Genomic DNA, 72,089 nt, shown 5'->3' with positions numbered 1-72,089 from the left:
ATTTTATTTCCTTGGCAGAAGCTGCCTACAACCTTTTTCGGACAACACAGAATGTATATATGTTTTCTGTGCTAAGTGTTATGCTATATGGTGTGTGTGTGTGTATATGTAAGTTCATAAATCTTGCAAAATGCTGAGATGTTCATTTAAGATGTAATAACGTACTAAGAGTGCATTATATTACATACGTGTTTTGTAATATGTGTTTTACGTAACTGTTTATTCTGTGTACTGTGTTACGCACACGTGCGTAATCTAAATGTTTCGGTAATATATTTGAGGATTATGCACTGTGTGTACCGAACTTTGTTACCTGGGGCAGCAGCAGCCTTTGTCAGGCCATGAGCGTTCAGCTTCTGCCCCATTTTTCTCTGTAGACAGAAACGAACTAAAGAAAGAGAAAAAAAGAAAGAAAATAATAAAATCAAGAGCGAAACAACAAGTTGCAAGGTTGTGGATAAAGACTGCACAGGCAGAGAAGGAAAAAGGCGAAATGTAGAGAGAAACAGTGGACTGAGACAGGGATACGACTTTTCCCTCCTTTTTAATTATCAATGAATAAAATGCAGGCTCTTTCTGAAAGTAAAGAGTAAAATGTTAAACCTTAGCAACGGCAACGAGGCCGTGGAAGCTTGGATACGAAACAAGCAGTACAATATTATCCAGCTGTTCGCAAGCATAGAAGGGTTCGGGGGGGGGGGGGGTTACTTATATAAAGCGATAATTGCAAGGTGCATTCAACGACTGCTCGGGTGGCCTGTCCAATAGCTTGGTGAAGTCGTAAGTCATTTCCTTGGTAAAGGAAATGAGGGGCTCGTTTGACAAACATATTAAGGAAGCCAACAGTCACGGAAACCAAGGGGCATAGGGGAATGTTTTTAATCTTTTTTTTATTTGTAGTACCAATCAATCGGTTTAAAGAAGTAATATATTTGCAGCAGTAGTAACCAGAGACGCCTACAAATTTTGCCAGGAGCATCCTCCCACTGCGCCCGGGAGTGACATGGACGGTTATATTTTGAGAAATTCCGCCGTGGCAGAAACAAATAGCGGTGTTCCCAGAGCCGGAACAGCAGGAGGAGGCGAAGCACAGGCGCCGACCTTTGTACTCGCGGAACATTGCCCCCCCCCCCCCCCCCCTCACTTCCCCTCTGGATTCGTGACGCAGCACGAAGTTTTCGCTACACTCCTTCAGCTTAGCGATCCGCCACCCTCTCTTCCCCATGCTACTATTTTTATGAAATTAAGAGGAAAAAGCTCGGGATCCGCGCCCTCGCCGTAAACAGCCTCTCTCTCTCCCTCCTTTCTCGGCGCAGCCTGGCTCCCGACTAGCGGTGGCATCGCGTTTCCAAGGCGGCCGCCAGGACGAGGGACACAGTGCAGGTATATGAGCTCCTCGCCCTCCGGCGTGCGACGATGGACGGGAAACAAAGCCGCATGGCCACCAGGGCACGCGCGCACCATCCGAGGGAGTGGGGCCATGTGCGCCGAGCTGGCCTGCGCCCGCCAGAGGGCCAACATGGCGTAACTCCTGAATTCACTAGCTGTCCAAATGGAACCCGCCATGGTATCTCAGTGGCTGTGGTGTTCGGCTAAACCCTGAATGGACCAAAAAAGGTTTCTCTCTGTCTCTCTCTCGGCTGCCGGGCACGATTGAGTATAAACTAAAAGAAACAACTAAAAGAAACAACTAAAAGAAATATTAACAATCTTCTCTTTTTGCAGAGGAAAACTGTTCGTCTTATCGCAAACACCGAACGAACATCGAGTGTTAATCCCACAATAGCATCATTCAATATGATCCGTGTAGATAATATATATGAATTGCGTTTGTTACAAATAACGTACTTTTCTTCCACAGGTATGAGTAATTTCTTGACACAACTTGCTTCCCTTGGATATCGTACACCAACAGTTAACACTCGTTGTACTGACACTTGGTCCTTACAAATGTTTCGAACTGATTACAAGCTGCAATCCTTGGCTCACAATGTGTCATTTTTTTCTTAATAAATATAAAGATACTGCTGGATTTAGTCCAAAACAACTGCGAATATACTTTGTGAAAATGTAATCTGTATTTATTCATATGTCGTATGAGAAAATTTGTTATTACTGTACTCTTTTTTTGCATTCATTCAATATTGATAAACATTCTGTTATCTCATTTCTGTTGTGTTGCTCTCATGCATGAGCTGTATAATTTCTTTTCTATTTATTTATTGGTGACCACTTCTGTATTGTTCATTAAATGTTATTTCGTTCTGTCTGCTGCTGCCATGTAATGGTTTCCTGGGCCTTCGTCAAGCTGTTCGTACAGTTTTTAGCCCAGGTGACCATCCAGATACTTGCTGGAGAATAAAATATGATTTCATTTGATTTGACATGTTTACTCCTCCTCCTCCACGAGGTCGCGGGATCGAATCTCGTCCACCGTGGCCGCACTGCGATGGATTCGGAAAGCAAAAGGCACCCGTGTGCTATACGATATCAGTACAGGTTCATTTCAAACGTTCTCGGACAAAAAATTGAAAATTGGATAATTGTAAGACACTGTAATGGAAATATTGAAGATAATGGTTCATTCTTCTGATGTGTAGCAAAATCTTTCTTTTAAAATGTTTCCATCGATCGCATGGGGCAGTTAAGACCGCCGTAGGAAACCAATGGAGAAACGCTTTTGATAACAGCAAAAGAGTTAACGGAAGAAAAGAAAATGCAAGACTGCCGTCGAGTGATCCAAGGCCGTATTGTTACACTGAAACCTCACATTTTATGAAAAAGTGCGTTCATAAACAGTTCCCCGTTCAAAAATGCTTTTGTCCAGAATTGTTGGGTATTAAAGACAACCCGGGGGTCGAAAATTATACCGAAGCCCTACACTACCGCACCGCTTTCTACCTTTTTCCTTCTTCCTTCTTTCACTCCCTCCTGCATCCTTTCTCTCGCGACGCAGTTGACGTGTCCACCGATGAGTGAGGTATTTACTGCGTCTTCCCCTTAATTCCAAGCGATTTATACAGCAAGCAGTCCATCCAGGTGGTCGAAGTCGGCGATGTGTTCGGTGCTCTCCAAAATGCACCACCTGTCGTCACTGCGACGTACGCAGAATTAACTCATGTTTACACGCGCTCAACGAGGAGCCAGGGTTGAGTAAAGCCATCACTGCCCCTTGTCCTCCAAGGAAGAAGTAGCTTTTGGGAATGTATGCATAAAAGTCAATTGGCCGTACGCTGTGTCCTCCCGAACATTTATTTTACTCATTGTGGCATACATTTAACACGTGTTAAGGTCTAGTGCTCATTTCGCAACGCGTAATCATACTGAAGTGTTAATCGTTCGCAGACTTCATTCGAAGTGTTATTTTCACCCCGTGAATATAGGTTAACTGGAAATGTCAGCGCTATTTGAGACTCAGAGGAATGTCGTCCGTTTGACAGCACGCGTGAAAACTGGAGTGAAAAATTGATGAAACGATAGTAGACTCGGATGACGAAAATGACCCGACGTAAGCCGTTCCACCGCGGTATAACCCCATCCCCTTTCCTGCGTGCATCAGTGCGCGCCGTCGAATCGCTGCACCGCCCTCGGCGCTCTGCGTACGGAGAACACGGCGAAAGGAGGGAACAAGAGGAGGGGGAGGGAAGAGGCAGTGTGCGTGGATGGCATCCTATTCATAGAGCAAGAGCGTGCGCTGCGGCGTCGTCGTGGTCGGCTTCAGCAGCCATCTCTCGCCCTGGGCGGCTAAATCGGTGGAGCTGCTCCGTGAAGGGCTTCTCCTCTTGCGAGGGGGGTTCCAGCTCGGGTCGCTGCCCACCCCGTCTCCGTTTCAAGAGTTCAGTCGGGGCTGGGGAAGCTTGCATAACGGCAGCTCCTTCCGCGAAGCGACCGGCCCCACGCGGAAGTTATAGGAGGTCTGCGACGAAAGAACACTGTCTGCACGTGTGCTGCGCGCTCGGACTGTCAGTGCGGTTCGAGCAAGCCTGAAAGTCGCCCGATGTCGCTATATTACGAGATTAATCACCTGGACCACAGGGGAGCTTTGCGGCTTCGGCATTAACCGTAACGGCGAATGAACTGGCAGTTCCCTGTTGTGACGTCACCAAGTGGTGCAGCCGGAGTGGCTGCAATGAAAGCCATCATGAATCACGTGCGTGCACGTACCACTGACGTATCACCAATGACGTCAGCAGGCCGGGAGTACGTGATCGCGTCCTCAATCGTGAAGATGGCGTCGCCACTTTAATGTATCTAGTCTCCAAACTGTAACCTTTTCAATTGATAGAGGGTGCTCTTGAGGATGTGCGATTTGTAGGCTATATGAACACACAAGAATAACAGATATGCAGATAACTAATGTTCGCTAGTCTCAGAAAGGAACAGCAGCTTACGATAGGTAGCGAGACGCTGGAATTGGTAAGGGAATAAATCTACTTAGGGCAGGTAGCGACCGCATACCTGGACTACGAAAGAGAATAAACAAGAATAATAAGAATGGCGTGGAGCGGATTGGGGCAGGTAATCTCAGATCATGAATGGCAGTTTACCAGTATTCCTCAAGAGAATGGTATATAACAGCTATACCTTACCAGTACCGACCTTTAGGGCAGGAGCGTGGAGGCTAACGAAAAGTGTTCGACTTAAGTTGACGACAATACAGCGAGCTATGGAAATGAAAATGTTAGGTGCAACGCTAAGACACAGGAAGAGGGCAGGGTGGGTGAGGGAACAAACGCGAGTTAATGATGTCCTAGTCGAAATCAAGAAAAAATTGGCTTGCGTACGTAATGCGAACAGACAATAACCGATGGTCCAATTGAGGTAACGAGGAGGATTCCGAAAGAAAAGGCAAGCGTAGCAGGGCGCGAAAGAGTTTCTGGTGGGCGGATGAGATTAGAAAGCTTGCGGAGGTAACGTAGCAGGAGCTGGCACAGGCAGGGTAAATTGTAAAGATATGGGACAGGCCTTCGTCCTTCCTAGTTAGGCTGATGAGAATGATGATTACGATGAGGATGAGGATTGAACAAAGTAGGATGTCAACACATTTGCAGGATAGAGTGTCAAGGTGGACACCCAGAAGCGCAGTGGCCACGCCGGAGCGGAGTCTTCTGGACCGTCGAGCGCCCACAGTGGCGACGTCCAAAACTCGGCCACCGTATGCGCGCTCTGCCCTGGCGTTAACGCCTTGTGATATTCTGTTGAAAACGCCGGCGTCGCTGTCAGAAAGGGGTGCGCGTAAAACAAGAAAAGAAGACAGGTGACAGGATGCCAAGACGTGTCCGCTAGGGAGATGATGATTCCCTCTTACCGAGCCCGAGAAGCGAAGTTGCTATATTTGCGGCCCAAAGGCGCGTTATGGGGGAAGGGCGTCTTCTTCCTCCAAGCGCGTGTTTTCTTTTTGTATTGTTAGTTTAAGTTCGTTCGTCCATACTCTTTTTTTGCTCTCTATCTCTCTGAAGAGGCAGGACGCCAGCAGTGGCGGCGGAGGAAACGGAGCCAGCTCTGTGGCACTCTCCGGCTGAACCGGAAAGGAGGGAGAAGGTTGCAGCATCTGCATACATGATGCGCATCAGTTCCCTGCCTGACAGTGCAAAGGCCCACTGCGTTGGCTGCATGAGATGTGCGGAAACATATATAGCTCTTTGGCTGGACGACAACCTGCCTTCTCCGTCGCCGGCTGTTGCCGGACAATGCCGCAATAGGTACGGGTGGTGTTGCACCTAGGCGTCCCTCAAGTCCGCAGTTTTTCAGACCGAGCACAAGAACTTGCTAGCCTCCCTAATATGCAATGTCATAACAACGTAATCCAGTACTTCCCACCCGTTATGTAATACCCATTCCTGGGGTCTTTAAGGTAATAAAATGAAATGAAATGAAAGGGCGTTTAGGTCCCTCTGGTAGCCAAAACTGATCCGCTGCTAGCCCTCCACTCCTGCGTTTCTCACGGCCCATGGTCAGTTTTGGGACGTTAGATATCACATACCACACACCGAATAGAATACAATGTCATCCAAGTGGTCTTGGAAGAATCACAGCTCTTTGGTGACACCAGTCGAGAAATTCCCCCACAGGGCCCATGTGACAAAATCTGGCACTCTGCTGATTGGGCCACAACTCTTGGGCTAGGAGGCAGTCACGCCACATTCGGCGCTCATAAGAACTGTTCAGCGCTGTACAATAACGCAGACACATATAGCGGAGAAACAAGTTGCAGGGCGCCATTGATAGGTGACTGCCTAGCCCATGGGAGACGACTCAACGAAATGGCTGCAGGTAATATCTGCGTTTTGAAGCGAACTTCTGCAACTGGTATAATGAAAAGAGCTCTTGAAAGATGAGGATGAGGAAAAGGAATAACAGAAGGAAAAAAGTTATAGGGGAAGAGGAAAATCTCCCCGCTAGATTCTATACCGTACAACTTCAGCAGCTGACGTAAGGAGAACGGCCGCGGAATCGCGCTATCGATGAGACAGGCACTCGCTATCCGAGCTGCATGACAAAAAATGTGCCGGACGGAAGTCACGTGTTTTCGCAAAGAATACTGGGATTCTTTAAATCATCGCGAAGCGCTGTCGTATGCATCACCGGTGCGTCTGTCAGCTGCCGGCGGCCGGGAACGGCGCATGCGCAAGCGCACCGAGACGACGAGCGCGACGAGCCAACTGGCATGGCGGAGCCTTCACTTCCGGCTTCATAAAAATGTGACGTAATAGCCTCTCCTAAATCATTTCCCTCCTCCGTGCGTTATCGTCCCAGCCACTTGGCTACCGGGACGGGTCCTGACGAGTTCGGTAGGGGAAGTTTTGGGCCAGCTGGTCCGACATGTTGGACCGTTCCTGTAGGAAGTTTCTGAGGAGGAGGAGGTTATTAAAGGAACAAAGACGCATGCATACCCGCAGCGGTGGCTCAGTGGTTAGGGCGCTCGGCTACTGATCCGGAGTTCCCGGGTTCGAACCCGACCGCGGCGGCTGCGTTTTTATGGAGGAAAAACGCTAAGGCGCCCGTGTGCTGTGCGATGTCAGTACACGTTAAAGATCCCCAGGTGGTCGAAATTATCCCGGAGCCCTCCACTACGGCACCTCTTTCTTTCTTCCTTTCTTCTTCCACTCCCTCCTTTCCCCTTCCCTTATGGCGAGGTTCAGGTGTCCAATGATATATGAGACAGATACTGCGCCATTTCCTTTCCCCCAAAACCAATTATTATTATTATTATTATTATTAAGACGCATGTATTCCTGCAGCAGTGTATCGTGCAGTATTCGCGGATATGAATACATTTTTTTGTCATCCTCGGAGTCATTGTAATTTCGAGCGGAGAGTTTTGAAAAGCAAAGATAACATTCCTGCTCTCAAAACGCATGCTGCAGCAGTGCCTACGATCCCCGACTTAAGAAGAGAGCTCATTGATGGGTATGGAGGATTCCAAGCTTGTGCCCCAATCTTCGCAAGCTCTATTCGAACCTCACTGTGCTCGTTCCTTAGCCAATACCTTTTGTCATGTTTTGTCTGAGAGCCAGATAGACTGTGCAAACAACTCTTGCCGGCCGCGGCGGAATTTCTATGAAGACGAAATTCTTGAGGCCCGTGTACTGTGCGATGTCAGTGGACGTTAAAGAACCCCAGGTGGTCGAAATTCCCGGAGCCGTTCACTACACGGCGTCCCTCAAAGCTTCTCAAGGAAATGACCACATGAATGCATGATAAATCCAGTAATGATGACAACAGGGTGAACGATGTACTGGCAGTCGCGGTCACGGACTGCCAGGAGGGTGTGGTGACTGGTTAGATTTCTGCTGCGGATGACTTCTGATATTATTCTTCATCCTCAAGTGATTTACTGGAGACCGATTATGCCCTTAACTTTATGAACCACATCAGAGCCATTAACTTTTCGCGTGGTACTGGTCGGCATTACTTCCATTGTCAGCATAGTCCACGGACTGAATCACTGCCAGCAATAGTGTGCAGGTTTGCATCAGTTTACTGCATCACTAGTTGTGGTAACAGTCGTACTTCAAAACTTCTAGATGGCCTAGATGGTGTATAACTTTTTTGTAATGTAATAATAGCGCTGAAAAAAGACACTCGCGAAAAGGCCGAGAAGGACAAGGACACGCTCTAACTGACACACAGACACAAAAAAAAACCTCCAAGAAAATTAATTTTCGCCTTCAAGAGCTCGACAGACGTATCGCTAAGGCAACTGCCTCCCTTCTTCCTAATGTGAAATGCTTCTAACAGCTAACGTGCCGATTTATCGCGACCTCTGCCCAGTACCCTTATCTCAAGAAGTACTTTGGTTTGGGTTAGTTGTTGCATAACTACTAGATGATGCCAGGATGGCGCGAAAAGAACAAGAGAAAAAGAGGGACAAGAACACAACAGCACAGGCGCCTGTCCTGTTGAGTTCTTGTACCTCTTTCGTCCTTGTTCTTTTCGCGCCGTCCTGACATCACCTAGAATCCTTATCTCATTCAGCCGCGGGTCACACGCTCTGCAGTTCCCACAAAGCTCTGCCAAATTTGTGCCTCCACTCCTTCAGGCCCGCAAATGCTCCCCTGCACGGTCATTTATGCAGTGTCCAGTCTGGCCTATGTAGACCTTCCCGCAGGTAAGGCCTACATTTCAGCGCTATTATTTCATTCCTGCCTTTTCCAGCGCTTTTTTTATTATTTCATTCCAAAAAGGTCGTATATGTCTCATGAATTCACTGACTCACCTAGACCACATTACATGGCCATGTCATCACTTACACTGAGTCGCCGCGGTAGCTTAGTGGTTATAGTTCTCGGCTGCTGACCCGAAAGACGCGGGTTCGATCCCGGCTGCGGCGGTCCAATTTCGATGGAGGTCAAATTCTATAGGCCCGTGTACTGTGCGATGCCAGTGCCCGTTAAAGAACCCCACGTGGTCGAAATTTGCAGAGCCCTTCACTACACGGCGTCCCTCATAGCCTGAGTCTCCTTGGGGCGTTAAACTTCCATAAACCAATAAACTTACGCTAGTCATAGCATTGGGATCACAGTCTCAAGTACAGCCGTCCCTTCTGCGGCAAGAAGAGAGAAAAGTGAGCCATTTTTCTTCGCACATAAAGTTGGGCAAAATAGAAAATAAAAAAAACCCTCGCTTTCGTTCGTGCCAAGGTGCCGCGTGGAGAAAACAAAGGAATCAAGAAGCACGAGAAGTGCATCGGAGCAGAAACCCCGCCCCTCCTCTGGCGTGCTCTCCCACGCATGCAGCGTTGCGCACCGTGAATGAAACTGTGGTTAAAATAAGGCCAAACGGAAGTGCCGGCGCGTGGAGAGGAGCCGGTGCAGAGTCCAAGATTCCCTGGCGATGCTCCCGGCCGGCAGAAACGACGACGCCCCCTGGTGCGTGCCACCGCGGAGGCGCGGGGTTGGAAGGGCTGCACCGTTCATTCCATGCCTACGCTGACGTTCGCTCGAACAGAGCTGAACTCATCATCATCACCAACCTGACTACGCGCACTGCAGGGCAAAGGCCTGTCCCATGCCACTTCAATTAACCCTGTCCTTTGCCAGTTGCACCCGCCCTATACCTGCAAAGTTCTTAATCCCATCCACCCACCTAACCTTCTGCCATCCACTGCTACGCTTACTTTCTCTTGGAATCCAATCCGTTACCCTTAGGGACCAGCGGTTATCTTGCCTTCGCAGTACATGCCCTGCCCAAGCCCGTATCTTCTTCTTGATTTCGACTAGGACGTCATTAATCCGCGTTTGTTCCCTTACCCACTCTGCCCGCTTCCGGTCTCTTGAGGTTACACCTATCCTTTTTCGCTCCATATCTCGCTGCGTTGTCCTGAACCTAAATTTCGTACAGGCTCCCTCCTCGAAAAAAGAAAAGAAACAGTGGGTGCGAAGGATAGAGGAACCAAGGGAGCAGCTTTGCTGCTATAATTTGTTCGGCGTTCCCGCTAGTATGAACTGTGGTAGCGCAGTTCATCAGGGACTGCTGGAGCTAAAGTGATCGCTTTCGTGTTTAACTGTGCCAGCGTATATACATATATATTCGGCCGTCCGCGTAAAAAAAGAAACAAAAAAGGGGGAAATACAAAACCTCAAGCAATCGTTACTAGATGACAAAAAGCATAATGTTACATATGCTGCTCGTCTCCAAGGCGCAAGACATGAGGGCCAAAGGACAGAATTACTCCGTTGGTCGAATAAAGTCGGGCTTTAAGGCTGCCACATGCGGTGCTAGATTGGGACATCATCGGCTTCGACAAAAACCGGCAGCAGGTCACCACCAGGCTTTAGCTGGCCAGCACTTCTGCGGGCGAAATGACACAATTATGATTGGTTGGTTGTCTTACCGGGCTTAAAGTTCCAAAGCGACTCAGGCTTTGAGGGACACAATTTTGAGGTGGTCTGGTTTTTTGAGTGGAACCCTTCTTTAAGAAGAAGGGGATTGATTCAAAGCATTCATGGACGCGAGCAGCGTTACTTGTTTCATGCCACGCACAGAGAAGGCCGTCTGTACCGTATATTCGCGCGTATTATCCTCACCACAGATAAAAAAGCGGGCCTCCGCGTCAAATGCAGATTTTGGGGTAAGGGTAGCTGTGTCACGACGAAGAGCTTCCGCAATATCTACTATCATCGACGCACTGTAGTGCCGATGGATCGTTGACGCGTGGAAGGGGTCAATGCCTGTGGACATGCCGCTCGAAAGCTCCAATAAGTGTGCCGTTAACGGCAAGTTTGATGGATCAGAAAACGACGAAATCTTCGACAGCGAAGACAAAACTGAGGAATGTGGTATAGAGACAACAATGCCTGAATGCAATCGTGTGGACAGACCATTTCTGCAAGCATCTAAGGAAAAATTTCGTCTAACAAGGAACTGAGCATTGTTATCGAAGATAGAAAAGTGTATGGTAGGTGATCACATTTCTTCCCCTGAAGGAACAAATACAAAGATAAAGTTTCATTGACTTTTATCTTCTTTTTCGTATCTCGCTGTTTTTTTTTCTCACATCGTGAACAATTAGTTGCCGTTGTACTTTCCTGCATTCACTCATCTTACTTGCAAAACGTGTTACACAAAAAGCGAATACGTAAATGTATATGAGTAAACAAAGAAAAAAAGAAATGAAGAAACAAGCAAGTCATCTAGCCCATCCAGTGGAAATGTTTAGTAAAATTTGAAAGAAAAAAAGATGCTGGCCGCAAGAAAACCTACTGCGGTCGAACCAGATATTTATAAGACGCATTGTCTTTGCTCTGCGTCCGCACTGACGTTATTCAAAATGAGATGGGCCATGGAGGAACGACGAATCAAGGAATCCGGAGTAAATGGGTAAAGAAAATATGGAAATGCCGTTTCCTTCAAGCGCATGCTTCATCACTAATAATAAAAAAAATGCCTCCAGATGGATCAGGCTACCTCTTCGCGCACTCATTTATTTATTTTTTTATTATTAGTGTACGTGGGTTGGCCACTGAAGGAGCGACGATGAGGAAAATAAAAATTCGGCAGAGACACTAAAGTCTGCTTCTGTGTGGGAATGAGAAAGCATTACTGTCGCTGGGTGCAGTCACATTCCCCCCGCCCCGCCCACACACACAGACACACACGTGCGCACGCGTATTACACCACTCGGAACGCTGTACCAGGAACCGTCGCATCACAATTTTGATGTGAAAATTTGGTTTCTGAGGAAAAGAAATGGCGCAGTAACTATCTGACATCTCGGTGATCACCTCAACCGCTCCTTAAAGGGAGGTAACGAGTCTGAGAAGGCGTACAATTGAAGGTGCGCATGTCATTGGTTCGAATCCCTGTCGCAAGCTGGCATTGAACTTGACTAGCACATGCAAGCTGTATGCAGCAAGAAATCGTATGCCACCACCCGGAACGCTGTACGATATATGGTTGCGTCACAATTTTTGGCACGGATGTTGTCGGGAAAACTGGCTCCAAGTTGAGGTCGGTCAATGAGGAGTGTATGCAGACGAACGACATTGTCTGAAATGGCGGTGCTCGACTTGCTGGGTGAGTCGCACGGCCGCTTGATGACATCGCCCTGTTTTTCTTGCCATCGGTGGGAGTTTCTGTATCATCCGCAATTATACACACTAACACATACCGCCCACTTTTCTCATAATGAGGCTGGTAATGCTTTCGCATTCAAACAAAATGACTTGCGGTTTAGCATTTCTAAGCCCGGAATATTGTGCGAAAGCATGGTTCCGAAAGTAGGTCAACTCCGAAATTTCCGGGATTGCACCAGCCAAACTTTAGGGGTAGGCCAAACCCATTCTCTGGCTGTCCCAAGTCGGCTCCGAACGTGGGCCAACTCAGTTTTCAAATTTTGGGAAGTGGAACACCCAAACCTTGGGGATGGGCCAACCTCATTTTTGGTGGTGAGCCAATTCCATTTCGAGACTAGGTCAAGTCTTCCACCCGAGCATACCCAGGTTCATCGGCAGTCAAATTCGGCCAAGGTCATTTCATCAAAAGTCGAGGCTTCAGAAACCCATCTATAGGCTTTTTCAGGAGTGCCAGAGAAGTAGTGCTTCAGCACTAAAATGGCTGGCGGTTCAGCACTGCTAAGCATGAAATGTGCGAAAGCACGGTTTTATTGCATGTGACACCATCGCTACGCACTGTCTATAGACCTCACAGCGTGATTCAGGTTTCCACTGACCCCCAGTGAGCCAATTACATTTGCTACACCAATACACACCGCTGAAACCCGTGGAGTGAAAGAGTTGCTTTCGCTCTCAAAAACGGACGGCCTTGCTCAAAGCAACGCGCGACCCGTCTTGCGCTCAGGCTGGGCAGCGGTAGGGATTAATGGGATTTAGATAACAGGGCTTGCATTCAGGATATAGCGAGCGCCGCTCAGAGCAACGTCGGCGTGAAACGTGAAACCGTTCGCGGCACTCGTAATGCCACTGGCGATACCGTTGCATACCATACGTGTAACCAACCCTTTGTGGAGCACAAATACGCGATTTTGACGAGAGAATGGCTAGCGAAATGCGATACGAGAAAAGGTTGCTGCGTTGGTCCGCGCTATACCCTGAATGCAAACCCTGTTATCTAAACCGCACTAACCGTTCTGCTGTCCAGCGTGTGTTACACAGCCACGTGTTGCTTTGAGCAGGGCCGTCGATTTTTTTTTCTTTCTCGTCGCCATCGCTCCTTCAGTGGCCGGCCCACGCACGCTAATTGTATGGACCGTTTACAGGGTTGTTGTTGTTGTTGCTGTTTCCAGAAAGAAAGAAAAAGAAAGTGCACAGGCCTGCTCACTGGCTCAAGCCGAGCCACAATCGCTACCACGTGCAGATAGCAGGAGAGCTGAAAGATGGGATAGAAAGACGGGATAGTAAAGACGCGCTAAAGACAAGGCCGATCCCGGAGGATTACAGGGTGTGAGGAGGGAGCGCTCCTTTTCTCCTCGGAGGGTCTGGCTTCTGCAGTGGCCAAGCAGCGGGCTCTGCTAAAGCTGCGCTCGCATTGAAAACCAAATCATTCTCTTTCACTTGTAGCTCATTATAACCCAGCATGATTGTTTTGATGGCACACGCAAGCTCCAGAAGAGCCTTCGGCAAGAGTATGTAAACTTATTTAGACTTCGAGAAAACAAAATAAACAAGAACTAACTGTTGCGCATTCACTGCGTCGCTTTTTGTTCTCATATACGGTACGCATAAACGCAGTGTAGCAGTTCCGTTCAGGCAGTTGTTTATAGCCACGTATCGTGGCGACCGAATTTCGATAATAATAATAATAATAATAATAATAATAATAATAATAATAATAATAATAATAATAATAATAATAATAATAATAATAATAATAATAATAATAATAATAATAATAATAATAATAATAATAATAATAATAATAATAATAATAATTTTTTGGGGGGGAAACGAAATGGCGCAGTATCTCTCTCATATATCGACGGACACCTGAACCGCGCCTTAAGGGAATGGATAAAGGAGGGAGTGAAAGAAGAAATTTGGAAGAAAGAGGTGCCGTAGTGGAGGGCTCCGGAATAATTTCGACCACCTGGGGATCTTTAAGAATTTCGATGAAAGCGAAATTCTAGAGTCCAGTGCACTGTTCGGTGTCAGTGCGCGTTAAAGAACCCCTGGTGGTCGAAATTTCCGGAGCCCTTCATGAACTACGGCGTCCCTCAAAGCCTGGGTCTCTTTAGGACGATAAACCCCCATAAACCAAAGCTAAAACACATACATAAAGAGCACCTCGCTGTTTTCAATCTTAAGACGCTGCAAACCGCATAGGCAATTTTCGCGCCATTTCTGTACAGATTTTTTTTTCGACAAGACGACATGTTTGGTTTATGGGGTTTAACGTCCCAAAGTTACTTTAGGCTATGAGGGACGCCGTAGTGGAAGGCTCCGGATAATTTCGACCACCTGGGGTTCTTTAAAGTGCACTGACGTCGCACAATACACGGACCTCTGGCATTACGCCTCCATCGAGATGCGACCACCGCAGCCGGGATCGAACCCGCGTCTTTGGGGTCAGCAGCCGAGCACCATTACCACTGAGCCCCCGCGGCGGCTCTTAAGACGACATGTGATTATGAGTGTCGACATTGTGTATCCAAACTGCACGTGCCACTAGCGGAGAAATGCAAGGAAGTGCGTGCGGACATGAGTTCAATCCTGTAAATGGCCACGATATCCGCCAGCAGATGATTCGTTCGTCGCATAACATATATATCAGTGGAAGCAGCATCCCAGGTACGACCAAAACATGACAACAGCGTAACATTTTTGTTTCAGGCAAATGCTAATCCAATGTTCCTTTTTTCACTAAAGTTTTTGTAATGTTTTAAAGTGAACGCTTGTATAGCCTTTCCGTAACACAATAATTACATATTTAAACGACGTAAGTGCGATATTATGGAAAATGGTAAAGCAACCCTGCATGAGCACGCAAGCCTGCTAAATGTAAAGGTACAAAACTTGATCAAAGCTCTGCAAGGGCCATCAGCGAGGGCAGAGAAGCAACCTAGGCCAGCCACATAGGTCACGTGACCTCATGACGTCATCCCTACCTGTCCATCGGATTGTGAGAAAACTGTCCACCGCGGCAGGTGGCAGTTAAAGTAATGACTGGCCGCGAGAGATTGCTCGGGTAGAGCATCCTGGGTCTCACAAGCACCGCCGGTGGCACCACCTGCCACTGCCATCGCAGGGCAGTGGCGCATCGCTTAAACCGGTGCACCACTGCACCAGGAGTGGTATGGGCGCTACCAGCGATCTGTGAGTGTGAAGTAGGGAATCACCAATTCCGCATATATGGGCCCTAACCCATTAACGCTACCGTGTCATATCCTTAAAGAGGAGCTTAAGTGCATCCTACAGTTTTTCTAACAAAATAAAGAGGGCTCGGAATGCAATCTATGGCAGGCACAATCTAAAAGATTTAGTTGCAAAATACTGCTAGTTGAAATCTATATTTGGTGCAAGAACAATGGGAAATGTCCTGGAACCCGGTGCTTGAAATATATGCGTAATGTTGTTGTATAGTTATGATTAAAACATCGTAATAACGTTCACAAGGCTATATAAACGCAATATTCACTTGGAACGTTAGACTAATGATATTTAAAATGCCGCATTAAAATGATGTTTACATTGACTGTGAAATTAATGTTTTCGGTATAATATCTAATGTTATTAATTAATTTTTAACACGAGTGTGCCGTCCCGACGCAACCTAGCTTAAAATAACTTACATAACATTTAATCGCACAATTCTAATTTTCGGTGCTACCTGGCTTTACGAAGCAAGAACCCAATCCATGCGGACGACCCCCAGCTATCGGACTAAACGATGAATTTAAGATACGTACAAGTATTTTCCAGAACAGAGAAATGATGTTCTGTGTATGTTTACAATTTACGATTTGTGTCGGGTGCGCTACAGAAAAAGCTACCAAGGTAATTCCATTCCGACGAGTCATAACATAATTCCGCTCTGTTGTTTCAACACATGAATATCGTGCTTGACACCCGGTAGTTCACAAATGATTGTTTCTTGGCCGCTGAAAATTTCTCGCGCGCACAGGTACGCCGTGCAGCAACGGAAGTGCCGGATAAAGGTTTCTACTAGCCGCAAGAACCATGTGAAATCAATACACTGAAAATTCAGCAGAGACACTAAAGTCTGATTACGTGTGGGGATGAGAAAGCACTACTGTCACTAGGTGCATTAACACCTCCCCCCCCCCCCCCCCCCCGCACACACACACACACTCATCCGCCGAAGTGGTTCAGTGGTTAGGGCGCTCGACTACTGATCCGGAGTTCCCGGGTTCGAACCCGACCGCGGCGGCTGCGTTTTTATGGAGTAAAAACGCTGAGGCGCCCGTGTGCTGTGCGATGTCAGTGCATGTTAAAGATCCCCAGGTGGTCAAAATTATTCCGGAGTCTTCCACGACGGCACTTCTTTCTTTCTTCTTTCACTCCCTCCTTTATCTCTTCCCGTACGGCGCGGTTCAGGTGTTCGACGATATGCATGTGAGACAGATACTGCGCCATTTCCTTTCTCCAAAAACCAATTTTCAATTTTTTTTACCCATTGCTGTGCGATGCCCATCTTTCTTCCTTTCGTCTTTCACGTCCTACTTTATCCTTTCCCTTACGGCGCGGTTCAGGTGTCCAACGATATGTGAGACAGATACTGTGCCATTTCTTTTCCCCAAAAGCCAATTATTATTACTATTACCTTCACACACATACACACGCGCATGACACCACTCGGAACGCACTACAACGAACGGTTGCATCACAATTTTGATATGAAAACTGGTTCTTGAGGAATGTAAATGGCGCAGTAACTGTCTCACATCTCGGTGGGCACCTCAACCTCGCCTTAAGGGAAGGGGTAAAGAGTCCGGGAAGGCGTACAACCGAATATGCACATGTCGTCGGTTCGAATCCCTGTCGCAAGGTATCCTGCAACTTGACTAGCATGTGTAAGCTATATGCAACGACTCATCATTTGGCACCACCCGAAACGCTGCACGACAAACGGTTGCGTCACAATTTTGGTGCGAATGGTGTCTGGAATACTGGCACCACATGGATGTACTACAGTGGTGAGCATATATAGACGAAGTACATGTTCAGGGCTGCCTGAAGTGGCGGTGCTCGACTTGCTGTGTGTGTGTCATACGGCCGCTTGATGACGTCACCCTATTTTTCTTGCCATCGCTGGGATTTTATGCATGCCTGCGAGTACACACACTAACAAACACATGCCGCTGGCTTTTGTCGTAATGGGACTAGTAATGCTTTTGCATTAAAACAAGCACCCTCTATGCAAAATAAAAAAGAAAGCTCAAAGTAACGCGACGACACATCGCAGCCAACGGCTCAGCCAAACGAAGCTGCGGCCAGCCGCCCAAGACAGCGTGGTGCGACGGCGCACGTGTAGAGAGAGGCGTGACGTCAGAGTTAACCGCTGCCCCCTCCTTCCTTTAGTCAATGATCTAAGTTGTGCAGCTATGTAGTTCATTGGATCAAAGGTGTTGACTTTCTTGCATTGGTATCCTTGGGTGTTGTATATACGTGATCTAGACGCGAATCCACACCTGTGGTGATGCCTTCTTCGGGGTGTTTCAGGCATAACGAAATGAAAGTATTTCACGCCCGCCTGCTTGTCTCCCTTGCCAAGCAGCTCTAGAAGCAGATAACAGAGCGTTAAAGATCCCCAGGTGGTCGAAATTATTTCGGAGCCCTCCACTACGGCACCCTCTTTCTCTCCCACCTTCCTTCCCTCATGGTGCGGTTGAGGTGTCCGTCGAACCCGCCGCGGTGGCTCAGTGGTTATGGCGCTTGAATACTGATCCGGGGTACCCGGGTTCGAACCCGACCGCGGCGGCTGCGTTTTTATGGAGGAAAAACGCTAAGGCGCCCGTGTGCTGTGCAATGTCAGTGCACGTAAAAGATCCCCAGGTGGTCGAAATTAATCCGGAGCCCTCCACTACGGCACCTCTTTCTTCCTTCCTTCTTTCACTCCCTCCTTTATACCTTCTCTTACGGCGCGGTTCAGGTGTCCAACGATATATGAGACAGATACTGCGCCATTTAATTTCCCCAAAAAACAATTATTATTATTACGTCCGTCGAGAAGTGAGACAGTTACAGCGCCTTCCATTACCACTCAAGACGTATCCTATTGTATTTAACAGGCACCTATATTTCTGCCTTCCTTTACAACCCAATTCCCCAGCAAACGGCCTCGAGCCTCCCGTTCTAAATAATATTCATTCATTCATTCATTCATTCATTCATTCATTCATTCATTCATTCATTCATTCATTCATTCATTCATTCATTCAATCATGGAATTTCGATGGATGCGAAATGCTAGGGACCTGTGTGCTATGCGGCGTAAGTGCACAGTAAAGAACCCCAGGCGGTCGAAATTATCCTGAGTCCTCATTACAGCGTCATTACGGCGTCCCAAATAGTCTGAGGCGCTTTGGAATGTTAAACCGCTTCAAATCAAATCAAATAAACTAATTCCTTTTCTGATAACCAATAATTATAGCCGCAACTACAGCGCATAATAACTTTGCATGTAACACGTACTTTCATCTACGAAGAGAATTTTTAGAAAAACATCTGCAGGTTTTCACCCAAATGACTTGCCAAATGACAAGTGTGCCGTCGTGTACAGGTTCGGGCCTCTGACACCAACGGCTGCTCGCAGCTTTCAATCAACGAGCTTTGAGTGAATTGCGCGCGGAGCGGAACTTATTTAAATGTTCCCGCGCAGTTAGACAGGAACTTGCGCCATACTTTGAACCCAGTGGTCGACGGACTCGCCTAGAGTGGCGAAAGTGCAGCAGTTACCGAGGGCGACGCTTCTACGCGAGCTAGGTACTGAACACCGGAGGCGAGCTTAATTAAATTGCGGAGGGCACTTACGACTACTTCTGTGCTTTGACTGCGAAATGATTGTCTTTCTTTATTTTTCTTTTATTTTTAATTTGTTTCTCTCTTCATTTCTAATGATACACCTCCTTATTAGTATACAGTCGTAAGGCAACGCATATACAATGTTCACCTTTGTTCGTCAAGAAGCAACGCGGTTTTGTAGCCTATAGATTGCATGTTCGCTTCGCAGTCGGAGAGTAATAATAAAAATAATTGGTTTTTGGGGAAAGGAAATGGCGCAGTATCTGTCTCATATATCGTTGGACACCTGAACCACGCCGTAAGGGAAGGAATAAAGGAGGGATTGAAAGAAGAAAGGAAGAAGAGGTGCCGTAGTGGAGGGCTCCGGAATAATTTCGACCACCTAGGGATCTTTAACGTGCACTGACATCGCACAGCACACGGGCGCCTTAGCGTTTTTCCTCCATAAAAACGCAGCAGCCGCGGTCGGGTTCGAACCCGGGAACTCCGGATCAGTAGTCGAGCGCCCTAACCACTGAGCCACCGCGGCGGGTAGTCGGAGAGTCCTCGGTTCAATTCCCCGCACCTTCGGAACAAATTCTATTTTTATTTTCTTGCGTGGTGACGTCATCTGGGATTTTTGAGACCTCTGCCGCTGGTCAACGCCGACAGTGGGTTTCGCCACCAATGAACAATATCATGATTTGGCATTGAAAACGAGCTAAATTGAGATAATAATAATTGAATTTTGGGGAAAGGAAATGGCGCAGTATCTGTCTCATATATCGTTGGACACCTGAACCGCGCCGTAAGGGAAGGGATAAAGGAGGGAGTGAAAGAAGAAAGAAAGAGGTGCCGCAGTGGAGGGCTCCGTAATAATTTCGACCACCTGGGGATCTTTAACGTGCACTGACATCGCACAGCACACAGGCGCCTTGGCGTTTTGCCTCCATAAAAACGCAGATGCCGCATTCGGGTTCGAACTCGGGAGCTAAATTGAGAGCCGATTTCACTTCTAATTTGAACATCATTTGGAGAAGGCAGAGTGGAAGGAAACAACTAAATAAAGAATAAGAAACGAATCGCACCGCTGGACTATAAATATAATCTTTGAGATACAGAACCTGATATGTAGCGTTTACACGAACTCGGCAAATGGTTTTGAGGAAAGGGAAGACACCGTAACTTTCTCACTTTTTGGTGGAAACCTGAACCACGCCGTGACGGAAGGGAGGAATGCGGGAGTGAAGAAAGGAAGAGATAAACAGGTGCCGTAGTGGAGGGCTCCGAAGCCTTCCAGCACCGCACCTCTTCTTTCACTCCCGCCTTTCACCCCTCTCTCATAGCAAGGTTTACCCGCCGCGGTGACTCAGTGGTTATGGCGCTCGGCTGCTGGCCTGAAGGACGCGGGTTCGATCCCGGCCGCAGCGGTCGAATTTTGATGCAGGCGAAACGTTTAGAGGCCCGTGTGCTGTGCGATGTTAGTGCACGTTAAAGAACCCCAGGTGGTCGAAATTTCCGGAGTCCTTCGGCGTTCCTCATATCCTGAGTAGCTTTGGGACGTTAAACCCCATAAACTATAAACCAAACCATAACACGGTTGAGGTGTCTACCGTGAAGTGAGACAGTTCCCGGGCCTTTTCTTTCCTCAAAACCAATTTTCGACCACCTGGGGGTCTTTATTGTGCACTAACATCGCACAGCATGAGGGCGCCTTTTGCATTTCGCCTCAATCGAAATGCGGCCACCGCGGCCGGGTTCGAACCAAGGTACTCAGGTTCAGTAGCCGAGCGCTCTAACCATCGCGGCAATAGTCGTGAAGCCGGCCTCTGTTACGATGGTGAGGAAATTTTAACATTACTTTTGAGCAAATATAACACTGCATTCTGATTTCCTTTCAGGCGTACTTGGACAACCTTGAATTCTATTTAGCTTAACATCAGACAAGCGCCAAGGTTCTTGTCATAAATCCATCGCAATTAGTAAGCAAATGAGAATTCCGAGCAAAAAAGAAATGGCCCATGGAGCTCTGTGGAAGTGGATTAGATTCAAGACCAGGCGTGTCGGACTGAAGCGCAGTGTCGAGTCGATTCCGATGCGCTACACCATACCACACTCTTGAACGAAGGTGAAACCCTGCATCAGCTAAGAAGCGGGACATGGCCCACTGGTGGGAACCAATAAGCAGCCGTTCCATCCCACCCCCATGCCCCAGCTACAGCAGAATAAATGAAGATTCAGAACTCAAAACTATTCACTATACACTTGAGAGCATGGTTCGCTCATACGCCAACAAGACAAGCGTTTCAGGACAACGACCTCTCTTTCCAACCTTTTCCCACCGTTAGTTGGCAAATTCGGCAGCTTATTTTGGCAGGAGATTTTAGCTCGTCGCCTTGTTTACCACGCGATGCGCGACGGCAGAAAATCTTATACTAAACGCTTGCCTAATCGTCAAGGCGCGCAGACGAGGGAGAGAGGGAATATTGAGGGTTGGTAGAGGAGGAGGGCACGCCGCAAATGTGCACGTGCACCACAGCTCCCGGCTGCAAGCGCAGGACGTCCGCATGCAGCAGTGATCCCAGCGGTGCGTTACTGGAGAACTGCGCCGAGCGTGAACAAAATAAGCCGCACGGAAGGAGGATGGTGAGGGGGCCGCTGTTGACAACGTTCCCGAATGCCTGCCTACCTTGATGTCGTCCACGGGCTCCGGTTTCACTCTGACCGTCGTCGGTGTTGACGGCGGCGGCTGCGGTGGCGGACGGCGGTGCTTGGGGCGTCGCTTCGATGACGGTTTGTCGCCTCCGGCGGCGCCGGCACTCATTTCACTCCGCGAACGGTTACGGCGTTCCTCGGGCGGCGTCGAAGACCACACGTCGAGAGGAAAACAAACAAACAAACAAACAAACAAAGAAAATGAGGAGCACGCTAGTACGGCACGACAAGGCTGGCACAGAACGGCACGCACAGCACGACGGGACAAGCACAGCTGGCCATCGCGACGGCGGCCGCTCGATTTTTGCGCCGCCCGAAACGCAGACGACGCGCGGCGAACCAACGATGCAGCGACGGATGAACCGGACCGGATGTTGGCGGCGCTGCGCACGCCACGGCGTCGTCTGCTACGGCTTCCGGTGCAGCTAGAAGAACGGGTGGCGACGCGTGGTGGCTGGAAGCGGGGACGAACAAGCGCGCCGGTTTTCAGTTCTCACCGTTTGAGCTGGAATTCAGGGCGTTTTATTGCTGCGCTCGATTGCTCCAGATGTGTCCTCACTGCCTTGGGGCGTGGGAGTTATCAAGCGTGAAATGCGCTTAGCTTCCATTCTCGCCAAAGGCCTGTTGCAAAGCATACGCCCAAACATTCCGAAATTTACCGTCCAGATAGTACAGCGAAAAAAGAAAAAGCCAGTTAAGCGAGAAATCGTCACAGGGATCTAAGGTAGGCATCTGATTTGGCTGCTTTTCGGTTTTTGCATTATATGAGCCCTGTGCAGACAGATAAAATGCAAGCGACAAACACAAAATATGGTGCTGAGTTGTCATCACTCGTTTGCTTTTTCATTGCTTACAGCACCGCACAACCAATGCTTTAAACTCATCGCCACCTTCTTCCTTTTCTTCTTCATCTATCTCGTTGACATGACGACGCAGCTGATTACACTGAGGGCAATACTGGCTGATGACGGCTGATTCCATCGATACGCGGGTTTTTTATTGCGTTAGCACTTATGGTGGCCATTCCATGCATTTAGCCATTGTATTTTTTGTTTGTTTTGCTGCTTAGTTTTTCGTCTGAAGCTTGCTTTGTGGCCAACCGTTGTAGGTGGCAGTTCAATTAATGAATGGTCGCGAGAGATTGCTCGGGAAGTGCAACCTGGGTCTCACAAGCCCCACGGATGGCAGTACCTGCCAACGCAAGGCAGTGGCGCATCGTTTAACCGCAGCACCACTGCGCCAGGAGTGGTATTAGGGACTCCCAGGGATCTATGAATGTAAAGTCGAGAACGACCGCACGCAGAAGGTGAGCGCATCCCAATGCAACCTGATGCGGAAACTGGTGAGGGAGCGAGGCGCGGGCCGCGGTAATTACAGAGATATAGGAGAGGTCTTTGTCCTGCAGTAGGTTTAGTCAGGTTGATGATGATGGCTACTTAAAGTCGACGGCATTAGTACTGCCACCATATGTGGCTGCACAATGGAGGCCGGTGAGTCAGGCGATATGAAAGCTCGCCTCTGTCATTAACGGCAGCTCTGTGTAGACGGACACGAATGTAAGAAGGCAGCCAATATGACTGAACGCGTCGCTAAAACTGAAAAAAAAGCGGTAGAGCGCTACTTCACGCCAAGGAGCGAAAGCAGCGAACGACGCCGAGCGCGCTGCCCAGAACTGAAAAGAAATGAGGCTCAACACGGAGGCACGCAAACTACTGAAAGCGGCGAGCTCCCTTACAAAAATTTCTTTAGACAGTCTATAGACTGTCCATACCCTTCTGTCTATGCAGTCTATAGACAATCTATAGACAAACCCTAGAGAACAGTCTATAGGCAATACAAATTCTATAGGCAGTCTATGGACAATTTATAGATTTATGGCCATACACTTTTAGTTTACTTTTGTCTATAGACTATGAATAGACACAAAGAATTATATATAGGAAGGCAACAGAGTCTATAAGAAGTCTATAGACTGTCTATAGAACATTTTCCAGCTGTCCAGCTGGAAGAAAAGTGGCTGATAGCTCCTCAAGTTGCGAAGGCAGCCAGGGATACCATGTGCACGGCCTAGCTCGAAGAATAGAAGCGGGTGAAGCCTGGCTGAGACCGCAGTGGGGCAGCCAGAACCCCCCAAGAATGTAGTACGCTTTCCTGTAGTCCGTTTCATGTTTACACCTACTATCAGTGTCCAATTATTCTGCAGATTTTTACAAGAGTTACGCGACTAACGCTTGATATTCATCGTTAAGGATTGTGAGCAAGTATTGAATAACTTCTGAAGTTGTGTGGGCACTGCACAACTGGCGCCTTGTTCACACCTGTTCTAACAAGTGCGCGTCAAACTTCTGCTGCCCCCTTTATTTGTAAACGCTACTGCGTCAAGTTAACCTGCTTCCTTCTCTACTCGCTTGTTTCGGTGACATTTATTAAACTAAATAAAAGAGGCTCTAATGAATGTTGTAACAGATATTCGCACGCAAAGCAGCAGGGCACAAAAGGTCTCCTTTCACTGCTGTCTGCCCCGCTGCATTTGCGAGAGCTGTTCCAACATCGCGTGGAGGTACAGGGTGCGCCAAAAGTTCCCAGGCCACTCGGTCTGTTTTTCAACCGTGCCGTATAAGTCATTTACGAAAACCCCGAACCTCAAAACCTCTGTAAATAATTAGAAGTAACATTCTTACCACTGAGAAACTTGGCAGATTCATAGGTGGTGTCCTACGTCCCATGATATACGGCTGAAATACAGACCGTGTGGCCTGGGAACTTTTGATGCAACGTGTACGTGATAGCCGCTCGGCTTTTTCCTGCGCTATTGCGGCATACTTGGCAAGTCAGGAGTGCCCCAAGAAACACCAACCCAGCCGTTGCTGGTTGCCTTCCACCGCCATGAGTTCCTGAGGAAATTTCATCGCGAAAATACATTCTCAGAGGCGATCGCCCCAGCCGAACGTATTTATAACTAGTTATTGCCTTTCTAGGCCGACAGGTGTTCTCTGCTGCTAATTTTACCGTCCACATCCTGGCCATTATAAATGTTATCTCGGTGAAAGCAAGCGTTAGCTCATTTTGTCTCATGACAGTATCACAGCGGCTTCTTCGGCTTGGATGCAAAGTCTCGTACTATTTTGTTTTATGGATCCCAGGTGATATGGATATGCTCGAAAACTAAACAGCAACTAAATGGCAAACTAATAAAAACGAATTGGTGATTGACGATGATGTGATCAAGAACAATCCAGCCCTGATGTTCATTATTAATGGGCTTTGTATTTATTTTATTTCACTTCTTCTTATATTTATTAGCTTGGCTGTATTCAGTATAAAATTACTACATATTGAAAAAATGTACTGGCGCGAAAAAATGGGAAATTTTTAGCCGACAACTGGGAGAGACCAACTGGATAATGCGGCAACACTGCACTCAGGCACCAGGCAATGTATGGCTTCCTGCACATCCAACCCCCAACCTGTATAAATGTTTGCAATAAACCACCCTTCTCGCATATATTATGATGATTATGGATTTTTTATGGTGCAAGGGAATCTGTGATAATTAATAATTGGTTTTTGGGGAACGGAAATGGCGCAGTATCTGTCTCACATATCATTGGACACCTGAACCGCGCCGTAAGGGAAGGGATAAGGGAGGGAGTGAAAGAAGAAGGGAAGAAGGAGGTGCCGTAGTGGAGGGCTCCGGAATAATTTCGACCACCTGGGGATCTTTAACGTGCACTGACATCGCACAGCACACGGGCGCCTTAGCGTTTTTCCTCCATAAAAACGTAGCCGCCGCGGTCGGGTTCGAGCCCGGGAACTCCGGATCAGTAGTCGAGCGCCCTAACCACTGAGCCACCGCGGCGGGTCGGAATCTATGGCCAAATATCGAAATAACGCCATAGCACAAGGTATTTTCGACTTTCTCAAGGTGGGGTCAAAATCCATTTCCCAAGCATTTCACCCTTAAAAAAGCCGAGCACCAGACCAGGGGAAACCTTGTACCCATTGTATCATCGGTCGGTATCCGGCGGCACTGGGGATCGAACCCCGCACCTCCCGCATGCGAGGCGGATGCTCAACCACTTGGCCAACGCTCTGATACTCGCATACCTTATGGTAGTGCCCTAAAATATTAATACCAAAGAGGGGGAGAGAAAATCACTCCCTGCTTTCTGACATGTGTAGCTGAGTCTGTGTGACTGCCTTCGTACATATGTGACTGACTGTGTGTGGCTGCCTTCGGACATGTGTGGTTGTGTGGCTACCTTCAGACATGTGTGCCTGACTCTGTGTGGCTGCCTTCGGGCATACGTGGTTGACTGTGTGTGGCTGTGTGGCTACCTTCGGACATGTGTGCATGACGGTGTACGGCTGCGTTCGGACATGTGTGGCTACCTTCGGACATGTGTGCCTGACTGTGTGGCTACCTTCAAGCATATGTGGTTGACTGTGTGCGGCTGCCTTCGGACATGTGTGCCCGACTCTGTGTGGCTGCCTTATGACATGTGTGGCAGATCAAATAGGTTTGATTAAACATACAAATCAAGCATTGCAAACACACCAAGAGTAAACACAACGGTACAACGACCCCGGACACAGGGTTTCTCATAACGTCCCAACGATGTAATAAAGTTTTCCTTCTTGCGTTGCGAAAATACGCAACGTGAGTTAAAAATCTTATTTATGATTTTCGGCACCTGTTTTCCCATATAAGCCCCAATGCTATATAGCAGCATAGTTCCACATCACGTTGGTGGAGAGAAGGACTGGAAGTAGAACCTGGACACCTCATTAGGCACTGAATCGCTACAATCATGTCCCGAATTACGATAAATCGAACCACGATTCTGCAACTCCAATTAACCTCGAAGTGAAAACGGAAGAATACAAGTGAGTTCCGTCGAGGCAGCAAATGGGGATTTAAGACGAGGGCAGAAAAGCGGTTGGGTTCTTACAATAATGGGGTGCACTCTTGATCATTGCTGCCTGTACTTTTATTTCTCCCTCCCTCTCTCCTATGTCTCCCTGGACGGCTTCTTGGGTTTCTTTGTTTTTGTCCCCCGACATTAGCTGGAGTTTCCTTCTTCTTTGTTTTTAGCCTTTAATTAGAGCGCAAGCGTGGTAAGTGCGCGCGAGGGACAGGAGACAGGCGCGCGCACCGGAAACCCGAGAGGGGGCCTTTTAATTTCCGAACTTGGGTTTCACCACACAGTCCGGACGCTGGGTTAAGAGGGAGAGGATGGATAGAGAGAGTGAAAGGGTGTTCTCCGTTTGCCTTAGAAGCGAATGCGCGACTCTGGTTTCGCAAATCATTCTTTTTTTCTATCTCTCTCGTTTCTCGTTTACAGCGAAAGCAAAATCAAAGGCCAACGGCTAACGAGGAACACGAAGAAGAGTAAAGGGAGAGAAAGTTTAGACTGAAGCAACAATAGCTAAATTATGGGAAAGGAAGGAAACAATGAAGAAGCGAAAGAGAGGGCGCAAACAGGAGAAAGATTTGCACTTGGGCCGGCCACCCGAGCCCCCGCGCAGGACAGTGGGCGTGTTTTTCGAATCTGCATTGCGGACCCGCCAGTGGGCGTTTTTCGAATCTGTATTGCGTTATGCCGCCGGTATCATGTGACACGAACACAGCGCGCGCATATAGTACGAGTATATATATGCATACAGACACGCGCGCGACCTCGGGAACGTGTTCGGTGTTGCCGCTTCTGCCACTCTTCGCCAATCTCTCTATCTCTTTTTTTTTCCTCGCCATCTTTTCACCGCTGCTCTTGTATTTCTTTTTTTTATTCCTACTGCCTAAAACAAAGAAAAAGCAAACGAACATGTTTATATCAAGTTTTGTTTTTCGAATTACTCCATCATCACCTTTCACCTTTTCGTCGCCTATAGTGTTTTTGAAGTTCTGCCTAATTCTCGCGCTCTCACTATGCACTCTCTGGTATCTATATGTGCCGCCGTTTCGTTGACCGGCGCTTGGCCAAGGAGCAGGTGCTGCTGCAAAGACTGTAGCTTCAACCTGTCGGCAATGCAGTTCTTACTTTTCGAGCACTGCTGGAGACGGAGGGGCCCTTGGGTTGTCTGACTCGTTGAGCCCGCAGGTCCCGGCTCCGAAGGACGGCGTCGAACTCCGTTGCGGAGGAAACTCTACAGTAGGGTTATTTTTACACATTTACAGTCGAGATAGTAGTGTCTCGGTAACTGCTGCTGTTGCTACTGCTGTTGCTGCTGACGGGAAGAATGAAAAGGAAAGTGCACGGGCCTGCCTGCTGGCTCAAGCCGAATCACGCTCGCTGCCACGTGCATAAAGTAGGAGAGTTAAAGGATAGGAGAGCAAAGAAAGAAAAGGCGCGCGCTATTATGCCCCGGGACGATCCCGGAGGCAGTGCAATACCGGGCCGACCCGTGCGAGAGTGCTTCAAGCCAAGCACTCCGCCATTATCCAAAAATAAGTTTAATACTTTGGGTCCAAGGACAAGCAGCAGATATTAAATCAAGTATCAGGTATCTGTCTCGGTAACAAACCAAGAGCCCGTTAAATGTCCTTCGTATTCCACAGCAAGGGAATAAAGTTCGGTGAACGATGTCCAACCAGGTGGACAGTTGTGGACACTGGTGGAACCGCCCACGGCAGGAAGCGATGCTGATGCTCTCTCGCAGCTCGGTCGATGGAAAGGGCTAAATTTCGATGGAGGCGAAATTCTAGAGGCCCGTGTACTGTGCGATGTCAGTGCACGTTAAAGAACCCCAGGTGGTCGAAATTCCCGGAGCCCTTCACTACGGCGACTCTCATAGCCTGAGTCGCTTTGGGACGTTAAACCCCCATAAACCAAGCCAAACGAAAGGGCTAAATAAAAAAAAATTAAAATTGGTTTTTAGGGAAAGGAAATGGCGCAGTATCTGTCTCACATATCGGCGGACGCCTGAACCGCACCGTAAAAGAAGGGATAAAGGAGGGAGTGAAATAAGAAAGAGGTGCCGTAGTGGAGGGCTCCGGTATAATTTTGACCACCTAGGAATCTTTAACGTGCGCTGATATCGCGCAGCACACGGGCGCCTTAGCGTTTTTCCTCCATAAAAACGCAACCGCCGCGGTCGGGTTCGAACCCGGGTACTCCGGATCAGTAGTCGAGCGCCCTAACCACTGAGCCACCGCGGCGGGTCAGTTGATTTCCTCAAAACCAATTTTCCGGGTTAATTTGGAGTGCGCTGACATGGCACAGAACCCGGGGTAGTATAATATTTCGCCTCCATCGAAACGGGGCCGATGGAATCAGTGTTTATGCGTTTCGCCTCCATTTCGATTTAAACCTTCGTCGCTCGCAACTCTCCTTGAACGCTCGTTCAGATGCGCCTGTAGAGCGTTATTAAACCTAGCTTATTAATACGGCCCCTCCTCTTGATACAATGTCACACCAAACACCGGAAGAAGCATTGGTGCTGCGCTTCGATTTTTCCGGTTATTCCTGCTATGTTTGCTAAGGCCGCCCATTTAAAGCAAGCAGCCCTTTATTTTTTTACTTATCAGCGGCTGTCTTCAGAATAAATTTTAGAAAAATCGGAGAGGACACTTAAGCTCCGCCTTAAGCGTACCATAATGGGTTAATTCTCATATATATGCATAAGGTCATACTCCACATTCAAAGATACCTGGGAGTGCTCATACCCTTCCTGGCGCAGTGGTGCAGCGGTTAAGCGATGCGCCACTGCCCTGCGATGGCAGGTGCTGCCACTGGTGGGTATTGCGCAACCCACGTTGCTCTTCCCGAGCAGCCAATCATTAATTAACTGCCACCTGCCACAGTGGGCTCGTTGTGATGACGCCGCAAATTCACGTGGCCTAGGAGGCCCACCCTCCTCCTAGGTTCCTCTCTGGGGCCGCATGCCAGAGCCATTCCGTGATTTTTCACTCACAACGCCGACACTGGTTTTCTGGAGAACGGGGCCTTTAACGGTAACGCGTTAATATCTGCAACCGTGTCTCTCGGTTCTCTAGGAATCGATGCCAATATCATAGAATGTTTGCCAATCGATATCTCTGCACCTGATTGGGGCGCGTGGGTAATAACGATTTCCTCTTCCTATTACAGGTCGAGGATGGTGAGGAGCGCCATGTTAGCGCTTTTTTTGTGTGTTCTAGCGAAAGTCAAACGCATCGGTATCCCTGTGTGGGACTTACGCTACAGATACTTCTTTGCATGCACACAACACATTTTTATTTTACAGGTACTGCCAGACTTATTACCAGGCCTTAGGCAGGAGTGGACAACACAAATCAACAAATTCATAAACATAAAAATCAGCAAACAAGATACAGGACGCTGAATAATAAATCTGAACAAAAACAAAAACAAAAACACAAGATACGATTTACAACATGGATGTCATTTTTGTGGGGGGAGGCACATGTCACTCAGGATTTATGCGCAAGTGCACAGAGGAATGACGAAACCGTTGGGCAGTCAACCGTGTCGGCGGATAACGCATTCCAATCGCATATAGTGCGCGGAAAAAATGAATTTTTAAATGCGTTAGTCCTGCACGAAAAATCAAGGACTTTTTTGGTGTGATATGAGCGCGTAGAGCGCCGGTTAGCTGGCAGAATGTATAAACTTTTGTCTATTCCCAACTGGTTATGATAAAGTAAATAGAAAAATTTCATCTTATCGCGGTAATGTCTCAATGTGAGATTTTCCAGTTCTGCAGCTTCTAGAAGTAATGATGGGGACGTGCGCCAGCTGTACGAGCTAAAGATGAGCCTAGCTGATTTTCTTTGAACTTTCTCAAGTTTTGGTAATATTCGACCGTGTATGTGGATCCCAGACAATCGCGGCATACTCTAGGACGGGTCGGATAAATGTTTTGTAGGCTAAGATTTTAATTTCAGCTGAAGCGTTCTCTAACGTACGCCTTAAAAATCCAAGTTTCTTCATAGCTCTATTGTAGGTGTGTGTTACATGTTCATTCCATCTAAGATCTGATGAAATAATAACTCCGAAGTATTTGTAGCTGGAAACGACAGATAAGCACTCGTTGTTAATGTTATAAGCAAATGTTAAGGGGTTCTTTTTGCGTGTAACGGTCATTAATAATAATAATAATAATAATAATAATAATAATAATAATAATAATAATAATAATAATAATAATAATAATAATAATAATAATAATAATAATAATAATAATAATAATAATACTTGGTTTTTGGGAAAGGAAATGGCGCAGTATCTGTCTCATATATCTTTGGACACCTGAACCGCGCCGTAAGGGAAGGGATAAAGGAGGGAGTGAAAGAAAAGAACAATAGGTGCCGTAGTGGAGGGCTCCCGAATAATTTCGACCACCTGGGGATCTTTAACGTGCACTGACATCGCACAGCACACGGGCGCCTTAGCGTTTTTCCTCCATAAAAACGCAGCCGCCGCGGTCGGGTTCGAACCCGGGAACTCCGGATCAGTAGTCGAGCGCCCTAACCACTGAGCCACCGCGGCGGGGCAAAAAAAGTCATTGCCGCGGTATTTTTAAGATTCATAGTCGTCTGCCAATTCGAGCACCAAGTTTGTATTTTAGATAGGGAGGTGCTTAAAACTGCCTGGTCATTCGCATTACGAATTTCATGATACAGGACGCAGTCGTCTGCAAAAAGCCTGATCTTGACGCTTATGTCACTGGCGATATCATTTATGAAAATCAGAAAGAATAGCGGACCTAAAACGGAGCCTTGTGGAATGCCTGAGTGAACGTTTGCGGAAGAACAAGCTGCATCATTGACTTGAACACATTGCTTCCGTAAAGAGAGGCATTCTTGAATGAGCTTAAATGAGCTATACACTCTGCAAGTGAGTGCATTTAGAACACTTTGGGGCTCCGTTTACTTCTCTAAGCGAAGTGTTTGTTCGTTCCGATTAACAGCTAATTTTCAGGCAAGAAGCTTGTACGAGCCCAGATGTCGGATACATGTCTATGAATGAACGAAAGGAAATTCCTGGTATTCTGCTCATGAACATAGCTGATAGCCAGGTCGATGCACACATTACTGAACGCTCTGCTGCATACACTGTGTGCTATCTCACTGCTGGAGCACGCCGATATTAGATCGCACTATACGGCAAAGCAGAGCGCACGCGTCGTACTTACGTCCGAAGCCATTGGCAAGAAATCGTGTTTTGCTGGTACGGTACGGTACGGTATGGTACTGTGCGGTAAGGTACGGTGCGGTATTGTATGGTACGTGGCACCTCTCTGCTCTTAGTTCAGCTGCAGGTGCCTTGCAGGAGTTGTTGCAGACTCGCGCTGTCTAACCGCCCGCCTTAACGTCTCAGGTCGACGTTCTCGTTCTAATTGCAGCTGCCTTTGTCCGTCTGCGAATTGGCTGCGTCCGTTGCTTTGGTGCGTTGTGCAGCTCGGTCTGCCGGGCCCGCCACAGACAGGGAACTTCGGCTCGCTTGCATTTGCAAGTCACTTCTTCCTGGGTGCCGAACGTTTGACACGGAAGCATCAGGGCTGCATTCACACTGCGGCTACCTCCTGTGCGTAGATTTTATTTATTTATTTATTTATTTATTTATTTATTTATTTATTTATTTATTTATTTATTTATTTATTAAATACTGTGGACACTAAGTCCAAGCAGGGTGGGCGTACAAGTGAGCGAAATAGGAAAGAAATAACACTGGAAAATAGACAGAAATAGCACTAATTGGTTAGACTTCATGGGGCAATGGTTGGTTTATTTGATTCCAATCTATTATAGTTCGTGGGAAAAATGAAAACTTGTAGGTGTCTGTTTTGGCGAATATAGGGGTTAAAAAACTAGGGTGGTAATGCACATGGTTATACAGGCCTGACTGCACACACGCTACGCGAAACGCAGCGGCGACCCGCCCATCTGGAAGCATCAAGACAACATGGCCAGGAGCTCCCTATAGTGAAAAAAACTGTATAATGTTGTCGCCTCATAAGGTTTGTGATACAAATGTCAATAAATTATCTTACAAATGTGATACAAATGCCTTCATTCTTACAAAATCAAACATTTGCCATGCACATGTCACACAACATCATACAAATTATGTGACATTTGTATGAAGAAGCCTGTATGAGGTTACTGCAGCATGAAACTTTTTTGAGTAGCACTCGTATAGTCTCGTCTGCTACCCGCCGCGCTGCGGGGCCAAGGACGCGGGTTCGGATCCCGGCTGCGGCTACATTTCTACCAAGAGGAAATGCAAATACACACGTGCGCGGTGCGATGTCGTAGCTATGTGCCACGTTAGTGAGTCCCAGCTTGGCGAAATTTAGAGCAAATCTATCGGCCTGCTTGTATTCATTACCTTTTGTTTTGCTTTTGTTGTTTGGCAGCCTGAGTTTTATTTCCCCGCTTTTTCTTTCTTTCTTTTTCAGAGATGCAACTTTTCATGATCACGTCTTCGTGTGTATTTACTTACAATTCTTTACTTTTGCCGCATTTTCTACGAATTACTATTTTTTCCTCGTGTTTTTTTTGTAGCATGTGCCTGTCACATTAATTCCTCAGGGACAATGGGAGTACTTGAAATAAATTTAGTCTGGATGTTCTTGCAGCGCTTGTTTCAAAGCTGTTTAACTAGTACGTCGGATAAACCAGTGCCTACGATCAGCCCTAAAGGTCCGGCGTCCAGGGAAAGACTTTCTTTTCCCAACTTCGGCAATTGGCTGCACGTCTTTTTTAATGGCTACTAAAATCAAATGCTGTCCGAATGCACTCCAAATCGCTTCCCTTCAGCAGCGCCATTTCTTCATAGATGGGAAAGAGCAGCGTTTTTTTTTGGATATTCGTTATTAATTTCCACAATAGCTCACCAAATGCACTGCCGTATCGCAGCAAGATAGACACAAAAGGGGTTTCTATAATAGTGACATTGGTGTTGAACAGGAAAACTTGTTGATGCATCACGCTCCATGGGGCTCAAACGCGGCTATGCAAGACGTACGCATCGAGCTGCCGTGTCATAATTAGAAGGAAGTGCGAAGATGTCGCAGCAGAGCTGGCGGTGTTGAAGTAACTTCCTTACAGAACGAAGACGTCTAAGTATCGCTCTCATCTCTGAGATGTCGCGAGCAGGCGAACTGGAATCGATTCCTCAGGTTACGTATAGCGGGGATGAGATGGTCTAATGCGCAACACGGACGACTATAATTCTCAAGCAGACTCGCAAGCTTTGACGAAGATCTTGAAGCCTGTCAATGCCCCTTAATTGCATTCTTTTTTTTTTATTGTTCTCTACTCCGTCGCTTCTCTTTTTTCCACTCTCAATATACGCCGCTTCATCCAACCATTCGGGCGTAGTCATCTCTCGAATGCTATAGGTGCATAGAGTGCAGGAGGTATGACGTCACATCATCGCGCATGACGCCGAACACCGCAGTCAGGCAAGAGAAACGAAGCCCCGCCTCCTTCATTTCAGGCAGATTAATAGGCGCACGCGCTCTTGAGTAGCCTCGCTGCTCGCACCGCGTAGTTCACAAAGCGTCGTTCGGAGAGTGCGTCTTCAGTGCCGACTCCGCGGTGTAAAATGATAATGGCAACCCCACGTCTCAGAATAGGGCTCACTCTGCAGCCCACACAGCCCGCCAACCTTAGCACGGGCGCCTCCGGTTACCCCTTGCCAGAAAAGGAGCGTGTGGGTGTTATGTTCGTGCTCGTGCGCCTATTTGACTCGGCTCATTAGGGGAAATGGCATCCCTCTATATGAGTACGGTACACAGGAGCCCTCTTTCGACACAGCGTCGATGAGGGGCGCGCACAGCGTATATAGTGGCCCTCAACCTGACGCCGCGTTGTCGTACACGAGTTGTAATGCCTCCACTCGGCTAATTTGAATGGCGTATATATACCGGTTCGTATTTCAACTGCATCGTCGAGAGCGACCCTATAGGCCCGGAGCTCTCGAGGCAGCTCTGAAAGAAACGCGTGATTATACCGGCGAAGAATGTCTTGATTTGGAACCATGTTTGCTTTAATCAGGAAAATGTGCGTGTAGCTGCTATGGTGCGTGTATTCTGTGGTGGTGCACGGTTTCCCCAACCACTGTGCTGGAGGCTGATACTCTCAAGACGTTGTTGCTCTCCAAGACGCCCTTGCGACGTCTTGGAAGGCGAGCACGCCGTCGAAGATATTAATCGGGCTCCGATTTTGCCACTTCCCGGGAAAATTTGACAAATTTGAGATGAAAATAATGAAGAACTGCCGGACAAATCACGCAGTAAATGGAACATAGAGAGAGGGACAGAGACACACACGGACCGCTTAGGGACAAGAAAACATTGTACGAGCAATGTGACAATGTGTTGTGCCAATGTTGGCCTACGCAACATTCAAGAGTGTGCAGTGTTGATTAGAGAGAGAGATGTGTGTGTGTGTGTGTGTGTGTGTGTGTGTGTGTGTGTGTGTGTGTGTGTGTGTGTGTGTGTGTGTGTGTGTGTGTGTGTGTGTGTGTGTGTGTGTGTGTGTGTGTGTGTGTGTGTGTGTGTGTGTGTGTGTGTGTGTGTGTGTGCGTGTGCGTGTGCGTGTGTGTGTGTGTGTGTGTGCGTGTGTGTGCGCGAGCGCGAGAACCAGCTTTACGACGAACACGACTGTTCGTTTTAAAGGTTTATTGTGCCAACAGTTTCGGGAATCGTATTCCCAAATCGCTTATGACAGTGGCAGTGTCCCATGACATCCGTTATGCAATGTATTGCCCTTCTACCCGCATTGTGCTATGCCTCTCCATGCCCGCACAAAGCATTTACTGGTTTATTGACTGTTATCATTCACATCGCAGTCATCAACCGTGGAACAACAGCAATTCCTATGTGTCATATGGCAGCTGTATATTTATGTGCGCGAATGGCAACGTGGATGGTAGGGCAGAAAACCTTGTGATTGTGTGTCGCTGTTTTCAAGAAAACTGCCAGATTGGTATGTACTATCAGGGGAAAAAATGTTACTGACCCCCCCCTCCTAGTGGCGAACCGAGCCCAAACTGCATGCGGGCAGCACCAGACGATGGATGCATTCCTGGTATCACGGGCGGTGTACATCATCGTTGTCGAAATCGCCACTGGTAAAAAATTAGGAAGATGATGTTGGTTTCAAAAGAAGCATCAATGGAGATGAGATGGACGTCTGTCGTAAATTCTTAAAGTTGTGATTCATATCAGAAGCCTGACCTGAAACCTTGTTTTGTACCATAAAAGTAAGAGCTGCTGTCGAGTTGTGATGATCTCTAAGGAATACGTTATGTGCTCTAGAACTAGAAGCTTGCATGGAGCGTACGTTAAGGAGGCATAAGGGCAATTTGAGAGACCGGAGAAGCAATCTCACAGAGACTTGACTAAGCATGGGTGTCTCAGCCACTGTTCACGATAGCTGATCGTTTTGAGCGCTGACGTAAATGCAAAACGAACAGAGGCATCAGTGTTTCTACGCCGGGGTGCCGGCATTCCCGCGCTCCATGCAGCCCGCAGGAAATGCCGCTGGCGTGACGGAAAAGGCAGTTGCTTTCCCAAGGGACGTGCGCGTTCCGATGTGGCGGTCGCACGGGTTCCCGTGTGTTGGGGAGGTGTCGGTTGCAGGATGGCGCATCGCAGAGACGTTCCGACGCTCGCATACACACGACACCGCGCACCACCCAGCGCCGGCTGCCGGTACTCCCTCTCCCTCTGTGCCGCCGCCCCTCCCCCCTGGTCACCTTGCAGCGTCTCTCGTCTCCTGTTGCGCGTACCAGCGCACAGGCTGGCACATGCAAGCCCACACGGCGGGTAAGCGCAAACCCCGAGACAGCTCTGTCTCTAGCTAAACTTGGGTTGTGTTTTAAAATAACGAAAAAAGAAATCATCAGACTTGCACCCTTGTCGCAATACGAATTTCAGCCACAGCTGGTGTTGTGTTAAATGCTAATGCAAGTCGCCGTGTTTACGAACTCTGGTTGGAGGTATAAAATGACCGCCGCGTTTACGCCGCCATCAGTAAGTTCTAGTGAATCCCTTTGCTGAGACTGTTAAAAATAGGCGGGTACAGTAACTAGTCATTGGGTAAGGGCAGTGAGTGGGCGAGTTGGTTTTTCGTTCTGACAGAGAGAGCGCTCAAAAAGACAAGGACCACAGAATAAGAGAGACATATACGAAGCGCTTGGGTAAGACTGTGGGGTGACAGATGCAGTCACAAACACGGTGGCAGTCGCGATATGTCACGACTCGCTGCGTTGGTCACGCTAAACTTTCGTCTTACCTGAGATAGCCTACCCATGCCATGTACAACTCGGCCCACGTGGCACGCCACAGGGTGCTGCTTTGTCACACTTACTTTTCAACATTGCCCTCATCCAACTCACAGCCCAGCCAAACCAGGTATCGCATCTGCGGCACGCCTTTTACGTAGATGGCACTACCATCTGAATGCCGGGATATTCCATCGCTGAAATCAAGGACCAGCTTCAAGAGGCCGCAAAAATCGTGGAAGTCAATACGTTACTAACTGCAGCCTCACGTTCTCCCAGAGAAGTGAGAGTTGCTGTTACTTCCTGGCCCCCGCCAACGCAGACCCACGCTTGATGGCCACCTCAGTGACTACCAAATACCACAGAGAGGCACCATCAGAGTCTTAGGTCTTCACAACAATGACAGGGGCCGAAACAGGTATGGCCTCACTCGGATGAAAACAATCAGCCTTCAGGCAGCACGCTTAATAGCCGGGATTTCTACCAACAAATAGGGTATGCTCGAACAGCACACTCTGCGCCTGGTCCAAGCATTCATCCTGAACAGGATTACGTATACTCCACCACACGGAGCATTACAAGAAATAGACAACACGATTTGAAACTGTCAGAAAGGCACTGGGCCTACCCCAAAGGACGTCTACAGAGCACCTCTTGCAATTGAGGAGGGGGGTGGGGGGCAACACAGCCGAAGAGGTACTTGCAGCCCAACGCGCCACCCAAATCAATCTACTGGTGGCTATCCGCTAGGGCCAGACCGTTCTCATGGACCATCCTGCAAAGGCTCGTCCGAAAGAAAGCACTACGGCTGAGTGGCAAGGATAGCTGATATATCTAATCCTCCCCCCCCCCCCCCCCCCCCACCAATATCCATTATCTGTTCCAGCAAGACCGCCGCCAGGCGTGGGAAAATACATCCGGGACAAATATGGGCAAGACCCAGCGGTCTACTACGCCGACGCAGCGATGTAAAAACGGCGGTGGAGGTGGCCATTGTCTTGGTGGTCACGCACGCCGCCAGCACCTATATAATCACCGATTCAATGACGGCCTACCATAATTATATCAGAGCACAAATTGGCTTCCCGGCTGTCAGAATATTGCAAAATCATGGCCACCCCAAAACACTGAAATGCCTTGTCTGGACAGAGGGACATCAAGGTGTGGAAGGAAACGAGTGCACCAATGGTTCTGTCCAAAATCTCCTCCGGAACTATACCCATCCATACCTCAGCCCACCCCACCCCGGCCCCATGACGACATATGCGGAGAGGCTACAGCGCTGCACACTATCTTACAGAATATATCCGCCCCCAGCCAAGGGGCCCTCCAAAGCGGTGGAGGTCATATGGCGACGCCTCCTTACTGGTACTTGCAACTCACCCAGTCTCAACCTAATAAGCCGCGGGTCTTACGACCCCGAATGCAAATTATGGTGTGGACATGCGCAAGCAATCCACCTGGCGATCCAAATGAGTGCCAACTATTGATGAGTGGGAGGCTGCACTGTTCAGCTCTGGACTCGACGCCCAAAAGCCCCTCGTAGCACAAAGAAAGAACTGCGCAAACGAGACACGGACGGGGATGAAGCAAAGAAGCACACAAACGCAGTGTTCTTTCGTGTAATAAACATAATTGTTAGTATGCGTTTGTGTGCGTCTTTGCCTCACCCCCGTCCGTGTCTCGCTTGCGCAGTTCTTTCTTCGGATTTATAATGGACCAACTGGCCTGACAAGTTTTCCTCGTAGCACAAGCCCGGACAGCAGCGGCAGCCGCTGGAGTCCCGGACTAGGGACCCCACCCACACATCCCCCACTCAAATCTCTCAGTTAAGTTTTCATTCATTAGAGTCCCATTACTAACCTCTATAGAGTGCCTCGATGCATCGTTTCTTTACGAACGAAAAGATGCATCGAGGCACCTACTAAACTCCGAATTTTAGCACATCCGGAGCGCCACATTTTGTCACACAGATTCTATGGAGAGTTTGGCGACTGCTGATATAAAAGAGCTCAGGAAAGCTATAACCACACCGAGCTAGGCACATGTACACGCAGACGCATTATGAAGGGGACACCAAGTTCGCTTACAAGAAAAAATGGTCTACTATTTCTGCACTTAAGTTGAAAACGTCTAGCGGGTATTATTTGCAGGGGAAAAACTATTTAGAAACGACAGAAATGTGCCTTGTTCGCTCATACCTGCGGACTAACCATTGAACCAATACCAAGTCCAAAGAAAATCCCTCATAGGCCTCCCCATGAAATAAAAAAACCAGTCTATCTCGCGGCAACGCTTTCCAAGGTGGCTCATAAATGATGGTAGCCACACTCGGGTACATGGTGAGATCTTCTGGCTGCTAATTCGCTACACGTGTCCCCGGCTTCGCCCGCCTATGTGCATATGTTTGTCGAGTCAAAAAGCGCGCACATGGTCTCCGTGGCTGCTTTCGCGGCCTTAGGGGCCTCGGTAATCAGGCGCTTTCCATAGCTTTCCTCGACATCAATCTCGGCTTACTTCGTAGCTTTTGGTGCCTTACGTTCCACCGCATTCAGCCGCTACTCAGCATTAAAATGCTGGGGCAGCGGCAGTCCTCGCCCGCTCTTCAGTGGCCTTGGCATAGATTCGCTGCACAGAACGAACGGTTGACGAATACGACGATTTCCAGCGCATAGAGTTTGAGTCTACCAGTCAGAACACGAAGAGCGAGAGGCTGCGAGGTGTCTGTAGGCATTGGTACACGAAGCTGTTGTTTATGCTGCCGCTAGTTCGACTCCTGCGGGGACCGTTACCGTGAAGCTCTTTATCTCTTTGATACTATTCTGACGGAAAAGTTCGTAAGTCATTCGTATAAGTTCGCTTTCAGGTTCGCCGCGATTTCCGGACGACGTTCGTCTTCGTCTGCCGAACATGCGAGCTATATATATAAGCACGTCATGCCTTAAGAATAAGTAAAATCATGTACTATGTTCCGACGCCATATAAGGAATCACAGGCACTCGAATGAAACGCCGACACAAAGCATTCCTATTTTGCTTTTCGAGACATCTAAAAGGCGTAAAATAAAGTTTTCCAACTCAAATTAAGCAAGCAGTTGACACGGCTTCGCAAACTTCGCTCCGTCTCCGCCTTTGTCGAAGGGCGAGAGTGTATAAAATGTCGTGAATACGTTGACGGTCGTTGAAGAGTAAGCAACCGATGAACGAAGAACAACTGAATTTAATACTGGGTAAAAGAGACAGCTTACAAAAAGGTTCGATGCGTACAAGGTTCGTTTTGCGACTGACGCTTTCGCCGTTGTCTCGTCGCTCCCACGGTCTGAGCCGCCAGACACCTCCCCTCTCGCCACTCGGGGACTCCGGCGTTGAGAGATGCTCTCCAGGGAGAGCGGCCTTGCGTGGCGCAGGGGGACGCGGGGCGCCCTCCTCGAAGGGCACAGACGGTAATAAATAAGTCCGAATGTTTCCGCAAAGCGGGGAATCGGTCTCAGAGGTCGACGCACGGAAAACCGTCTTTCCACGAAACATAACGTTCACAACACATTCCCGCCCGAAATGGCACTGACATTTCACAGCCACACTCACTTCACAAGCTCTAACGGATAGAGCAGTTGAACTGGACGACGCAGGGTTGCTCCTCCGGGAAGTCGCACGATGCATGACCGCACTCGCCCGTCACGCCCGGGAAAGGTCGCGTCAATTAGTGCCATCTTCCAGAGCTGTCTTGGCTGAAGAGATTCTTTAAGCAGCACAAGATCGCCTGCCTGTAGACTCCGGGTGGGGTTCTTTCGGTGAAACTGTGATGCTTGCAATTCCTTCAAGTACTCATTCATCCACTGCCGCCAGAATCCGCGCAGCAGTCGAGACCTGTTCGTGAACATTTGCCGTAGGGTCGCACCAGTAATGGCATTCAATTCGACATGCGGCACATCTGGCAGTGAGGTCAGCCTCTTGCCGGTGAGAAACGATGCCGGGCATAGCGGCTGAGGTTCGTTTGCTTCGGTGTGTACGTGCGTGAGTGGACGAGAGTTCAGGATGGCTTCCACTTCAGTTAGCGTTGTGGTGAGCTGTTCAAAATTGAGACAACTAGTTCCTAGCGTTTTCTTTAAGGCTTTCTTTGTCAGGCCGACAAGTCGTTCGTAGAAGCCGCCCCACCAAGGCGCGCGTTCCACTATGAACTTCCACTCAACTCGGCTGTTCGCGAAGTAGTTTTTCACTTCGTCGCTTCTGATAATGCTCCAAAGAGTAGCTAGGTCCTTGCTTGCCTTCTTAAAGGTAAGTGCATTATCACTGTAGACAGTATGAGGTACACCTCGTCGGGCGATAAATCGGCGGAAAGCCAAAACAAAGGAGAGTGTAGACATGTCACTCACCAATTCAATGTGGAGCGCTCGGGTGACGCCACAAGTGAACAGAGCGATGTAACACTTTGACGCACCATTCCCCTTGACAAGTAAAGGACCGGCGAAGTCAACTCCAGTCACTTGAAACGGGTGAGCCTCTGTTATTCTGTCCCTTGGAAGTGGCGCGCAGACCTCGTTGGCTGGTTGTGCGTGGTAGCGCTGACAGATAACGCACTCCTTGACTATTTTCTTTACCAGCTGTCTTGCGCCAATCACCCAGAATTTTTCTCTGAGTTGAGTCAGAGTATCGCGGATGCCTCCATGCAGCACTTGTCGGTGGCATTGTTTGGCTATAAGCATGGACAAGTCACTGTGTTTAGGCAGAATGATAGGGTGCTTGCTGTCATAAGTCAGTTGGCTCTGTTGAAGCCTTCCGTGCACTCTAAGAACACCGTGACTGTCGAGCTGCAAGGACACATTTTTCAGCGGTGAGTCTGAAGGGATTCTCTGGCTCTTTCGTACGCACTCTACTTCGTTGGCAAATCTAGTCCGTTGTTCATGAAGAATCCAGTATTCCTCTGACCTCTTTAGCTCCTCCGTTGTCAGTGGTCCGGATTCGCTTTTTTGGCGTCGTATTTTCGCGACAAATCGCAGCACCCAGGCGGTCACTCGAGCCAAGCGTGAGAAGGAACTGAAATGTCGCATTTCCGTCAAGGCGTCCGCTGCCGGTGTGGCTGCGGCGGCGGGCAGTGCCTTCGTTTCCCTTCTTCGCTCCAGCTCCGCCTCGGTGTATGTAGGCGCGATTCCGCACTGAGGCCAGTAGCATTCCTCCATGCAGATCCACCGTGGACCCGTCCACCAAAGCTCGTTATTCGACAGCTTCTGTGCGGGTAGACCGCGGGTAAGGAGATCTGCAGGATTCTCCTTTCCTGGGCAATGCTTCCAGGTAAATTCTCCAGTCAGCCTCTGAATATCGACCGCGCGATTGCGTACAAACTGCTGCCAGCGATCGGCGTTCCCCTGAATCCAATGTAATGCGATGGTTGAGTCTGTCCACAAATGGACATTTTGGGGAGGTTCCTCTAACTGGCCGAGAATGTAGCGACCTAATCGTGCAGCCAGCAGGCATGCCGTTAGCTCCAGCCTAGCTAGGGTAAGTTCCTTAATTGGAGCGACCTTAGATTTGCTTATTAGTATTGTCGCACTACCTTCCTCGCCATCTGTCGTCAGGTAGGCGACCGCTCCATAGGCGACTGGGCTCGCATCTGCAAAAATGTGCAGACTGGTTGCTGCGTCTCCACCTGCTTTTGCCTTGTAGTATCGCGGCACCTTGACCTCAGGGAGGTAAGACAGTTCGTCAAGCCACTTTGACCACTCCGCTGCAATTCCTTCGGGCAGGGCATCATCCCATTCGATATTCAGGCGCCAAAGTTGTTGAAAAAGTACCTTCGCTCGTACAATGAAAGGGGATAGCCACCCTAGGGGATCGTAAATCCTTGCTGTGGTTTGTAGTACGGATCGTTTGGTGGGTGGTTCTGTCGTGGAGATTCTATCGGTGCAGGGGCAGAATGTCAGCAAGTCGGTACTTGGTTCCCACGTGAGGCCCAACACCTTCAACACTCCTGATAGATAACCCAGCGGCTTGGCTCCCTTCGAGTCTTGCTGAAATCTCTGACAAAGCTTTTCACTGTTAGATGCCCATTTGTGCAGCTGCATCGAGGCCGCTCCGAAAATGGCGTTTGCCTCGTTGTAGAGATTCAATGCGGCCTGTTCGTTTTCGGCTCCCATCAGTATGTCATCGACATAAAGGCTGCGTTGCAGTCGACTAGCAGTGATCGGGAACTGTTCTTCCGTGTTCTTTAAGTGATGTTGGAGAGTGGCAGAGAGCAAAAACGGACTGGCAGTCGTCCCGAATGGAACTCGTTTCATGCGCCACGTCAGAATTGGTGGAAGTGGACCACCTGGCTCAGGCTTCGTTCCGTACCACAAAAAACGCAGGGCATCTCTGTCCTCAGGTCTCACTGAGATCTGTAAAAACGCCTGCTCGATATCAGCTACGAGAGCTATCTTATGCCTGCGGAAGTTGAGCAGCATGCCCACAAGGTCGGCCGTTAAATTTGGACCACTTTCCAGGTTGTCATTCAGAGATTTTGCTGACCTATTGTGAGACGAGGCGTCAAAAACAACACGCAGCTTGTGAGCGCCGCGGATTACAGCCTGATGCGGCATGTGATATACAGTGTTTGCGCCACTGTCGTTCGTTTCGACGATCTCTGCCATATTCAGTGCGCTGTACTGTCTTATAGCCGCATCATAATCATTCAATAGCTCTGGAGAGTTCTGCAGGCGTCTTGTCAGCTGGTGTAGGCGTCTGAGAGCAACCTCTCTGTTATCCTCTAAAGCCGTAACAGGTTTCCAGGGGAGGGCTACCTCATAACGACCCCCCTTCAGCTGTACCGTGTCCTCAAAAAACTCCACAGCAGCATTTTTTCCGGTCTTTGCCTCATTGTCATTTATCCCAATCGATTCCAATGTCCAGAATTTCGTCAATATGTCAGTTGTGCTTATTTCCGTGACCGAGGTTCGCAGGGTGATCGTTTGCATGCAGTGGGGCCCTTCGTCTATGCCTTGAACTGGTCCTTGAATGGTCCAACCAACAGCTGTTTCAACGGCTCTCAGTTTTCCGTCGATCTTTGTGGATCGGCCGGTCGTTAGCTCCCAAATGTGATCGGAACCTATTAAAAGCCCAATGTTTCTAGGCCCTCCGTCGTTGCTAAAATCGACGGGTTCGTAGCCGAGTATTCTCAGCCTGTCCGTCAGTGTCACGGGTGGTGTTGGGATATGCTGATCGCAAATTACGTCTGTCTCCAGAACCTCCAGTTCGCAAGTTTTCCCCTTTTTAGTTTTCACCTTGACCATAACTCGCCTGAATAATTTTTCTTCTTGGTGACCGCCAAAGACCCCCACGGTCAGCATTTCTTCTCCGAGAAGTCTGCATCCTATTCTTTTCGACGCTTCCGATGTGATGTACGAGCGTTGGCTTCCGCCATCGAAAAGGACTCGCAGTTGCGTCCAGGTTTTTTGGCCACCACAGTTAACTGCCGCAGTTTGCAGTAAGACGGTCCTCATGGGAGCGGATTCGGATCCTGTTGTCGACGTTTCAAGGCTAACCTGTGCGTTTGTGACTCCATTAGCTGCTTCTCTTTTGCGAGCTACCAAGTAGGAAGGGTCACATGTTGAGGTAGCGTGTCTCTTCCCGCACTTCATGCATTTCATGTACACATTACAATTTCTTGAACGATGCCCTTTTCGTGTACATTTAAAGCATCTTCCTGCCGCTTGTAGAAGTTGTTTCTTTTCGTCTATGCTTTTCTGTGCATCGCATTCATGCGTCTGATGCTCCTCAGCCTTGCAGAAGAAACAGCCTTCCTTCGTTATATTTTGGTGCAGGGCTGCAGCGGTCGAAAAAGGCTTATTCATCTTTTTGGAAGGCGGCTTCGTTTTCTCCTTTCGACTGTCATTAGCGCCTTTAGTTATATCCATGTTCCTTAATGCAGCCAGATTTTCTCGACTTTCCACTTCGACCCTCAGGAAAGCAATAAGGCGTGAAAAGGACGTCACAGTACCTTTTTTAGTTTCGTTAGAGCTTTCCGAAGCGTCGTCGGTCGTTGATTCCTCGTCCTCGTCCGAGGAGCTAGTTGTCGCGATGAGGCATTGACGGCTGTAGTCGAGAAGGATGTCCGTTGGTAAAGCTCGTTGCACAATCGGCATGAGCAGTGAGCTGTAGGAGTCATGCCTTTGACCCAGTGTCTCCAAGCCCTTGATGTGCGCAGCCAGAGTATCGTACAGGCGACGAAGTCCGCGTACGTCGTCCGAAGAGCGAACTGGCTGTATATCAATCAGCTTCTTCATATGCTCTTGGATTAGGAGCTCTTCGTTGCCGAAGCGCTTCTTGAGGAGCTCTACGGCGTCGCTGTAGCACCGTGCGGTTGGTGGAAGTCCGGCGAGTGCAGCAGCGGCGTCACCTGTGACCGATGCCCTCAGGTAGTGGAACTTGTCGACAGATGACAGTTCTTCGTTCTTGTCGACTACTTCTTCGAACACTTCCCAGAAGGGCTGCCAGTCGTGTCGCCGTCCGCTGAATCTCGTGAGCTCCAGCCTTGGCAGTTTGAGCCTAATCTTGGAGGTCGTTGTGGCCTGAGCGGCGTTATTCTCGTGCTGAGTCGTTGGTGGGTTTCCAGTCGGGTTGGAGATACACTGTTGCAGCTTTGCCAAGACGGTTACGATGCGATCGTTGTATTCGAAAATCTGCTCGTACTCCGTCTCGGCCTGATCATCATCCAGTATCTCCTCGAAACGACTGTTCACAGCGTTGAGCTCAGCATGGAGAGACATTAGTCGAGCGTGCAAGACACTAGCATCGCTCTGAGTTAGCCCATCTAGACGCTCGAGGCATTCATTGACAAGCTTCGTTACTTGAGTGCGCAATACCTTTCGCTTCTTGCAGATGTGCTCCATCGTTGTACCAGTACCGTTGTGGATCACCGGAATTGCTTCAAATAACCAAAGGATGAGACGACTTCATGTAGCAGCGTTGGATCTGTTGAGATGACAGGCCACAATAAGGCGAATATCCACGGTTCGTTGTTCGCAATTTCGTCTCTTCACTTCCCGTCCCGGGTTTCGGCACCAAAACTTTTGTATAAAATGTCGTGAATACGTTGACGGTCGTTGAAGAGTAAGCAACCGATGAACGAAGAACAACTGAATTTAATACTGGGTAAAAGAGACAGCTTACAAAAAGGTTCGATGCGTACAAGGTTCGTTTTGCGACTGACGCTTTCGCCGTTGTCTCGTCGCTCCCACGGTCTGAGCCGCCAGACACCTCCCCTCTCGCCACTCGGGGACTCCGGCGTTGAGAGATGCTCTCCAGGGAGAGCGGCCTTGCGTGGCGCAGGGGGACGCGGGGCGCCCTCCTCGAAGGGCACAGACGGTAATAAATAAGTCCGAATGTTTCCGCAAAGCGGGGAATCGGTCTCAGAGGTCGACGCACGGAAAACCGTCTTTCCACGAAACATAACGTTCACAACAGAGAGCTGTCGCGATCGTCCTTTGCTCTTGAATGGGTTTCGCGCGCTCTGTTCATGGCGTAGAAAAAAAAGATCCAAAATTATCTGAAATTTCTGAATATTGCGTCATTTGCGGCTTTCTTTGTCGCAGTGCTACTTTCTAACCGAAAAATTTTGCGACACTTTAATAGTTTCAAAATTCTAATAACTAATCTCAACTAAATAATAAAATCAATGTAATGTAAAAAAAAACATCTGATTGTTCTGGGCTACCAGCAACAATGGTGTTGAAATTTAAACCACGAAACATGGATCCCCCCCGCTTTTTTTGTTGTTTATAACCTCAGATCAAGTTGCACGAGACGCCCTGTATATATTTTTTGACCAGCTTCGGAGTACAATTAATTTTTAACAATAGAAAACGTATGGAAGGATCTGAGATTATACTTTGTTTCTGTTCCCCAGAACAGAGCGTAATTTCAGCCGGTTCCGTGGCTAGGTTCCATTGCTTGTCATTTATTAGGAGTGTGCAGCTGCGCCAGTCACGCGAGGCACGGCCTCTAAAATGACCTGTTTCGTAACAGTTGCGGGACTTTGCCCGCGCGATTATTATTCGCGGAAAGCGATCTTGTCATATTGATTACAAAAGGAGAGTTTCGCGCAGAGACCGCTAGAGGCGCTGCGGTAGCACACGTCTCTAGGGTGCTTCGATGTTCAGGCACCCTCCACGGGTACCAAAGCTGCTCGCTACTGTCTTTTTGTTTCGTAAAGCCGCGGAAATCATTAAACGCGCAAGAAGTGACCATCAGAAAAACAATGTAGCCAGCAGACACCGGTGTAATCTATCACAACAGACATGTGACGAAGGCGACGATGAAAGCAGAAAAGCTAAGTCTGAAGGTGGAAACTAACACTCCCTACATTTTTTTTTGTTTTAGCGCTCATTGTAATTACGACCGACCGGCGCCATGGCACCTCCAAACCAATCTTCTGCTTCTCTATGTGGGGCCGCTGTTAAACCAATGAAGGGCCGTCTTTTTGTTGTTGATGCCTCTGATGGAATGGCAAATAGCCACGAGAGGATTGGTAAGGTTCAGTGCAGACCTAAGTAGAAGAAAAATTCGCCTTACCTTAAATCACGCGGTGCACAAATAAAGATTTAGAAACCGTATTACTTGCTTGAGGAGCTGCAAGCACCTAATGGAAGCAAACAGTCGACGGTCTGTAGCATCCGGACCTTTGAATGGGCTTCCTTACGGAACGCGTTTCTGCTTCCTTTATCCAATGAAGGACTTTCATTTAAGGTATAAGCGGTTTCAACATCGTAATATGTCGTAAGCAGAAGCACCCGCGTTCAGTGGCTACCGATAAGGTAAGGACAATGTCATGATCGGGCCTGCAGCAGACCAGGAGACGCTACGGTGGCCAGCATATGTTGCCGCAGCGAACCTGTAAAACGGCCACTTCGGGGAGCAGTGTCACTGCAGCCCTTTTCGACCTCGCGAAAACACTGCATAGAACCTCGCGAGGCTCCCGTATAACCGCTATAACTCGTGAGGCAGAAGAATACGCGAACACGCTAGCCCGCGCAAACTGGGCAACCTTTTGTAGCAACCTCAAGGGTACATTAAGCACTAAACGCACGTGGTCCCTCTTACGCGCTCTCTTAGATCCAAAAACCACTAAACCCCAGACACAAGTAAACACACAGTCTAATACAACTTGAGGTCCAAAAGAGCACAGACGTAATTGGCCAACTACGGGACACTTATATACCCACATACCCTCAGTCAGCAGATCCACCCAATCTACCTCCACCCAACCCGGAACTTAATGCCAACATTATCTTAAGCGAAGTCCGCCGAGCACTCTTTAGTATTCACCGCTCTACGGCGCCGGGGCCGGATGGCACAACGTACAAGGCACTACTCAATCTGGACGAAATCTACTTCCAGGAACTCACAGAGCTCTTTAATAACCACTGGCACAGACGCTCCCATCAGCCTAAACCCATGCCAGCATGCGATTTACACCCAAGCCGGGCAAACCCCTCACCCTTCAACATTTGCGTCCCATCTCCTTAACGAACTGTGTCGGCAAGCTCTTCGAGCATGTTATTCTCAATCGCCTGCAGACGTTCCTAGAAGCAACAGGCTTTCTCTCGAACGTTCAATTTGGCTTCGGTCCAAACGTCTCCGCGCAAGACGTAGTTCTCGCCCTTAAAGAGTCTCTCTTTTACACTAAGCGCCGTACAGCCGCTACGCGAGCCATACTGGCCCTGGATATTCATAAGGCTTTCGACACAATAAGCCATGACTATATCCTGACTACATTAGCCGCCACGGGTTGCTCGCGGCACCCACATATGGCAATGTTTTCGGGCCTTCCTTCAGGGACGCACGGCAGAACTCCACCTTGGGGATGTCGCCTCGCAGCCTTTCCCCCTGCCTAACCGGGGAACCCCACAAGGCGTGGTCCTATCACCTTTACTTTTTAGCATTGCCCTAGAGCCACTGGCAAAGGCCCTTGCTGCTATCCTAGGGCTCCACACAGCCATGTACGCAGATGATATTGATATGTGCCACTGTAGAAGAAGTAGAAGCGTCTGCATTCATAGATAAAGAAGATGGTTCTCTCTTAGCGCTGCCTTTTGAAAATTTTCCGCATTCAAAAGAGCGTTTGGGTATTTTCATATCTTTAATTATTTAATTCTCAGATATTCTCTCCAAATATTTTGTTTCTTCTTTTTCTTTTAATTTACCCTGAAATTTCACCCAAGGCACAATCATCAGCTTGACACCAGTTTACCCTATTCGGTGGGGTCTCCCCACTGAACCCTGGCCAATCCCCCGTCGTGGGTTTGAGCCATGTGACCAAGACAACAACAATTACAACAGCGCTGTCTTTCTAAGCCCAGAAGGACGGGATTTGAAGGCGCAGGCTCCTTTTCCCAGCCATGTAGCCCTAGCAAGCCCAGCACCAGGCCGGGCCATAGCTTGTACCCATTTTGAGGAAACCGGTGGACAACCGTCCGGCAGTGGGAGCCGAACCCACCACCTCCCGACGCCGAGGCGGGTGCTCTACCACGAGGCCATGGCTGCGGCTGCGAGGCCACGGCTTGCAAGAATACGACTTAACAGTCGTCTATAAGTCGGGCCGTAAGCATCAGGATGCGGACGGTTTGTCGCGCGCGCCTATCACAATCGGTCCCGAAGAACCCGCCGATGATTTTCTTTTCGTGGGCGCTGTTGGTACCACCCAAGTGGCGCAGCTTCAGCAGGCGGACTCGGAGTTCGCGCCGCTCATCGATTACCTCGAAGACGTCGACGCTCGCATCCAGCGTGTTTTTCGTCGCGGGCTCTACACCTTCACTTTACAATCTGGCGTTCTCTACAAGCGCAACTTCGCCAGCAACAAAGAAGCGTTCCTGCTTGTCGTACCATCCCAGTTGCGACCAGAGATTTTGAGTGCCTATCATGATGCGCCCTCCGCCGGCCATCTCGGAGTAAGTCGCCCAGTAGCGCGGATTAAACAAAAGTATTATTGGCCCAGGTTACTTCCATCGGTGCGGGCCTACGTAAAAACATGCCGTGACTGCCAACGTCGGAAATCTCTTCCGTTGAAACCAACCGGATTTCTTCACCCCTTCGGAAGATTTTTTTTCTCATCTAATAAATTTTGTTTCCATCCGTCCATCCTCGCAAGGCTCCATTGCGGTACCTCTTTCTTCATTTCTTCTATCACTCCCTCCTTTATCCTTTCCCTTACGGCACGGTTCAGGTGTCCGCCGATATGTGGGACCAGCGCCTCCTCTAATAGAGGAGGAGGAGGCGCTGGTGAGAAAGATAGTGCGCCATTTCCTTTCCCCGAAAGCCAATTTTCATTACCATTTTCCTCGCTAGACTTCGCGAGAACACTGCATCCAACACGCGCCAAGAATATCCTATACGTGCGCTTCACGTTCCATCTGGCGCGGCACTTCTGTGCCCGGCAGTAATCAAACATTTCGACCCTGCGTGCACAGTGGAGTGCACTGCAGGGAGAGGTCTTCGGACATTTACCACATGGTGTGGGCATGCCAATCAACTCCGCATCTTCCCCCTATCCTCAACCCTGCCCGGGAGGACTGGGAGGCGGCCCTGCTCGGCTGCTCTGACCTGGCGAGCCAAAAGGCCTTGGTCGGGCGCGCCCGAGCAGCAGCTACCGCCAATGGACTGCTGTAATGAGCAGCACACCTAGCATTTGTAAGGAACGGACCCTTAAGGACCGCTCCACTAGCTCCCTGTATAAATTTTGAAAATAAATTTTTTCAGTCAGTCAGACCCGTGCGCTGGCCTCCTCTCTACCCCGACATGACCACCAGCATGTGCAAGAGCTGGCCTCGATCTAGGGACTTCTAGGGATACTGGGGTGCGCCCTTGGTTCAGAAGGCCTGCGCCATACGCAAAAGGGTAGACTCGTGGTGGACTCGTCATGGACGTGTAGTGTATACCCGCGTGGTCTTGCGATGTAGGCTCTTGCAAGACCAGTCTCTGCGCTCTCTTCACCGCTTTCATAACCACTTGTACATAATGTAAATACAAATACAAAAGCAAATACAATGTAAATACAAAAGCCTAGTCATAAAAACAGCTTGGTGTCCAGGTGGGTATTTTGCGGTGGGCGAGTGGTGAGTTACCACTGGCCATTGTACGCCTTGTGGAGGCCAGAGAGGGTGGAAGCTATCATCTCGCTCCTTCTGCCATACCATGGGCTGTATGAGTTTTGTCGCTTCAGGATATCACGGAAGAACAGTTCAGAGCATGCGGTGTAAACACAATTATAAGGGGATAGCATTAAGGCTCTCGTTATGCAGAAAATTCGGCGTCGTCGTCGTTGGCGCTGTGTGCGACAAATGGGTGGCCACGTGGGCCACCCTGACGTGACTTTGCGACGTCATAAAAACCTGCCCACAGCATTGTGAGCAAACTGCCCACCGTAGCAGGTGGCAGTTCAATTAATGATTGGTTGCGAAAGGTTGCTCGCGAAGAGCAGCCGGTGGCTGTGTTTCAAACAGCCACCTGCCGGGTCAGTGGCGCATCGCTTCCAGGCAGGGCGGAAGCAAAACACAAAGAAACAATGGTTGCGTTGCTTTGTACAAATAACACTTTATACAAATATGTTTCTTAACTCCTGCATTAGAACATGAGGACGTGAATTATTTTAATGCGTCTTCGGTGCCTCCAAAGAGATCACGAAATGCAAGTGGCAAGAAGCCTTCTCGCATGAGAAATAATGCTAATGATAAGAAGAATCGCAAAAAAGGAAGGAAAGGCGAAGAAGAATCGCGCGGTCGTATTTCTCACCCGGCACGCGCGTCACGTTCGTCGGCGACGCTCGATTCTGCGCCGCCATTGACCGTGGCTCCGTCGGGACCTCCTCGTGGGACTGTTCGGTAGCCCGTGGACGCCGCCGGATTCCAGCAGCCCGCAGGCGGGACTGTTTCCTGGGCTGCCGCCGGGACAGGCGCTGCCACCACGCTTCTTTCCCCATGACGACGCCTGATTTGCGCCCACGTAAGAGCCGTTGCATGCTGCTGCCCCAGCTGGACAGAAAGTGTGGACAGTGACATACTAGGGACGGATTAGTGGGCATCGCTTGTAGGGGGCGATTGAGGAGATGGTATCGTATAGTATGTGGGGCTTAATGCACCAAGGCGGTATATTTAGATTATGAGAGGCGCCGTATAGTGGAGAACTATGATTAATTTCGGCCACCTGGGGTTCTTTAACCTGCACGGACGTCGCACAGCAAACGGTCGTCTTTACATTTCGCTTCCATGAAAATTCACTCTCCGTGGCAGGGATTCCATCCCGCGACCTTGGGTTCAGCAGCCGAGCGCCACAGCCACTGAGCCACAGCGGCGGATATCTAATTTTGCCAGAAAACCAAGGGGTGAACAGGAGATTGAGCTAAATACCTCAGGAAGAATGAACAAAACCAGCCGGACGTGCACATCTCCCACCAATGAGGTTGAGGTGCATGAACAAGCTATACCGGCTTATATTTTGAACGGTACCGCGGGATAGTTATCTTAACTCGGGCATGGTGAAAAGTATACGATAAAACACGACCACACCGAGTAGGACACCGACGACGCCGTTCTGTGTCCTCCTCCTACTTATGATCGTGTTTTCTCGCTGGTTCCGCGATCTGTTCGTTTCTCAACGCGCATTGGATCGCAATGAACATATTTAGCAACGATTTTAACCTTTTTTTATTTTGTAAACGTTGCTGACTTAAACCTCACTGCCACAGGCCCCTCCGCTTTTTATCGAGCCAGCAAATATCGAGCCTATTGACTGCTGCGTCGTGCCTGTATACGGTTCTTCTTGAAAGGTGCTGTGCACTCGCTTTTTTATGGAGTCAGACAACGAGATATCCGACCCACTGTTTATCCCCATTCCTAGCAACCACTCGAAGAATCCCATATGCATGTCGTCTTTCATCAAGGCCCACCCAGATAGTTTCCTATGAGCAGCAAGTAGATTCTGGAGTTATGCGTTACGACGTATAGTCCGACCGACGCAGTCTACCACGCAGGAAGTCACATTTACAACTGTCGCTGCTGAACCAGGCAAAATACAGCTATGCTTACAGCGCGCCTGTTGGCACACGTCTTGCAGACGTCCACAACTGTCTACTCCTGGAAGACCATGACGATGAGTCTGTGGTGGACAGCCCATCGTGCGACGGATGCGAGTGTATGGACGCTGCGTCTTGCGTCGTACCCCACGGAGTAGGGAGTCAGCAGCCACTTCAGACTGCTGCTACTTCTACTGCTGCTGCTGCTGCTGCCACTACTACTACTACTGCTGCCCCGGTAAAAAACGATGGACAGCAGCCACCGTCCAACCTCGTACCAACAGCCGACCTAGGCAGTCCATCGACGTCAGCTTCCAGCATGGTAAGCACAAAATCGACGACTGCGTCTACTGGATCTTAATGCACAGACTTTATGCAGAGAGATTATTTATTTATTTATTCTTCAAGCCTAAATTTTGGAGATTTTAGCAGGGCAGGAGAACAAACTATAAAACTCAACACGATGGCAAAGCACGAATGAACATGTGCAGGTTGATGTAAAATTAGTAGCAAGAGAAAACACCAGTACCAAAGAATATTACCGAAGGAGGGAAACAATTGATGTCAGGGATGGCTGCGTAACTTCAATGTCACTCAGGGTATTTTTAAACATTCTTCCTAATTCGTACTTACACAATGTCCGATTGAAACCTGGATGAAATTGTCACTGGTCACCGTAGACCCAGACGGCCTATCGACGGTTGCGGCCGGCAAGGTAAGCGTAGAATTGACGACTGTAAGCAGGGGTGTGTGAGGCAGGCTCCACTAAAAGCTGCTTGTTGGGCCTTCCCCATAATTCATGTCAGTGACTGATTTGAATCATTGTTAAGAACTGAATGAAATCGCTGGTAGCATAGTTGGTCGCTTGCTTTATCGATTGCATTAGCAGTCGGCTGGTCAAAGTTTGGCTCAAACTAATTGATTCCGGCAAATTACGACCGTTTCTTTGCGGACACGTACAAAGAACGCCCTATGCATGTATAGGCTTGACTCATAACAGTGAAGCAGACAAGAACACGACTGGAGGACACTGGATTTCTAGACTAGTTATACTCGCTGGAGCGTAGAACAAAAAAAAATCAAGGGGGCACTTTGTTGACCTAAAGTGCGGTGAGGCGAAAGCCTTTAGCGCAGTGTTGCTGCTTGTGTCACTGATGTGTGGCTAAGATGTTAATTAGGTACACAATCTTAAACACTGGATACACTGGAGGCATCTGGGAGGCATCCATCTGATTCGACGCCTTTCTGCAAACTCAGTCCAGCGTCCTAGACAAGGAGAACTACATATGCGTTGGCAGGAAGTAGCGTAGTCGTTAGCACGCTCAGCTGTCGAACGGAAGGATGGTGGTTTGAATCCCATCGAGCAAAAATATTTTTTTCTTATCGACTTGAAGAGTGTCTCGAACGGACGGGCACCACGAGTATGAGCCATTAAAGGCTTTCGCCTTATTAACGATGGAGTATGCAAGGAGTGCTCGTGAAGAGCTCACGACTTTTTCCCTTGCTGTGTGCTAGCCTCCTGGTAGCACCCAGTGGTACTGCGTCCCCAACAGGTATTTCTTTCAGATGTGAAATCATGTTGCCAATCCATCTTACCCAACTAATGCTGTCTGCTGCCTGAGCTCCAGTGGTTTTTTTGTTTGTTTGTTTCAACTGGCAAGTTCACAGTGCAGGAATAGAATTAAGAGACAAGGCACGCCGTCACAACCGCAAACTATCGTTCATAGTGAGCTATCTCGGCGTCATATTTGCCTGTTCCGATCCTGGTCGATTCTTGCCAGTCTGTGCTTACTTTTCGCAGTCGCTGTCCTTCACAACCCCCTCGTGTGCTCCTCCGCGCAGGGCGAGCTCGGAGAGCCGAACCCTACGAGCCGGGAGCACAGCTACGATCTGCGTTCGCGCATCCCTCGCCCGCCCAACGCCTTCATGCTGTTCGCCCAGGAGAAGAGGCGTCTGGTCGCCGCCCAGAACCCAAACGTGGGTATATAGCTATATACTGTGTGCATAACAACCGTATCCCCACCGCGGTTTAAATCCCGGCCGCCGTCCGTGTGCTGACCTATGTCATCATCATCATCAACATTATCATCATCATGATCATCAACCCAACTACGTCCACGGCAAAACCAAGGCCTCTCCCATATCTCTCCAATTAACCCTGCGCTGTGCTAGCTGCGGCCACCTTATTCCCCGCAAGCGTCTTAATCTCATCCGCCCATATAACTTTCTGCCGCCTCCTACTACGCTTGCCTTCTCTTGGAATCCACTCCGTTACTCGCAAGGGCCCTCGGTTATCTTGCCTTCGCATTGCATGCCCTGCCCAAGCCCATTTATTCTTGTTGATTTCGACTAGTGTGTCATTAACTCGTGTTCGATCACTGACCCACTCTGCCCTCTCCCGGTCTCTGAACGTTACGCCTATCATTTTTCTTTCCATAGCTCGCTAGCTGCCCTTAACTTGACGTGCTGTATCAGAGCGCGTCAAAGAACCCCAGGGTTCACAATTATTCCGGAGCCCTAAGCTCCAGCATCTCTCACAGGCAAAGTGTCACTTCGGGACATTGAACTCCACAATTTACCATTTGCTTTAGGACAACCGTATATTATGCAAACGTGCGTACACGAGGAACGAGCTATTTGAGAGAACTAAAAACACAAACAACAAAAATTTGAATATTGAAAAATTCATTAAGAGCGGGCAAGGAAGCGCTGTATATGTGTCATTCTCTCCTCGTCGTCGTGCATTTTTGGAAGCACGCCGCCCACACTCGAAACGAAAAGGGTTGACAAGGTCTCAGCAGTACACTGACGATATTGATGCCACAACACTTCTGTTTATGGACAAACTCGTTATTGCCGCGCATCCTGTTCTTTAGCGATTGATTTTCTCATGACTTGGTAAAATATTGCATTTCTTGTGAACAAGATGAGCACGCGAGCGTTTAGCCGCAAAGAAAGACAGGCAGGAAACTCGCGTTTACCGCCCTACTATTAGAAGCTCTAAAGAGCGCACCCTATATTGTTTTTGAAGGGGCGCAAATTCGAGCTGCTTTTGGATGAAATGAAGGTGTTGTTCCGCATGAGTTTATGCCTCCTTCACTGTACTTCCAATCAGCTGAACTACCAGATACAAGTTAATCCCACATCCCTGTGCAGCGTCGTTTATAGCTCGCTGTCTTCGCAACTGCAGTTCAGTTAATAGTTGAGTTGAGTTGAGTGGTTGTAAACTACCGGTGGGATTAGCCTTGCAGTTGCTGCCGGCAATTGCTCCACCGTAGCGACACTTAAATAGAAATCACAGAAACATTGTCCGCAAAAACCCAAATAGACACTCCTGAGGTCACCATGTGGAGGCCAAATCCGTGTCCTGCAGGTAAAGTAGAAGAAGGCGAGAAGCATCCCTTCTACTCGACTGGCTCCCGCGCGGGAAAACAATGTCCTGAAGAGAACTGTGAGGAACTCCTGCCTTCTTGAGGGATCCGAATAACACAGCCCGTTCCGCGTTGTACAAAGTACAGCACAAGAGGTAATATTCTATGTCACCACACACACCACACGTTGAACACAATGGTGACAACGCTAGGCCAGTCTTATACATCCACGCCGGCGTACGAGCAGAATCCGTGCGAACGCGGTGCAGCAAAGTGGCTTGGTACCTTTTGAGCCCCTTGGTCACACATGGCTGATGAGGAGAGCTCCACAAAGAACTGAAGTGGCACAACACCACATCTCTGAACATTTGCTTGACTTCATGAGGGACTCCATGTACTAGAATCCCGGAGAGAGCTGTATGGGCGAGGTTGTCTGCTATCTCGTTGCCTAAGACACCTATGTGCGAGGGCACCCATTGAAAGCGTATAGAGAAGCCTTTGCTATGTAGATTCTGCACCAAACGTAGGGATCTAAAACTCAAGGTATCAGTGGGGAACCCGTACTCTAACCTTTGAAGGGCAGATTTTGAATCCGTAATTATGACAGTAGGTTGAGGCGTACAACACCGTAGCTTCTTTAGAGCTGCCTCAATGGCAACGCTTTCGGTCATTGTGGAGGACACGACTTTAGTAAAACGAACAGACCAATCATACTTCAAAGAGGGAATATGAAAAGCAGCTGCACTAGATCCTCTGACCTTGTCCACAGAGCCGTCTGTAAAAATTTGAAGATGACTGGCATATTCGGTCTCAAGATGTTCCAGTACGAGCGAACGCATTGCCGCTAAAGGAGAATTCCGCTTAGCGCGAACGTGGGGAATTGTCAAGAAACAATCGAGGCTCGGAAAGGACCAAGGTGGCTTCAACGTCTTAGGTCGATCTCGAAGGTCGAGACCCAGAGAACGAAGAGTATTTAAAGCCAAGTACGCCCGGGACTCAGATCTCTTTCGAAGGCGCTGTAGAAGCGCTCTCCCGGCAACAGTCTCTCTGAGGCGGCCAATTTGCAGCAAAAGTCTTTGTGAAGCGGCTAGCCGAAGAGGTTTCGATTGAGACTCATACAGTACTGCATTGTTTGGAGCAGCCTGCGGAACGCCGAGAGCCCTCCTTAGTCCCATTCTGTGCAAAACCTCAAGGCGTTCCAGCTGCGATACCGAGGGGGAAATTAAAGGGAGCTGGTACATTATGCGACTTGTCACCAGGGTGTTCAGTTAATAGTAACGAAGGAGTAATGACCTTTGAACTCGATGCTATGAGGCGGACCTAACACTCATATGAGTGGATGCAATCAGGGTCTTTAGTGGGATTGTGGAAGTCCCATAATCATCCAGGTGAGTGGCCATTTAAAAACTACTAAGTGGCGAAAATTTGGCGATAGAAAGTTCAAATAACCTCAGTATAGTTTAATTTGAGACATAAACTCAGATAAAATAGGATAAATTTCGTCCCCGTGCGTGAAAGTTCATTTTTGGGGGGAATTAGTAAGCTGCATTACAGATTCGTAGCAAAGAACACTCGTGGACCAGGAGTGATAAGTTGTTTAACGGTAAGCGACTGGTCACTTGCCATGTTGGAGAGTGTCGGAGTAGCCGTAAAAGAATATAAGCGTCAGAGAGTGTTCATTTCAGGTCAAAGCAAACAAAAGATGACGCCAGGGTCGATGAGTCGCTACATAAAAGGCAATCGTTACGTCTTGGTATTTTGTGCAGGAAAGGACTGCGCTCTGCGCCTAGCGAATAAGGGTGTTGGCTTGCTTGGCGATAAGAGTGAAATTGAATCAAAAGAGAGGGATCGTTGCTTAGTTCCAGCCCTGATATAATATTTTCTGATGGTTTCTGGTTGCCAGCCGTGGCACAGAGGAACCCGTATATAGAGTATTTCACCTAAGACTTCACATTTTTTTTTAGAAATAGGTTTTTTGAGTTAGAAGAGTGCTTTTTTGGCATAGCATAGTCAGCGGTGTAGTACGTCAGAACAAAGTTTGGCTATTTCGACGATTTACGTGCACGGAAGCGGTTGCTTTGCCTTTAACCTCTTCGAAAGGGTGTGCATTTTGTCGCGATGTATTAGAATTTTTGGGCCCCAACCCGAGGGTAACCGCGTTTTCGAAATTCTAAAAACTGATATGAATTTTTTCCTACGGCGCGCTACACGTCTATAAATAATTAAGGAACCTAACAGTAATAGTTAAAAGTTTACTATTCAATATTATTTAACCATCTAGCAAGTACGGACTCTACTGTGATGTACTGCACCGCCGACAATGCTATGCCGTAAAAAACGCTCTTATAACTCAAAAAGCGTGTAATTAAAAATTGTGTAAAGCCTTCTTTGAAACACCCTGTATACTTCTCGCCGTGCTGGTATACGCCGTGATGGCACCGTGGTGCAGGAAAACAACCAGATCGTGAGCACCCGTCTGGGCAAGATGTGGCTGGCGCTCAGCGCCGCCGACAAGGACCTCTACCGGCGCAAGGCGGCACTGGAGGCCGCCAAGCATCGCAAGAAGTACCCGGGTCAGTGAAGACTGGCTGCGGCTGTCCGCAGGGCCTAGAGCAATGACATCAAATTGCGAAATTGAGCGGCCTGTGCGGTTAATTTTGTGTGTACGCACGGCCGTTTACTTCATAGGCTGCAGTTTGTCTGATGACGTGTCTCTCTGGATCCCTTGCCATCCTTCGTAATGTACGCAGGCGTCAGAATGATACATGTGCATAACTGGAAGTAGATCGCATGCCGCCGCTCCACGGTGTTGCCTGTGCGAAGGAAGATAAGTGCACGTATACGACACCTACAAGGCACGAGGGGCGCAAAACGCTCACCGCATGACTCGTCGCGGATCGTGCACACCGCGCCAGGCTTGCACCTGTATAGAATTCAGCGCGCTATGTAGAGGAACAGAGCGCGTATAGGAACGGGTTCCAACGCGAAAACTGCGCAGTCAGCGAAAGCACGTTGTGAGGCGCCTTGAATAGTGAACTCTTATTCTACAGCGCATTTCTTCGTTCCTACACAAGCTACACCCATTTCCGCAAACTATTTCATCTTTTCAGTTCATTAGAAGTGTGTGTCCTGTGGATGAGAAAGACGTGAAAGTCCTGTCGACTCGTGTTGGGTGGCAGAAACACTGTTTAACAAACATTTCAAAGCATCGCATCGCTGTTAGTCTTACTCAATCTTATGTTCTCCTCTTTGTCGCCTGAAGGACTTCAATTGCAACAAGCATAGACATCACTGTTGCGCGCAGACTACGTGTACAACCCTCTCGACGCTCGCCACCGCAAGGAGCAGGAGCGCCGGGCCAAGCAGATCGCCGCCAAACTGATGAAGGGCATCGAGGAGCCACCGGCTGTCACCGCCAAGGAGAGCGGCGGCGCATCGTCGCATGAGCAGGATAAAGACAGTAAAGAGGCGGGCAGCGCCAAGCGCCGTCTGACGATGCAGCGCCGCCGGCGTCGCGCGGCCGCCGGGGGAATTACCAGGACCCGAAGCGCCACCCACATCGCGCCCCGGCAGACGAGGAAGACGCCGAAGCAGACGACCACGGCGGCGCCAAGGCGCACGGCTTTCGTCCAGGCCATGGCGACGACTTCGCGGCCCTCCGCGGCCTTTGACGTGAGCAGCAGGAGTTACTGCTCATGCCGGAACGAAATGGCCACGGGGTTGAAGTTAGACCAGGTTTAATCCACACGTATATGGTCGTACCGTGGAATCTGGACTATTCGAACTTACTTAATCCGAACCTTTCGTTTATTTATTTTTTTAGAAAAGGAAATGGTGCAGTATCTATATCGCATCTTGTTGGACACCTGAACCGCTCCGGGGAAGGGATAAAAGAGGGACTGAGAGAAGAAAGGAAGCAGGAGGCGCCGTAGTGGAGGGCTCCGAAGTAATTTCAACCACCTGGGGATCTTTAACGTGCACTGACGTCGTACAGCCCACGGGCGCCTTTGCCTTTAACCTCCATCGAAACGCGGACGCCGCAGCCGGGTGCGAACCTGGGTACTCCGCATCAGTAGTCGAGCACCCTAACCGCTGAGTCACCGCAGCGCATATATATTAGAAGGTCCATCAAAGTAAGGTGCATCTGCAGAAAGGAAACGCTAAAGTAACTTAACTGTTACGCGCACTGATGCGTACTTAACCGTTAATTCGGACAGGCCGCGCAGCTGACCTGCCCCCGCCGGCATAGGACGACAGTGCAGCAGCAACAGGCCACTCGCCAATTAAAATGGCAGCTGATCACGTGGCAGCGTACCGCCAGATGTGCTCTTGCTTCCCAGAGTGCGCTGCGGACGTTGCCCTTTCCCCGCCGTGTCACTTTGCGATGTTCAACCCAATAAATGAAACCAACCAGATTCTTCGTTCTCTTGAGTCCGCCTGGGACTTCAGTGAACTGTCAAAAGGTGTGCCGACAACGGTACCTCCACGGATCACCTTAAGGTGATGACTGCTTGCTACATTTACATGAAGGGCAGCGGTTAAGGGGAGTTGATACAGTCCTCTAAGACACGCCCTCACTACTCTCTTGACCGATTGCAAAAAAAGTGCTGCAAGTTCGCAATAGGGTTAAAATGCTATCGACCTGTTCATCCTTTTCTGCGTTGGCAGCATAGTTATGTTTCGGCGAAAGAGTCATCATCTGTGTGTCCGAAACCTCCATCCCCCAGGGTCCATGGTGGATCGGAGCAGACAGGGCCCCTAAGGTGCCTCCTCCGTAGCACCCTCTTTTGGGTGCGCGGAGATGCATCTCCCTGCAAAAATGCGTCTGCCACCTACGGGTCTCACCCGCCACCCACCCGCTTTCACCCTCCTCATGACCTCATGATTTTATATAGAGAGCGTATCAGTTCAGCGATCGATCACCTGACCGATTGCTTTTGAACCTTTGTTTGCAGGAGCAGCGGCGCCTTGCTGCCCAGCCAGCGCAACAGCGTGATGCTACCAACGGAAGCGCCGCCCCTCATGCGTCGCAGTTCCCAGCTCCAGCAACGCATCAGTTCGATGCGCGGATGTCGTTGGTGTCCTGCGGTAGAGACTGCGCGGCCGTGCGTAAGTCCGTTTATCCAAACTGCAGCGCCAAGCTGCGCGAACACAAAGCGCCGACCAAGCAGCTATAAACTCGTGGCTGTTATTTCATTCATTGAGGAACTATCACGTTGAACAGAACGCTTTCCAATTACAGTTTTAGCATGGCATTGCCGCATGCCTCCGTAGTTACCCCTGCTGTCGGGCGCTAGACACGCACGGGTAATCTTGTGTAAGTGCAATTAGCGGAACGTTTCGCGTATACCGCTATACCGTTATCGAGCTTGGAAGGAAATGGCGCATGCCCGTGGTGTCGCAGGTGCGCTGCTACCGCTGATGGCAGCAGTAATGATACAGCACACGGCCACAGGTGGCATGCACCTATCCCCGTTATTGCAGCCTGTCCATGTGCTCTGGCGGTTGGTGGCCGTGGCAAGCGGTGACGGTGGACGGCATACAATGCCTTCTACCGTACAATAGGTGCAAGCTAAAACCTTTCCCTCACACCTTGCCTACGAATTCGGCAACGCTACGCTAAGACGTCCTCCTGTAAATAAACTTCCAGCCACAGGGTAGAGAGTATGAAGACGGGACTACGCGCCTTACGGGACAAAAAGGAATGATAATGACCGAGTGCTAGTCATGACTCGCACTTTCCTCAGCGTCACTGCGTGTGGTGTGCAGCTAGGCCGAATCTCTGCCATACGGTAATAAATTCTTTGTAAGCATCCACCACCATCAAGCGTTTCTCAGGGTGTAACCCCAAGTGCAGCTATGATGGGTGCGCTTTCGGAAGGACAGCAGGTACGGTCTCGGGAATCTAAGGAAGGTTCGAGAGAACACTTCGGAGGTCTCGTAAAAGCACCACACCTTTCATCCCTTGTGTCCGCAGCCTGCGCACAAACGCACTGTCCTTCCACGTCGTGTGTGGCTGGAGACGGCACCCAGCCGCAGGGGTGGTTCCCGGATTCTTCTACACAAGCTTCTGCTGCCCCCCAAACGGCGTCGGGACTGGCCACCACACGTGAGCGCTGTTTTTCCTGTCATATACGATACAGCGCAATGCCCCGTCTAATATTACGCCAATGCCTGGATAACATCGCGGAGTTTTCGGGGCCCCACAGAATTTCGTACGCGCAATATGTGAGCGTCTTTAGGCGCACAACGGTGCTGCGGATTCAGTGGCCCGATCACCAAAAAGCATTCGTTCCTCAGAAAGCATGCAGCTCAAGGCTCTTTCAGGAAACGTTTCCGTCCTATTTCATGCAAGTTATGCTTGCAGCCTATAAGAGCACATCAAGGTGCGCTGTGCAAGTTCACGTTCTATAAATGCGGTAAAAAAAGAGCACACAACACAACGAAACCCAGCATCGCAGACTCTGCAGTGAGGTAGTCCGGAGCACACGAAGCATGCGAAAAGGTGGTATTCTAGACTACAGGCATCACAATACTTCTCTACCACGTCAAACACCGCGACCACAATGAGAATGCATATCGGTGCTCAAGGTACAGCGGCACAATTGAATCGAATGGTGCAGAAATGCACGAAACAATAGAAATTCAAAACCCCAAGGTATGCTCTAAGCCCGAATACGCCTATATGGGAGTAAAAATGAAGCAAACTCCTCTTTATCTCCCTTTTATAGAAGGGAGTGTGCTAGTGGACAGCTTACTCCCTTCTTACTCCTTTCTGCTTAGAGTGTATGAGCGTGCTGGCAACTTAAGCCCGAATTGAGCCCGCGGAACCTTCTAGTCAAGGTTTTATCACTGCCGATGGAACAGCTCCCGTACGTTGCCTGCGCCCTCATCTCTGTCCTTCAAGGCACATCCTGTGTCTAACTGCACCATCGCTGCAGCCGTGCTCTGGTTGCCGCTCCTGTCGGCTGCCGCTGCCCCCGCCGTGGCACCGTCGCTATCCCTGCTGCTGCCAGCGGAAGTGGCAGTCCATCAGACCTCACCAGCGGTGGCGAGTCCTGCTCAGCCCTTCGACGCGCAGCCTCAGCACCACGCTCCAGCTCGACACGACGCGGTTGCCGGCCAGATGCACTTAGTCGCCCCCCTACCACAGGCACACATGCACACTACTCCTTCTGCTTTGCGCCCATTGTTTACATTTTCAAGAAAAGTTTGTACGGCTATGGAACAACTTGAGGGGAGATTTAATCTGGCAGGAGACGCGGGAGGAGGGCACTAATTCCGGGAATCTCGATCGTTTTAACTAATCCCAAGCAGATAATGCACATATAGCAATGACAGGCGTGGAGCGTCAATAAATTCCATCCGTTCGAAAAAAAATGACACTGAAAAGAGCTTACAGATAGGACCGGAAGACCCTTGACAACGATCAGTATGTTCTTTACGAACTTATGTCCAATGCGGTGAGATTTTTTTCAGACTTCTATATTCTTAAGGAACATATTCCAAGATTGAAGACGCAAAAGAAATCCATCCTTCCAGATAGTTAATTAAGCAGGGCCACCATATGTCCACATCGTGACACGTAGTCTTCAGAGTCTCAATTGTGACATTCGCACAAATCTATTCACTATTCATTCCTGTCATTGGAAGTCGCTAAACAATATAGCACATTTTATGGTCTAAAAAATCATGCTTGCCAAAGCAAGCAACCGAGAACACCTGATGAACCTAGTCTTGCCCGAGCTGCTGTGAAACACGTAGGAATCCAGACTAAAACAATTCCCTGCGTGCGTTTCGGATGCCTGACACAAAGTAGTTTAAGGCGACTTGTGGATGAATGATTAGAAGTATAAGTGGAGTGCTTTGTGGCACATTTAATACCAGAATTAAACGAAACCGAAACTAAACAAGCACATGCACACATGGAGGCACCGTAATTGATGGGTATATGGGGACGGAAGTGCCGTAAGAAGTGTCATGTCGCACGGCTCAGCGACGTTAAACAGCTGGAAAGCTTCGTGCACTCTACATCTAATCTTTTACACTCTTTAAGGAAAAACGCTCTTGGGCTAACACCCTGTGAGGGTGTTCACCAACACCGGGACCACCCTTAAGGTGTTAGAATGTTCATGAACACTTTAAGAGTGTTCATGGGCCTCATAAGGGTGTTGGTGTTTATGAACACCCTAAAAGGTGTTAGGCCTGGAACAGCCTTACACCCTTCAGTGCGTATAGAATTGAACAACTGTATACGTACCATACCGTACCGTAGTTCTCTTCAAATTATCCGGCTTTTGTGGGTGAGTGTCAACGGAAAACAGTAAGAGAAGATATCTCGCATATATTTGACTGCGTCTAACCAGCCGCGTGTCTCGCATAATGTCGCCAGGGTCACCAGGCCCCAACCGAAGCGTTCCACCCGACACAGCACGATCCGCTCAGCACCGGCGCGGCCACAAACCCATCGAATGGAGGTGCATTCGCCCCAATGCCAGGCATGGCCGGTCATCCGCACTTGGCAGCGAGTAAGTCTCCTCTCCAGTTGGCTCGACAATTTCGACAACGAGCACTAAAAGTTACCTGCAGGTGAGGTGGTGGTTGCGAAGAAAGGAACGTCGTTTTAAATGAAAGGATGAAGGGAGCTAAGAGGACGGAAGGGGGAGAATTTCAGATGCTGAAAAGATGAATGCAACTGCCACAAAAGTTCTTTCCCATCTTCCTCTTCTTATGTCTTCTTGATCGTCCACCTCTTCAAAGCTTTACCTTGAACAACATGGGCAGCTATATCATCATTCCTACCTCTGCGGCCGTGTATGCGATGGACGTTTCATAAAGACACCATCATCATCATCATCAGCCTGACTGCACCCACTGCAGGGCAAATGCCTCTCCCATGTCTCTGCAATTAACCCTGTCCTTTGCCAGCTGTGCCCACCCTATGCCTGCAAGCTTCCTAATCTCATCCGCCCACCTAACCTTCTGCCGTCCCCTCCTACGCTAGCCTTCTCTTTGAATCCACTTCGTTACCCTTAATGACCAGCGGTTATCTTGCCATCGCAGTACATGCGCTGCCCAAGCCCATTTCTTCCTCTTGATTTCGACTAGGATGTCATTAACACGCGTTTATTACCTCAGGTTCAGATTCCAATGGCGGCCTGTGCGGAGCGAGAAATTCTTAGCACCCTTCGCTGCGTCACAGCTCTGACCGCCGCCTTGGTTGCTCCGCAACCGCTGGGGACTGAGGGCCGAGGGTTAATCGGTTTGTTCGTACAAGGTTGTGGAGAAGTACTACACCAGGGCGGCCAAATCCTGGTCTGGTGAAGGAGTGCGTTGTCGGTTCTGGTCATTGAGATCAGGCCGCACCCCATGCCTGCTTATGCAATTCCATCGACACGCGGAGTTTTTTTTTCAAACCCGGTGGAGAATTGCGCGGCACCGGGATTCGAGCCGCGGTCCTCTTGCGCGCGAGGCGGACGCTCTACCTCTACTCCATCGCTGCTCTCTACGCCACCGAGTGCTCATTCTTGTTCCATCGCTATTTGCGTGAACTCGGCGGTGTGGCATCAATATTGGTGCCCCAAAAATTTTGCATTCAAGGTTGTAAATGCGTTTATGCGTGTAGAAATGTTAAGGTAAAAACAAATCGCCGTCTATGCCACGATTGGGTGAAGATTACACAATATTGCACCGGCTACTCCCTCCTTTATCCCTTCCCGTACGGCGCGGTTCAGGTGTCCAACGATATATGAGACAGATACTGCGCCATTTCCATTCCACCAAAAACCAATTATTATTATTATATTATTATTATTATTATTATTACTTGTACTTTGATTCAACGATCGATTTGCACAGGCTCTCGGCTTGCGCTACTATACTGGCGTCTGTTACCCCTCGCCGTGCTCCTAATAGAACGAAGCATTTTTTCTCCAGCCCCCACACGCTCGGAATTTGAGAGTGTTCATGTCTTCGAGGTCTCCGAGGATGCCAGCTATCGTTTAAATTAGCCTGCGTTCAACGGGTACAATCTCGTCGTGAAAACAAAATCTCTCGACTATTTGGTCTAGCAGTCAGACAAGCGCCAATCTGCAGGTAATGGCGATACAGCGTCTGCGACGAGGCCACCATAGTGAAAACTTCAATTTCCTTTTGTATGATAGTCGTTCAAGCCATTCGGCTGGACATAACAATGCATCATCCTGAAGCTAATATATAATTTGGGAAACTATAGCTTTTGCGTTTTACAAAAGTATCTATGCCACTTATCTATTGAACCTGAGACACTATGTGGTCATGCTTAGGTTCGATTTTCGATGCTCTTGTGGCAAGAAAAGTGTATGGGAAGCATGTGAAATGCGGTTCAGCTTTGAGAGAATACTACAGCATAACGGCACCATGAAACAGTAAACTTCACCGGTGTTTGCAGTGTCACAGACAGTGGCAACCGAAGTGAGACGTCCACCACGATGATGTGGTACCCTCGGCAGGCCAATCGGACCAGAGACAGGACGCTCGACTCCAGCAGGGGACGTACAGAGGCTCAACGCAGCAGCCCCGACGTACCCTCAAGTTGCTGCCACTACCGCTGCCGCCGCTGCTTCTACACACGCCTACTATGGAGCCAATGCGACACAGCCGATAGTCTACCGGCGCCCCCACACGGCTCTGACCGGTTTCGACGCTCATCCGTTCGGCCCGCTGCTCAGTGCTACTCCAGGTGGCCACGCTGGCGGCGCTATCTTCCTGAGCCCAACTGCGCTCTTCTCACCTGTCCTGGCTGCGAACCAACCACGTCCTATGGCCGCTGCTAACCAGTAAGTCGGCTTATCATTACCTTCATCATCGTCAGCCTGACTGCACCCCACTGCAGGCTAGGTCTCTCCCATATCTCTCCAATTAACACTGTCCTGTGTCAGCTGCGGCCACCATATCCCCGCAACTTCATCTCATCCGCCACCTAACCTTCTGCCACCCAATGATATGCTTGCCTTCTCTTGATATCCAGTCAGTTACCCTCAAGGACCAGCGGTTATTTTACCTTCGCACTACATGCCTTGTCCAAGCCCATTTATTCTTATATACGTATTTAGTAGAAATATGACTGACGCCAACCAGGTTAATTTTTGAAAAACACGACGTTTCGGGACCAGCTCGGTCCCTTCTTCACGGTGTGACTACTGGCGAGGCGCAGCTTGGCTTTTTAAGCCCTCGTGTTGAATATCTCCGGGTCAATGGCCGCAAACCATGGATGTAAGACGAAGCAACTGACCCCAATTTTCCCAACCAGACAGACTTCTGTCAAATGTTTTCTTTGAGTATATACGTATTGTTTGCTCTGTATCAGTATATGTTTGTCAGTGCACGAATAAAAACCAAAAGGGGACTGAAGGCATTGTGCAGACAGCGGTAGCTTTTGAGTAAGACTGACTTTATACCCTCCCACACCCGTCTCAAAACCAACACCTTCATCTTCAGAAGGAATCTCACATACCCAAGTTCCTAAGAAAATCCACCGTATTTGCTGCTTGATACTTCATCGCGGACAATCGTACCACTTAGGTCCTTCCCCTCTGTCACCCTAACAAACCACCGGTGATATATTTATCACAGTTCGTGTAACGACCCAACCCACTTCTCTCTTAGTTCGGCTGGGGTGTCACTGACTAGAGTTGTCAAATCCACTGTACTCTTTGTGGCTCTGAGTGAGTGAATAAACTTTATTGCATTAATAAATGAGTCTTGCTGCTTGCCGAAGATTGCCGATGTCTTCCAGGCTGAGCGTGGTTGGCGCCCCTAGTCCAAGGCACCACTGTGTGTGTGTGAAAAACTTTATTTCAGGGAGGAGGCTACCTCAAGCTACCTCCTGAAATAAAGTTTTTCACACACACACAGTGGTGCCTTGGACTAAACGCGCCAACCACGCTCAGCCTGGAAGACATCGGCAATCTTCGGGCAAGCAGCAAGACTCCTTTATTAGAGCAATAAAGTTTATTCCCTGGCCATCCGGCATGCGTGGCTCACTAGGTCTCTTTGGACTTTGAGCTGGCTGCTGGCTAGCCGGTCCTCCCACTGCTCCGCATTTGGCTCTTTGTTACCTCGGAAAGCTACATTGTGTATGCATTCCCATGTGATATGATACAGCGGGGGGGGGGGGGGGGGGGGGCGGTTGCCCCGCACCACGGACATGTATCCCTATACTACTCCGGATACATCTATGTAGAATGTGAAGGTTGTGGAAGGCTCCTGTTTGGAGTCTTCTCCAACATGTCGCTTCATATTGTGTTAGCAGAGGATGTGGCTGGGGATATTTGCGTCTTCTGCCTTTGATGAGGTTGAGGATAGCTGCGTACGTGAGCTCTACCGTTATCTCCGGGCCGTCCGAGGCGTTTGACGCACCAGCTCGGATAGTAAGCTCGCGAGCTAGCTTGTCCGCCTTCAGATTGCATTCGACTCGGCGTGTCCTGGTACCCAGTAGATCATATGTTAGATCTTTCGTTGGTTCGCTGCGTTTTCAAGAGAATCCTTAATGCTTTCTTGTTGATTCTTCCTGCCATGTAGCGTCTAGACGCTTCTTGGGAATCTGTTATGATTGTGAGCGATTTGTTGGTGCGATAACCCTCGGCTGCCGCTAGAGCTATGGCGATCTCCTCTGCCTCAGTTATCGTCCCATCTCTCGTGGATGCGCCGCTGATGAAGCCACCTTGCTTTGTTGTGACAACCGATACCGTTTTCTTGATGCTTTGGCTACGAGTCCACGGGTACAGAGTGGCGTCATTGTAGACTACCTGATCTTGTGTGGCTATCTTCGCCTCTACATATTCAGCCCTTGCCTGTCTTCTGGCTGCGTGTAGATTTGGATCCATATTCCTGGGTATAGGGCTAACCTGGTAGGTTCGACGTATTTCGTCTGGGATGTTTGCCGATCTATCCTCTATGTCCCGGGACCCCCTTATAGTTCAGCCTTCTTAGGAGGGCCCTCCCTGTTGCCAAGTTCCTTAGGCTTTGGATCTGGCTCTGAACGTTGTGAATTCTTTCATACACTTCACTTGAGGGGTATCGGTAAGGTTCCGTGAAGTCATTCACAGAGGGTGCAAACGGTAGGACCGTAATAACCTTAATCTTAGCAGACGAGGCGGCCTAGGTTTGATTTAGAAAGAAGCAGGCAAACACGCGTTCGTCTCAGCGCAGAGGGACGCGCAAAGGTCGCGCAAGGGTACGATCAAGATGCCAGGAGCAATAATGGTCACCTGGAGCGCAAAAGAGAGAACGGGTTTTGTTGCTATGCACTGCGGTGGCCGCAAATACACTGAACTGTCAGGCTTCGCACTAGCATTTGGAATTGAAAGATGATGATTGCCCGCCGTATGGTCTGAGGACAAAAAAGGCCACTGTGCACGTACAAACCAGGACGAAGAGGGTACACAACAGGTACAATACAGTACCCTTGTGCACCCTAACAAAGATTGTGCAATACTCTTTGTTGATATGATTGACCGACTCGCGCAGCAACGCACTCTCCCTATTTCCAGCTAAAGGGTTCCCACCATTTGGACTGAAATGTCGTTTCCCCTTTGTATTACTCAGCAGAGTCTTTGAGTGGGATCATAGCAAAGTGAGATTTTAGTGACCACAGCACGAAAGCACTTGCGAAGGCTTAGTAAGAAAACGAACGAGAAGCGGCCTGGCGTCGAAGTCAGACGAGGCTTAGGAGGGCAGTTTGCCGGAGTGCGATAACCATGAAACGCATTTAACAATCTAAGCTAGGGCAGCCGCAGCATTCGCAAGCCAAGCGCTAATGAGGTATTAGTGGGATAAGGCTTAGTCTGGCAGTGGACGCAACGCGGCTAACAATGACTGCGATTAATAAACAACACAAGTAGCAGAACTCAAGACGCGCACGCTTAAATTAGCATTACACTTCCAGCAGGTTCGACCCTACCTGTGTGAAAAAGGCACTCTTGATCACATAATTTGGGAATGTGCCAATTCCCACGGCGCCGGCTTAAGCAAAACCAGTAGAGAAGCCTAGGAAGCTTCTCTGCGGAGCGAGTACCCCTCAAGCCAGCAGCAAACCACCCGCCTGGCGGCTGAGGCCGTGAAGAAACAACGTAATTTCGCTAGTCCTTAGTCTGCGAGACCTCCCCTACCTGCGACCCACGTCTGCGCGCCGGACCGGGGGATTTTGGGGCTCCCTCTCGGTGGATCAATAATGTTTTAATTCATTCATTCATTCATTCATTCCTACTTCTCGAGACATTGTGCTCCCAAAAAAGCAGTGATATATACCACCGCGTTATGTGTTCTTGCAGGTGTTCTGCTGGGTTTCTGCGTCAACAGCCCGGGCTGTCCATGGCAGGCGAGCAGCAGCTGCATTCGCCACAGGGCGCAGACTGGCCCTACCAGCCGGGCGCATGGGGCGGTCCGTTCACTTCGGACGACGATTTCGGCATGCACCCATTCCTGGGTCGGTCGAACGGCCAGCAGTACCTCTTCTGAGAAAAGTCTCAGCAGCTCCCAAGGCAGAAAGATTCGACGCAGCCGCCCCTCCCACTAGTCTGTTCCTCAGAGAAAGACTGCACACCCAGTAGTCTGACAGCGGCGGCACAAACTGGCACAGACAGTTTTTTTGTAGTTTTTGGTTCTTGCTGTGCTGACTGCGATCGGAAAAAATAAAAACACTGGCTTTTTTTTCTTTCCCTGCGTTGCCTGTAGCCACGCACGAATTGTGACGCAGAATTTCTGGCAGAGCTGGATAGCCGTGCCATTCAAGTTAATTTCGCTACAAGGATTCGGCGGTGGCGTGCGACCGCTCGTTCTCAGTGGGTGCACACCGCCAGTGTTGGCAACGCGTCACGAACGCCATTGCGCAGCACCATATTACCGAACATTACCGAACCAGAGTGAGAACCGCGAGCTTACAATTCCTCGTCTTAAAACAGCACGGATCGGCGATTTATTGCCACCCGTCATCCTTTCCTGTCTCCCATGATAAAGGCTACATGCAATACTCAAAAGATGCTCAAAAAGACCGCTCAGCCTGAGCGGCTGGCTTGCTACTCTGCTCTGTGGGAAGGGGAAGAGGGAAGAGAGAGTCGTACTGAGTGAAGGGGGCAGAATAGAGGTGCTAATGTGATCAAACTCATTGGCAACGGCCCGGATCGCATACGGGAGTTGAGATCCGCAACACGAACGAAAGGGACAACGCTCGGATTGCCCGCAGAGCATTTCCAAGTCTTCTGCCAAGTGCCCAGCTTAAGGTCCGTTCACAATGGAACCTCAAGTCATCAAACGATTTATACTGAATGCCACACCGAGTGGCGAAACTCGTGGTCGGAGGAATGCCCAGTAATGCGCTAAACATTCCCTTATGTGCTCTCAGCCTAACAATAAAATATTAGCTGCTGAAAAAATACAAACGGCCATTTAACACTTAACAAGCAGCGGTCTTCGCACCATCCAAAAGAAAATCAACCCTTACTATTAGTTGTCTGTTTTACGATCTTCACCAAAATGATGTATTTTTTGAACTGTTATTACTAACCCTATTTTGCCCTCCTGCAACAATCCCAAATGGGATTAGCAGTATGCATAAATAAATAAAATCAATTGCTCTAACATTGGCTCCTTTCACTAAATTCTGCTTTTGTCGCTCTGTAACCCGCCGCGGTGGCTCAGTGGTTAGGGCGCTCGACTACTGATCCGGAGTTCCCGGGCTCGAACCCGACCGCGGCGGCTGCGTTTTTATGAAGGAAAAACACTAAGGCGCCCGTGTGCTGTGCGATTTTAGTGCACGTTAAAGATCCCCA

At 49.1% G+C, this 72,089-nt stretch overlaps 2 protein-coding genes across 2 annotated transcripts in view; one reads left to right on the top strand and one right to left on the bottom strand.

Annotated features, from left to right (window-relative positions):
• Positions 1–21,969, bottom strand: part of LOC144099153 (uncharacterized) — a 175,815-nt gene extending 153,846 nt beyond the window's left edge. Inside the window, exon 1 of the mRNA XM_077632273.1 lies at positions 21,610–21,969. Coding sequence (XP_077488399.1) covers positions 21,610–21,744 — 135 coding nt within the window. The 5' untranslated portion in view covers positions 21,745–21,969. The remainder of the gene's footprint in view (positions 1–21,609) is intronic.
• Positions 21,970–51,627: 29,658 nt separating this feature from the next.
• On the top strand, positions 51,628–70,779 carry LOC144097700 (uncharacterized). The gene is made up of 9 exons (XM_077630345.1): positions 51,628–51,840; positions 52,951–53,231; positions 54,752–54,886; positions 58,730–58,853; positions 59,585–59,952; positions 61,236–61,389; positions 62,258–62,389; positions 63,222–63,433; positions 70,621–70,779. The coding sequence occupies exons 1-9, from the start codon at positions 51,816–51,818 to the stop codon at positions 70,777–70,779; spliced, it is 1,590 nt and encodes a 529-aa protein (XP_077486471.1). The 5' UTR covers positions 51,628–51,815.
• The last annotated feature ends 1,310 nt before the right edge of the window (positions 70,780–72,089 follow it).

Source organism: Amblyomma americanum, chromosome 7, assembly GCF_052857255.1.
Source record: "Amblyomma americanum isolate KBUSLIRL-KWMA chromosome 7, ASM5285725v1, whole genome shotgun sequence".
Taxonomy (NCBI): domain Eukaryota; kingdom Metazoa; phylum Arthropoda; class Arachnida; order Ixodida; family Ixodidae; genus Amblyomma; species Amblyomma americanum.
The sequence above is the reverse complement of the archived record's forward strand: the minus strand, read 5'-3'. Positions and strand labels throughout refer to the sequence as shown.

Excerpts from the sequence above, each read along its gene's own strand:
- LOC144097700 (XM_077630345.1), top strand. The coding sequence starts at position 51,816 with ATGACGACGCCTGATTTGCGCCCAC. Across the intron at positions 61,390-62,257 it reads TAGAGACTGCGCGGCCGTGC|CCTGCGCACAAACGCACTGT; the intron begins GTAAGTCCGTTT and ends TTGTGTCCGCAG. Across the intron at positions 62,390-63,221 it reads GTCGGGACTGGCCACCACAC|CCGTGCTCTGGTTGCCGCTC; the intron begins GTGAGCGCTGTT and ends CCATCGCTGCAG.